This window comes from Gouania willdenowi, chromosome 1 (genome assembly GCF_900634775.1).
Source record: "Gouania willdenowi chromosome 1, fGouWil2.1, whole genome shotgun sequence".
NCBI lineage: Eukaryota > Metazoa > Chordata > Actinopteri > Blenniiformes > Gobiesocidae > Gouania > Gouania willdenowi.
The window spans coordinates 44328758-44400846 of NC_041044.1; the positions used below are offsets into that span (position 1 = coordinate 44328758).

The window sequence follows — 72089 nt, forward strand, 5'->3', positions numbered from 1 at the left end:
ACCAGTTGGAGAGGAGGAGGAGTCTTTAGGAATGAGAGATGAATGGAAGGAGAGAAGAGAGAGAGAAAACAGATCATATTTCACTCTAATATATTAATTCTCAGATGAAAATTTCACTTTTTCTGAATAACTTCAAACTGCAAACACAAGTTAATGTGTTTCTTTACATCTGTGGGTTTGTTCAGGGCGAGTAAGTTCTTTAAAAAAGTACTAGATTAGTGAAAAGGATTGCCTTGTCTTCACACAGGTGTGCCCAACTTCCTGATTGTCTTCCCTCACTATTTAAAGCAGCATTTGCTGGTGTTTGTTTACTTTCTGCCTTTTACGTTGAGTTTTTGCTTTGTAATCCATGTCACCATTTACTTTTTGTTTGGTAAAATGTACAAAATGACAACGAACACACAAACCCTTTGTTTTTTCTATTATTAATGCTTAGATCAATAATCATAAATGTTGCTAAAAGTTGACCATCTCTGCACCTATTTGTAACTTTAAGTTGTGCCGTACCCACCTTCCTTTCACCACTGCTGTATATCTGCTGTTTCTTGCTTTTTCTTACTTTCAGTTCTGCTGTTTGAAACTCAGGCAGGTTTTTACATTTAAACTGAGTGTTTAGTTTAAAGGTGAAGTCCACTTCAAAATGAAAAGGCAGAGTATGTATGTAGAGCAAGTTTGCAGTGATTAATATGCAGCCATCATCCATTTAGGATGGAAATAGCACCAGGACGTGCAGTCAGTGCAGCAAAGTGCTGAATGTGAAACAGCAAAGTCTTTGTAAAAAATGATAAACTGTGAAACAAATGGAGTCCTATTTACGAGCCTGTGTCATGGAGGTGAAGAGGGAACAAATCCCAGGGGTACACGCGTTCATAAATCACACCCTAAAAGACATTATTTACCAGCCATTAACAAAGCACAAAGTCTTTCTGTTTCCGTCCCTGGAACACGGGCGAGAACGTGGAGGTGTTGGTTTGGTGCAGAAGTTACAGGAACGCTTTCTCTGGCTTTTGCTTAATTTGAGGCTGTAAAACGAGCTGAAGGTGGGCGGAAAGCAGAGTTCACCCTCAGGGCTGGCTATCTACAGCACTTCTTTCTGTGCTTCCTGGTCAGTTATGATAGAGGCCCCCCCAAAAAAATGTGCAGGAGGAGCATTACATACATGTCACAAAAAGCTAAAAGCCCTGTGACTGCAAACACTAATGAGACGTCAGCTGTCACTGCAGACGTCAGTGCTGGAATACGACTTATAATAATATCAGCAGTTATCTGCTGTGTGTGTGTGTGTGTAACACACTGTTTTACGTGAGCTTTTATTTCAAACAAGGACTTTATTTTCAATATCTGTCTACATTAGATACTCCTTATGTCAGTAAATTTCCCAACTGCGGAATGAATAAAGAATACTCTAATCTCTACTCCTGAAGTTCTTTAGATTAGATATAGACAAAAACATATCAAATATAGAAGAAAACTTGTCAAATATAGATGTACACAAAGATTAGTTGCCCAAAGACAAATATAGATGAAAACAAGTCGACTATAGACAAAGACGAGATGGCCATAGAGTTAAACGAGTCTGTAGTAGCTGAAGAAGAGTCGATTGTAGACAAAAACGAGTCAAGAGGAGACAAAGACTAGTCAACCATAGACCAAGACAAGTTGACGAGTCATCTGAAAGCAAAGATGAGTCAGCCGTAGACGGAGAATTGATGACCACAGACGAAGGGGCGTGGCATTCCTGGAGAGGTACTGGCCAGGAGAGGGAATTGTCATCACAGTGGAGGAAGCTGATACTGATGGTATCTGATCATCATACAGCTCCACAGAAGAATCCAAACAATGTTGGTGTGGCTTAGAGCTACGTGATATAAGTCTACAGAACAGCTGCAGATGTGTCCTCCTGAGGTCTGGCCTATAACTTCCAGAGATACGGCCACATTCCCACAGTCCCATCACAGTACCTGCTCAGTGCTTTGTTTGAAGTCTGTTCCAGGTTCAGACCTTGACAAATGGATGGAGATGCAGAACCTTCAGATGCAAAGAATATGATTTGAACACTTAAGAAGCCAGAGAAGAATAAGAAACTCAAGCTTTGTAATGGAGAAACCTTAAACCTAAAAACAAACATATTTTTGAATCATTTGGATACAATTTGTGGAAAAGAACAAAGCAGAGACAGTACGAGGTGGAGTGCTCCAATCCCAGTCAACCCAACGTTCCCATTATTCAGCAGCATCGGGGCTCGTCATTGGTGGAGCCGCTGAGAAGGATCTGTTGTGGTAATTCTCTTCATCTCCAGATTGGGAGCAGGCAGGCGGTGGAGTTTCCTCTGAAGAGGAAGAATGTCTCTTTGTAATGAGCTTTTCTCCTCCAAACGGGCGGTGGAGGAGCACCGTGCAGCTATAATGGGAATTAAAAGACTCTCCCTGTGAGGGGAACATCACACACACGATGATACCTCCTCACTTCAGTAACCGCCGCAGACTTTTCCTCCCTCGCTCATGGCAGTTAACGGCGCGGCAGTGACACCGCTTCCATAAATCCGTTTTACACTCTTTTACAAAATGCTTCCTCAGAACTCTGAAACTCCTCCGTGTGTGACATCTGTCGCCTGCGTGATATTGGCAGTGGGCTCGCCACGCACACACGCACGCGCATGCACGCACACACACACACGCACAGTTGACTTAGTTCAGCAGTAAACAACAAACAGGAGGAGGCCCTTTATCAGACACAAGGATTCCTGTGGGGACGTTTGACTATTCTTACACAAAGTGATTATTCACAAAAACACGAGGCCTCCAGAGAGTACTCACATACACTAATTAAATGTTTGGAGTCCTTGTGTGTGGCGTAGTAATTAGTTATCGTTTCGTCTGAATTCGTTTTTTGGGTTTGAATGCTGTAAATTCTTAATTTCTCAGTTTCATTTTCTAATTATTATTATTTCTCCAATTTCTGTATCCGTGCGTCATGTATTCATTCCCAATGTGTGAAGTGCTATTTTCTATTTTCTCTTCTTGCTACTGAAACAAACCACATTTCCTGACATGCTGAGAGAACAGGGAGTAAATACACAGACAGGAAACCATTACAACATGTGACCGACCAAATATTAAACAGCACAAACAGAATCAAAGTGAAAAAGAAACAACGACAGGATCTAAACTCAAAACCAAAACTCAGCTAAAAATACATGAGTCGCTTTCCAAAAAATATACACAAAAAAAATCCCCAGATATGAACTTTTATTACAAGATGCTTTATTTGTGTTTACTATAATTAGGCTACTGCTAGCCTGCTACGCTAAGTGTGATTCTGCAAATTTACGTGAAGAAACGTGGTGGTTTGGAAACTTCATGCTCGTTATGGTTCTATTTACAGAAATCTGATATTAATGACTTTTCATTTAATCCGTGTGCACTCTTTTAATTGTGCACACAAACCATCCATCTCATAAAAGAGCAATAAAAATGTATTCCATGAAAATTTTCTTTTTTACTTCCGTCGCTACTACTTCAGACCAATCAATAAATATAAGATTTATTAGATTATCAAACTAAAAATGAGGGCCAAAGTGAAATATTTTTGATGAAAATATTACAGCATTGATCGTGTCATTAATTAATAACAGAATTGATTTTAATGCATTATTATTTTTGGCACAAGAACAGAAAAAAATACATTTGTACATCTTGTATATTTTGCAAGATAAGAAATCCAGGCTTTCACTGAAATGCACCTACAGTATATGGTCTGTGGTTGGTAGGAGGTCATTACACATAGAAAACATATTTTCCCTTTATTTTTAAAGTAGAGGCTTTAATCTGTTTCATATTAATTGAAAAAGCATTATATGTCATGATTACAGTATATGAAAAACATGTGGTTACAATGGAAGTTAATGGAGCAAATTTGGTCACAAGGTTACTTAGTGTCAGTATGATGTATTATATATATATATATATATATATATCCTTTTCTATACACTTATAATACACAGGACTTTGGAATTAAGCAAATAAAAATGAAAACACAATAGTGGCAAAACTGTCGTACAAGTAGCCTTAAAAAATGACCCAAAATGACATTTTTGGTCTCAAAATGCTCCGAGGGTTAAAGGTTACTCACGATTCACATTTTTATGCACTCAGTGGTAAATAAAACATGAATCAGAACACAAACTAGACAGTGAAACTACACAGAAATAAATAAACAATGACTAAAAAAGGCAGTAAACAGACTAAAATATACACACACAGGTTGCTCATATAAGTTCCTCAATTGTAAAATCAAACGAAAAACTGTTCATTAAGAGAGAAAATGACAAAGTAAGTTTCCAAAGTTTTGAATGTAGTTGATTAAACACTGAACTGATAAAGTGGGTAAAATGACCAGTCACTGATAAAGCAGGGGACCATCAAACAAACACATAATGAATGTGTAACTTTGGTTTTCTACATTGTCATTAATTATGAATAATTAATATGTTTTTAGAGAGAAGAGGGCAAACACATGCAGAGGTTTGATGGAAAAGTGTGATAAGGACACGCACACACGCTGAGGAAACCTCTTCCCTCATCTACGGTCTGAAATCTGCAGGACTCGACTTTTAATGATGACAATCTCTTCTCTCTCATTACGTGGTGATTATTGTCATTATGTGCAGACGGAGAGGCTCAGAGTTCTTCTTCCACTTCCATCTGCTGTAAAAACCAACGGTGTGTGATGACGTCGTTCTGATTATCACAGTGAAATTAGAAACTACGTTAAATGGCTTTCCTTTCAGAGAAAGACCACAATGGGTCTTTAACCAGGACAGAGTTGTTCACAGAGGTGACGAGTGATGATTCAGAGCTGAGATAAGGACTGTTTGTCTCTCATCGTTCATCACAAATTAGTCTAAGTTTTATATGATGAAGAGAAGAACAAGGGTGGGGAAAAGTTTGATCAGTCATTAAAATACGCTTCTGAAAAAAATAGTGGAACGAGTTGAGAACAAAAGAACATAAAATGATCAGTGTCAAACTAAATTATTAGACTCACAATGAAGGCTGATCCAACTTTAGTGGTTGACCAGCACCTTGCATGGCAGCTCAGTCCCATTGGTGTGTGAATGAGCCGATATTTGAGACCATTTACCATTTATTTACCAGTAGTGTGTGTGGCCTCCTCGTGCCTGTTTGACCTCTCTACAACAGCTGGGCATGCTCGTGATGAGACAGCCAAGTGTCTCCTGAGGGAGCATCAGTCAGCTCCTGGATAGTGTGTGGTGCAACGTGACGTTGGTGTATGGAACGAGACATGATGTCCAAGATGTGCTCGTTTGGATTTGGGTCTGGGGAACGAGCAGGTCAGTCCATAGCATCAATGCCTTCATCATGCAGGAACTTCTCACACACTTCAGCCACACGGTCGTGCATCAGAAGGAACCCAGGGCCCACTGCACCAGCATATGGTCTCACAGTGGGTCTGAGGGTCTCATCCCAGTACCTAACGACAGTCACGGTACCTCTGGCTAGCACAACCATTACTGACCCACCACCAAACAGATTAGATAGATAGATACGTAGATAGATAGATAGATACGTAGATAGATAGATAAATAGATAGATCGATAGATAGAGAGATAGATACGTAGATAGATAGATAGATACGTAGATAGATACGTAGATAGATAGATAGATACGTAGATAAATAGATAGATATGTAGATAGATGATAGATACGTAGATAGATAGATACGTAGATAGATAGATAGATAGACAGATACGTAGATAGATAGATACGTAGATAGATAGATAGGTAGATAGATAGATAGGTAGATAGATAGATACGTAGATGATAGATAGATACGTAGATAGATAGATAGATAGATAGATACGTAGATAGATAGATACGTAGATAGATAGATAGGTAGATAGATAGATACGTAGATGATAGATAGATACGTAGATAGATAGATACGTAGATAGATAGATACGTAGATAGATAGATAGATACGTAGATAGACAGACAGACTGACAGACAGACAGATAGATACTATAGATAGATAGATAGATACAGATAGATAGATATAGATAGCTAGATATATATATATATATATATATATATATATAGATAGATATATAGAGATAGAGAGATAGAGATAGATACAGTAGATAGATACAGATAGAGATAGATATATAGATACAGACAGACAGACAGACAGACAGATACTGTAGATAGATAGATACTATAGATATAGATAGATAGATAAATAGATACTATAGATACAGATAGATAGATAGATACTATAGAAGATAGATACAGATAGATAGACCGATAGATAGATAGATAGATACTGTAGATAGATAGATATAGATAGATAGATAGATATATATATATATATATATATATATTGATATAGATATATAGAGAGATAGAGATAGATAGATACAGATAGAGATAGTTATATAGATACACAGACAGACAGACACTGTAGATAGATAGATAGATAGATACAGAGAGATAGATAGATAGATAGAATAGAGATAGTGATAGAGAGATAGATACAGATAGAGAGATAGACATAGATATATAGATAGAGACAAACAGACAGACAGATAGATAGAACCATAAGTTTTCTTATCTTGGCATCTTTTCTAAAGAACAGCCGCTAAATCACAACAAACCTCTGAGTTTTTCAGGCGAGACAAGCCGAGTAAATCAGATTATTCATACGACAATGACTTTCAGCTCCTTCTCTAGACCTCTTGACTTATTCTAAAATACAGTGTCTTATCACAAGCTATGACCAAAGTGAGGACAATGAGCAGCAGGTCTTCTTATAACGTCTGAACACCTTCAGTTTGTTTGGATGACTTTCAACTGCATATTATTTTTCAAACCATCCAGAAATTCACAATGTTGCAATGACAATTATCATCGCAAATTCAGCCAATTCACCGCAACATTTCCGCAATTTCGACCAATCTGACAATGTCCAGATTGAATCAGGTGTTACGACAAATTCCGTGACCCAACAAAAATGTGGTTACGGTTGATTCGGCGACACAATGTGGCTGAAGTCCATCTGCCTTGTGTCAGCCACCACGGCTACTTCTGTAGCCAGCAGATGTACTGAAATCCCCATTTAGTTTGGTTACAAACTGTGTCACAACAACCAAACTGATTCTTCTGAGCCAAGTGTATAAACTACTGTAATATCTGATCTTAGATAAAGCTTGTAACTACAATCTGAAATAGCAGCAGATGCCTGTCATTGGTGCTTGCGCCCCCTGGTGGTATCTCCACTCATAAATTTACAAATTACTGAACTCATGAGACTATTCTGTAGCAAAAGTGTTTGTAACAAAAATCATGAGCGATCTCTTCTTATAGGAAAAAAAATATTATTTATTTTGTTTAAAAAAAATCTTAAACAGACACTGATTTTCTCTGTAATATTATCTGTATTATTATGAAATAATTCTAATATAATCTTTTTTTTTTAAATTAACTTGTGTGTATATATATATAAATATATATAGGCTGTGAGATCTTGGAGGTAGATTTGATCTGGTCTCATGTCTTTACAAATTTTTATTCGTATTTATTGAATTAATGCGACTCTGGCTGTAAAATATTTGCTTTTAATGCTAAAAACCATTTTCCTCACTGAAGACACTGAACCTGATCCATGTTGAGAGTCTCGGAGAGCGAATATCTGGAGGAGAAAGTCATCATTTAAGAACATTCCCAGGAGAAATATAGAAATGATTATCTGGTAGATAACTGAAATGAGCCACCGAAGGACGAGCTGACGTCTAGACTTGTCCTACTGCTGGAGGAGGATCGTCCTTTGATCAGAGGGAACTTCTACAGAAAGACTGAAAGAACAGACTGATAGATGTTTGGACGTACTCCTGGGAGTTCTGCTTCTCTTTCTAGATCCTGTCAGGTCACTTTAACCAGCTCTTCTACAGGTTTGCACTCCTCTAGGAACACTGGGACAGATTCCTCCAGGATGTTTCCACCTAATAGCAGGAGAAATCAAGGACTCAGGCTTTGGATCCAGCACTAAAAACAGATTTGGGACCTCAAGTAGGTCGTGTTCAAGGTTCCACAAGCTTCAACTTGATTGTTTTGCTCAGACATGAGCTACTCTGGATGTCTGTGGGCTCTCCTTAAGCATCTATTTTAGCCGCACCTTCCACAGATTAGAAACCCTGTTCCTGGTCGTAGATCAAACATTCTTGTCTTTGTCTTTAACTCAACAAAAACAGTGAAAATATCTCAGTGTGAGGAACTCGTCTGAGAATAAATGTCCACTCAACGATCCTAGCTTTAATTCAACACAGCTACACATTAAACGTGTTCAAGCACTTTGGCTCTAAAAACGTCTCCAAACAGGCAAATGTCGACGTGGCTAATGACATTAGGCTAACAGTTAGCTCCCTGTGGTGTTAAATGAATGACAGTTCACGGACAGTTAATTAACTAATGTCTTTGATGATCAACCATGAGTTCTGTGGCTTTAGTCCAATCACAGTCCTGATGAAGGCCATGTTTAGCCTAGCTTTAGCTTTATCCACGATACAGGCTCCGTGTGGCACACGCTCAGATAATGAACAACTACATTTCAGCACGTCATCCAGTCACAGGCTGCAGCCGTGCTGTAACAGATTAGATGGTGTCAGTCTCCCTCTGCTAAGTCATTAGCACTAGCATTAGCGCTGTGTGATGACAGCCGCTAACACGAGCCTCTCATCCCCTGAGAGAACATTTGACATCCACCTGCTTGATGGAGCCACTCATAACGCTGACTAAGTCTGACAGGAGATGAAGCTGCTCTGAGCGCAGAGGTCACACAGAGGTCAAACATGAAGCGCTAGTTCTGTAATCAATCCATCGTGTTAGCAACCAACACGCTGTACAAATACTTGGTTACTATACTTTAGTATTCATTCATATTTTTACTTTTGGTCTCTTTTCCTTCTTCTTCTCCTTTTTCCTTTCTTCTCTTTCTTTCTTTATTCCTGCTCTTCTCCTTTTTTATCCCTCTCCTTCCTCTTCCTGTTCTTATTCTCCTTTCTTCTTCCTTTTCCCATTCTTTTTCTTCTCCTTTTTTGAGAAGGGTCTAGCTGCAGCCGTGGAACTGTACAAACCACGCCCAGTACAAAATACACCCCATCGATCCCCCTGAGCCAATGCCTGAACGTTTCACTAACCTCCATTTTTCTGGCAAATTTGGGGAACTTTGCAATACTTACCTTCCTTTTTTACTAATCCTAACCCTAATCCTAAACCCTAACCCAAACCCTTAACCCTAACCCTAAACCCTAACCCTAACCCTTAACCCAAACTCTAACCCTTAACCCAAACCCAAAGCCTTAACCCAAACTCTAACCCTTAACCCAAACCCAAACCCTTAACCCTAACTCTTAACCCAAACTCTAACCCTTAACCAAAACCCTTAACCCTAACCCTTAACCCTAACCCTTAACCCAAACCCTTAACCCAAACCTTAACCGCTTCAAGAAAATTGCTTGCATGGGTGCAGTTTGTAGGGGCATCGCTTGCACTGTACCCATGGCTACAGTTGGATACAGTATACTTGCGTTTTTCCTCTCCTCCTACTTCCTGTTCTTCTTCTCTTTCTTTTTCTTCTCAGTAGATTTTTACTTCACATTATTATTGTTACTCAGCATTTCCATATTATCATAACCAACCAATCAATCAAATTCATCCTCTTTCACGTTATAATAATACTTCTAAAACGACTGTTCTGATGAGTCAGCAGAAATATAGCTTTAATATAATGGGCGGAGCCTCATGAGGGATAAATTTGTGTTCACTTCACTTGTGTGTGTGTGCGTGTTTGTCGTCATCACAGCAGCAGATGATCAACATTTGCCGCAAAGCCCTGCCCCCTCCCCCCCCCCAGATAAACAGTGAGGCGTCCAGTAGAGATCATTATCAGAGCAGCTCAGCATCGATCTGTCCTAATTAATTGTCTGTTTGATAGATGAGAGAGGAAACGTCACACACACACACACACACACACACACAGTATCCATGTCTTCACACATTAGTCCATTGTCTTTCAACCTTGGGGTCGTGACCCCATTTGGGGTCGCCTGTAGTTTAAATGGGGTCACCAGAAATGCCAAGTAATCAACTAAAAGAAATACTGAATTAATATTCTTATTATATTATGTTCATAATTAACACACAACACACATTCTTAAACACTGTATTCTTTACTTTCACTGTATAAAGACAAAAACCACAGAACGCATGTGTCTAAATTATTCAATCAAAAACAACAAAGTTTTAAAACACAATTTTCTTTTTAATTGAAAATATAATTTTTTTGATTGAAATGTTTTATTCTTTTTTTTTATTGAATAATGAAGATACAAATCTACTACCAGTGTTGTGCTAGTTACTGAAAAAAAGTAACTAGTTACCATTACGAGTTACGTCATTCACAAAGTAACTCAGTTACTATTTTGATTACTTAACCAAAAAGTAATGCGTTACTGGAAAACGTAACTTTTGAGTTACTTAGAATTAAAGAATGTATTATTTATTTTGGGTCATTTGCGTCCGTACAGCTTCATATCAGTGCTGTAATAATATAATAATCCACTGTTGATCAACTTCTATAAAAAAAACCATAAATGATGTGCATATAAAGCACAAAACACAGCTGCTCCAATATTAAAACAGTAATTTTTCAGCCTTAGCACACTAATGTAAAGTAAGCTGTGCATATTCCAGGTGCACATTCTGCTGTTGAAAATGCTTATAAAAATAAATGTGTAAAAACTAATTCACAGCATTTTTCTCAGCTACACAATGCTAAACATATCAGGCTAATGAGCTGCTGTTAGCAGTGACTCAGCAGCAGCGACAGGCTTCTTATTTACAACAACATACCTGCAATAGTTTGGCTGATCTGTCCCTGGATAACAGTCACAGTCCGTTAAGATCCAGTCGCAGCGTTAGCTTAGCTTCACTGATGCATTTTTTGGAGACAAAAATAATGCGTATATTTCCACTCTGAGAAGCTCGTCCTGCTCTCGCATTGACTCGCCATGATTGGCGCACGTGATGTAAACAGAAACACGCTGACAATGCTTCTTCTTCTACTGTTTTACCATGTTTGGCACGGCATCCCGCAAATATATGTAGCACCACTGTAAACAGGAAGTACACTGCAGCTAGCAAAGTAACGGACAAACGCACCATATTGTACGGTAACGGCGTTATTGCTTTAGAAATATATTGCGTTACAGTACTAGTTACTGTCAAAAATTATTTTGGGGCTACTACCCATAATATGGCCCAAAAACAAAAAAATATCAAAAACAACCTGCTGAAAAAGTCTTTAATATTTTTTGCATTTGAACAATTTGTTTCTTTGTTTGAAAATATGTAATTTTGATTAAAGTGATTTTTTTTTATTGAAAATATTTTTTGTATTATTGAAAACATTTTTTTTTATTGAAAATATTTGATTGAAGTTGCTTTTTGATTGAAAATATATTTTTTTATAAGTGAAAACATTTTTTTGGTTAAAGTGATTTTTTTATTAAGGTAATTTTTTTTTTATTGAAACAATTTTTTGATTGAATAATAAAGACAAATCTACCTCCATACAAATACAAATATACATCTATTTCAAATAAAATGCATTATAAAAATATCTGAATTTATCACTAATTCTGTTTTCTATTAACACTGTAACAAACAGCATCAAAAACTATTTCTTGAAAAAATAAAATATTTTTGGGGTCGTCAGAAAATTAAATGGTGATAAACTGGGGTCACGACCCAAAAAAACTGCATTTCTTTTAACATTTAGGTTCCCGTGCAGTCCTAGAAACCCCACAGCTGTCCACATGTCTGATATCGTCCTATTATTTATCAGTGCGTTCCACCTCAGCGTGCAGATAGAGACACTTCAGCTGTAGACACCAGGCCGAGCTCAGGCATTCAGAACGTCTGAAGTGTTGGAGGAAGAGAACAAACGACTCGACCTCCCTCTGAGGAAACAAATCCTCCGCTCCACTTTCCTCTGCGCTGGAACGCTGCAGAGAATGTGATGACTTCTCATTCTCTGGTGTGTGTGTTGATCTCCTCTTTTCTCACCTCCGCACACGTTCTTATCGTGCAACACCTAAGGAGAGGATCAGCTGAGCTTTGCCAGCGACCAATGTCGAATTAAAGCTGCACTAAGCTCTAATTACACAGTGTTAGAAAGTAGCGGCCCAGCTGTAATCCAGCAGCCTGGGAGCCAATCAGAGCGAGGGGAGGCAGATGTAACGTCCTGGCAGTAAAGAGTAGAGTCAATATTGTTTGGAGAGGAAACTTCTTTTGTGCTTCTGATAGAGGTTTGTAAAAGTTGAGCAGATATTCTTCATTGGACGTGTAGAGGGTCAGATTTTTGGAGCCAAGGTCTGTCCTGGATCTTCTAATACAGGGGTCTCAACCTTGGCATCAGGACCCCAATTTGGTGTCACGGACACTGGGAGGGGGTCACCAGATGCCTTCAAGAATCTAAGAATATTTTTTTGAACAATCTGAGCCCATTTTTACTTATTTTTTTACCCTTTTTCTGCAACTACATAAAACTCACCATATTTTAACCTATTTTCATCACTTTTTCTTGCCATATTTTTGCTACTTTTAATGTATTTTTGCTACATTACTCCCATTTCTGACACTTCTACATCACATTTTAATGCCTTTTTGCTATTTTTTTCCACTTTCAAGACATTTTCAGCACTTGTTCCACCTAATGTCACATATATGTTGACTCATACACTATAATCCCAGCTCTCCTTCAGGACAAGCTTTCCCAGCTGAACGTGCCAGACTCCACCTGCAAGTGGATCACAGACTTCCTGTCTGACAGGAAGCAGCACGTGAAGCTGGGAAAAACCATCTCTGCTCCAGGACCATCAGCACTGGATCTCCTCAGGGCTGTGTTCTTTCTCCTCTGCTCTTCTCCCTGTACACCAACAGCTGCACCTCCTCTCACCAGTCGGTCAAACTCCTGAAGTTTGCAGATGACACGACCATCATCGGTCTCATCTCTGATGGAGACGAGTCTGACTACAGGTGGAGACAGACAGGCTGGTGTCCTGGTGCAGCCAGAACAACCTGGAGCTCAACGCTTTAAAGACAGTGGAGATGATAGCAGACTTCAGGAAGAACCCAGCCCCCCTCACCCCCCTCACCCTGGGAGACTCTACAGTGAGCTCTGTGGAGTACTTCTGCTTCCTGGGGACCATCATCACTCAGGACCTCAAGTGGGAGCTGAACATCAGCTCCCTTATCAAAAAAGCTCAGTAGAGGATGTACTTCCTGCGGCAGCTGAAGAAGTTCAGTCTGCCAGCAAAGATGGTGAACTTCTACAGCTCCATCATCCAGTCCATCCTCTGCTCCTCCATCACCATCTGGTACGCTGCAGCTACGGCCAAGGACAAGGCCAGACTGCAGCGTATCATCCACTCTGCAGAGAAGGTCATCGGCTGCAATCTGCCCTCCCTCCAGGACCTGTACGCCTCCAGGATTTTGAGGCGTGCAGGAAAGATTGTGGCCGACCCCTCCCACCCCGGTCATAAACTGTTTCAATCCCTCCCTTCTGGAAGGAGGTTTAGGTCCATCAGGACCAGAACCTCCAGACACAGAAACAGCTTCTTTCCCTCTGCCACCATCCACATGAACACACCCAAAGTCACCCACTGAACCCCACCCCACCCGATCACCACCTCCATGATGACATTATCTGCTGCACTGTGTATATATATATATATATATATATATATATATATATATATTTATCCTTTATTCTCTATCTATCCTTTATTTATCCCTCATCCTTTATATTTATCATTATTATTATTATTATTGCTGGGTTGTTCTTTGTTTTTTTATTTTATTTTATATTTTTTTGTTGTTTGTTTTGTGCACCAACTACCAAGACAAATTCCTTGTACTGTCCTTAAAACTGTACATGGCCATTAAAAACATTTCTGATTCTGATTAGTGTCACTTTTAACATCTTTTCACCACATTTCATGATTATTTTTTCATTTACCCACATTCACCATTTTTCATGCCCATTATTGGCCAGTTTAAACTAATTGTTCCTACTTTTTATTTGTGTGTTTTTATTGAACTATTTATATTTTACGCATTTCCAAGAGTAATGGAAACACAGCTAGAATAATCTCCACAAAAGCAGAAGATCTACAGGACAGGACTGAGTCCATTTCTTTCTGCTCCTCTCGATGGACCAATCAACTGTTAGTATGACATCTGAGGACCGTGCAGAGACCTCCAAAGGCGCAGGTGCTCAAATAAAAAAAGGCCACATATTACCACTACATATCATGGCCAGTATCAGACAGTTTCATATATAGAAGCATGGAAATTGAAAGAGATTTCATTTTAAAACAAACAACTTGTAGGACATATTCTAAGCAAAATGTTTTTATACAAAATGAACTGAGAACTCCTTTAATTCTAAGATTATCTACGACTTATGATCTTACTGGCACTGCTGGTCTGAGGAGGAGATGAGGGAAAGATTGGGGACTGGGGAGGGTCATGACAAGGAAATAAAAAACTAAAGTACATGAGCACACTGTTGGTATTTTAATATACGGTAATAAACCATCCAGCAAACTGGAACATGGAACTGCAGACATAAAATAAGAACAGAGGAGATTAACTAAATGTTTTGTGCTAATAGAGATATATTAACTCATTCAGTGCCAGCCGTTTTTGAGCTGATTTTAAAGACCCACAGAAGATTTTCTAAAAAAAAACCCCGTCAGTGACTTTAAAGCTATTTTTTTTTTTTGCTTTAGTGACAACTAACATCAGAACATTGTTTCCTTATATAAAACAAAAAAAAAAAACAGACAGGGCTTTTGATGGCAAAATTATTATTATTTATCTATCTGGGTCAGAGTTTAATGTATTTCTTACTGTATTTTGGCGTTCCTCCAACTTTCTCTCCCGTCACTCTGCACACACGCAACTTCCTCTTCCTCCCGGACATACAATGTCACTGCGTTCCCTGTTTTTTTATGGTTTTATCTCATCATCACACTATCCATGAGTTCCACACATGCTCTGGTTCAGTGTGCGCTGCTGGGAACGTTAACTCTCGGACGTAGCGCCATTTTCTGTCTCGTAAACTCCTTTCCTCCTCTCCCTCTGAGCTCTGCTGAGCATGGATGATCTCTCATCCAAAGGTGCGCTGCTACCTCCTACGTGTCACCTATAAGTTTTGCTATCTGGCTCAAAGGCTGGGGGTATTTTGTTGCATGGTTTGGCATGTACGTAATCATTTTACAAAGCCATCTGCTAGTAGGGCTGCACCTAACAATATTTTTTTAAACAATTATTTTTTGATTATTCAAACAATATTTTTTAATCACTTCATTAAAATATTTTTTTTACCTCAAAGTAAAAACCAAAAACTTGTTTGAGATGAAAATCCAAAATCATTTTATTCAGCTTTTCCCTTCAAACAAACATTAACAACATCAATTGTTCTGCAGGGCATTACTTTGGAATTATTGCTTTTTCAAAACATCTCTTCTGAAACATTTCATAAGAAATTACAATACACGTTTTTACTAAACACCAACAGTTTTTAACTAAACATGAACTATGTATTTCCGTGTTGGGACAAGTTATAAAAAGGTAAAGATTAATGAAATTAAATCTTATTACATTTGTAACAGTGGTTCGACCTGAACTCATTAGTGAGTCTCATTATAATTATACATTTCCCATAAATAGAGACAGAAGTAGTCACGTCATGTTTTCTAGTTGGTTTTTAAATGTGGTTTCCAGTCCAGAAGTTCAAACTTCCAGTTCCAGTTTGAACCTGTGTCAGGTGAGCAGCAGTGCAGACAGAAGCACTTTTCTCTGATAGATGATAACTGATCCCGGAGCGCGGGAGTCCCTATCTTTAACGTATTAACGTCATTGATTAGGTCAATAAATGGTCCCAGCCTGACTATCTAATAAGTAAAATAACTTACTTACCGGCTCTTTAACTCCCCTCAACGGCATTGCAGTAGTTAATTAGGGCCAAAGAAGCTGAAATGTAACCTGGGCTCTCCACTGAGTCCTCAGCAGGTTGTGGTGGTGGTACTGGGCAGCCAGATTAGCGAGGGGCGAAGGAGGGGCGCTGGTCTACTGGTCATCCAGGATACAGCTCAAGTCATGTGACGCAACAGTAGAAAATATGTTACACTATTTATTTCTAAATATTATTTTTTGAGATATTCAGTCCTCACGTATGCCGCTGTCAGGCAGAGCTGCAACAGTTACGCATTAGCCGGTAGGGATTATCGGACAGCGCAGCACGGAGATGTAACAGAACCGTTGAACCAAGAGCGGCAGCGTGAGAAGAGCTTTAATCAGCCCTAAAAAAAGAATACTATAAAATCCGAGAAGAGGGAGGAGTTTTAATGCAGAAGTCTAATGCTAATCAGAGGGTTCATCAAGCTATATGGGTACAGTACGTACAGACACGTCATATGTGTATTCCCGTTTTGTTTTTCTCTCTAAAATACAATCTCTATGTATTCCAATTGAAAGGTGTTCCGTGCATCATTAAATCCCAGTCTTTGATTCTGGGTTTCTGGGAAATCTGGGTTTGAATGGAATCGTTGGGTGCATGTGAGCAAGATCTCACACACTCACACCTGGCCTGGTTTGCACGCCTGTGATTGGTCAGCTCTGCTCCTGCCACCTTTGCCTTTATGCTAGCATTAGCACCAAGCTGCGATCACTCGTCACACATCATCATCAAACTCACAGGAAGCCACAAAAACAACACACTACACTCACAAAGCCACACACTGATGATGGCAAACAGAAATGATGCACTTTTGTTTCCCACGTCTCACTGGAAACCACACACATGTCCCTCTGAGATGAAGATACAACCCTGAGCTCTCATTTTCACACCTGATTAAGTGTGAAATGTTCACTTTCACACCTGATCAGGACCAACACAGAGAGCGTGTGGTGTTTAATTTCATGCTTTTATCAACACTTTATCTGAGCTCTGTTTGACTTCCCACCGTTCATTACATAAATACTCCCGTTTCCTAATAGAACGTTTGTGTGGTGGAGTGTGCGTTCATCTGTGTGTACTTTCTCTCAAGGATCGACTTGTTTGCACGCTCTGGATTTTTCTAAAACATCTTTTGTTGTTCATCGACTCTTAGACTAAAAATACAGCCCAGGTTGAAGATTGTGAACAAATCCAAACCAAAGGAAAGCAGGAATAAATGGGATGGTATAAAATGAACAAAAACAGTTCAGAAACTCAAACTTAGAAAACAGATACAGATAGATGTGAGGAAAGAGAAAATAAACCTTTTGTTTGGATTTAAAGTAGCACAAAAATACCTGAGCTAGCTGTATCAGATTATTTTGAAAAAAGAAAGTAAACATGGAAATTGCCGCTGACTGCTTATTCCTAAAAGTATCTCCCACGCTAAAACATGTCAGGAAGTTGTTCCTTCATCTGAAGTCATTAGAGTTCTTTAACCATTGTCGCGCTCTACAGCTGCAGTAGCTGCTGTCACCTGTTGGTGTCACTGTTTCACACGCTGCAAACTTCCTGTTCATCTGCTGACGTTGTCTTTACAGAGACACGTAAACATCACAGAAAACTCTCATATCTCATTGGTTGATCAGACTGACAGTTGATCATGTTATTGATTAGTTATCCATTTGGTTTCTTTGGTTGACGGTTAATTTGATCGTGTAGATGGTTGGTTAGTTGGTTAACTGGTTGGTCGATTGTTGAGTCAGTTTGTTGTTGGTTGGTTGGTGTGTTGGTCGATTAGTGAGTAAATTTGCTAATTGGTTTGTTCGTTGGTTGGTCCATGGATCGATTGTTGAGTCAGTGTGTTACTTGGTTGGTTGGACGCTGTCAGTCATATAGTTGGTTGGTTAACTGGGTGGAGCAGTGATTAGATGGTTGATTCAATTTAAAATGTGGGTAGTTAGTTGGTTTGTTGTTTGGTAGAATTGTTGGCTGACTGTCTTACTTGACAGGTGTGTGTGCGTGTGCGTGTGTGTGTGTGTATTTCCTATGTCTTTGGGGATATTCTAACTAATGTAATCTTTGTTGTTGACTCTTTGAGATGATAAATGTTGATCTCTTCATTGTTCCCATGGATCAGATGATGTTTGGTGTGAGGAAACACATCAGTCTTCCTGTGATTCTCGGGCCAATGCTGTCATGTGAGCGGCTGTTCCTGTGTATGTAGGACAGGTGAGGAAAAGGGAAAAAAAAAAAAAGAGACATGGAAGAAGTGACTCATCCAATGTTTTTCTCCCGTAGATTTTCCTGCAGTTCAAATCTAATCATCTCGAGCAAATGAAGATGTCTGCAGTCGGATTGGGTTCTTGTTTATTTCACGTGCTGGAGCAAAGCCACTGTTTACATGGATTTATTACTGAGTCACTGAGCCAGAATCATGGAGGTCAGCTCGGGTGAACAATGGTCCATCAGCACTTCTATTTACCTTAGGTCTCTCTACTACATGAATATTTATTATTCCAAAAGGTTATTTCATGTAATTTCAACAAATGGCCCATGCACTTCAGTCTCAAACAATCCCACCAATTATTCCATGATTAATTCAATTCAACTTTGTTTATATAGCGCAAAATACAACAAAATCATCTCAAAGCGCTGATTATCCAATATTCACAATGTACATGTTTAGTATGATCTGATGAATAATTTTTTGAGGTTTTTTGAGGTAAAAAATGAATAATTTTTATAATTTAGTGAGGGGGGTGTGTCCTTATTTTTGTTTCATGTTCATCTTCCAATATATCGGGAACTCCATCACATAGAAAGGTAAATATGGTATATTAATAAGCTCCACCTACTCTCTCAGAATATAGAAATAGATCTGCTATACATCCTATCTGGTGGACATGTCAGCTCCTCTAAATAGTCACAAAGTCAGTGTGTGTTTGGGTCTGGAACATGTTTGGGTCTTCAGTAAACTACTTAGCATATGTCTCAGCTCCCTGTAATGTGATCAGCTTGCATGCATTGAGTCGTGGGTGACACCCTCTAAAAATATGAAAATATACTTTATTTACTATTTTCATTGGCCAATAACTACATGTGAGAATGTAAGAAAAAAATCTGATCTCTGTTTTAATTTGTAGTATAAAGGTTACGTTTTCTTGAGATATAAAACAATTTTGGGTTATTTCATCACTCGTAAATAGAGATGTAACTATTCACTCAACTCCCGATACGATTACATTCACAATACTGGGTTCACGATACGATTCTCTCAAGATTTATTTTACAAAATGGGACTGTAGACAAATGCCATCCATCCATCCATCTTTTCCCGCTTAGCCGTTTCCGGGTCGCGGGGGCAGCATCCTCAACAGAGGCACGGAACATGGCCCACTGGGACTCAATGTCCCCCGCCTCCTCCGAGACATGGTTGAAGTTTTCCCGGAGGTGGGAGTTGAAGCTTCTTCTGACGGGAGACTCTGCCAGGCGTTCCCAGCAGACCCTCACTATACGTTTGGGTCTGCCAGGTCTAACCGGCATCCTCCCCCGCCATCGGAGCCAACTCACCACCAGGTGGTGATCAGTTGACAGCTTCGCCCCTCTCTTTACCCAAGTGTCCAAGACATGCGGCCGCAAGTCCGATGACACGACTACGAAGTCGATCATCGAACTGCGGCCTAGGGTGTCCTGGTGCCAAGTGCACATATGGACACCCTTATGCTTGAACATGGTGTTTGTTATGGACAATCTGTGACGAGCACAGAAGTCCAACAACAAAACACCACTCGGGTTCCGATCAGGGGAGCCGTTCCTCCCAATCACGCCCCTCCAGGTCTCACTGTCGCTGCCAACGTGAGCGTTGAAGTCCCCCAGCAGAACGAGGGAATCCCCAGAAGGAGCACTCTCCAGTACTCCCTCTAAGGAATCCAAGAAGGGTGGATACTCCGAGCTGCTGTTTGGCCCATAGGCACAAACAACAGTCATGATCCGTCCCCCCACCCGAAGGCGGAGGGAGGCTACCCTCTCGTCTACCGGGGTAAACTCCAACGTACAGCCACTAAGTCGGGGGGCAAGAAGTATAGCCACCCCGGCCCGGCGCCTCTCACCATTGGCGACTCCAGAGTAGAAGAGAGTCCAACCCCTGTCGAGAAGGCTGGTTCCAGAACCCTTGTTATGTGTCGAGGTGAGACCGACTATATCTAGTCCGAACTTCTCCACCTCGCACACAAGCTCAGACTCCTTTCCCGCCAGAGAGGTGACATTCCACGTCCCTAACGCTAGCTTCTGTAGCCGGGGATCAGATCGCCAAGGCCCCCGCCCTGGACGACTGCCCAATCCACATTGTACCGGCCTCATATGATCCCTCCTGCAGGTGGTGGGCCTACGGGAGGGCGGGCCCACGTCGTCCTTTCGGGCTCTGCCCGGCCGGGGCCCGTGGGCAAAGCTTCGGCCACCAGGCGCTCGCAATGGAGCCCCAACCCCGGGCCTGGCTCCAAAGTGGGGCCCCGGTAGCGCCAATCCGGGCGACGTGAACTGCTTTTGTTGTTTCATGTACATATATGGCTATTGAACCGCTTTTAGTCGGACCCGTCACCTGGGACCTGTTTGCCTTGGGAGACCCTACCAGGGACAATAAGCCCCCGACAACATAGCTCCCAGGATCATTCGGGTACTCAAACCCCTCCACCACGTTAAGGTGGCGGTTCATGGAGGAACAAATGATGACTGAAAAATATTCCTTTATTTCCTTTTATTTTTTATTGTCAAAAGAATCCCTTGATAAACTATTCAGAACAATGCAATTTAACTAAAAAAAAAATCTTGAATGAAATAAATAAAGGAATAATACAAATGAAAAAGAAGCCTATTAATTTAAATTCCGGTTCTATAGTAAACAATGCAAAACTGCATAATAGTTCTTTTTCTTTTTAAAAGTGCAACAAAATATATTTTATGCTTTAACAATTGGAAAAAACAGTCATTTCACTGTATTTAGGTCAGATTTTTGTTTGGACCAGCAGAGGGCGCTGGTAACCCAGTGGTCGGTTGGCATGCAGCTAATCTAGCAGTGAAGAGGAGATGCTATGCGAGCAGACAGAACTAATAGAAAAACATGACTTTTACAGATATTCATGTAATATTACAGATATTCTTGGCGGCCAGAAAGAAAGTAGTAGCAGATTCTGCCCGCTGCCAACACTTTTGGACAAGAGAAAGATAAGTATATAGCGCCCTCTGCTGTTTAAAAAAAAGTACTGCGATTCAATTTCCACAGTATTGATGTGAACCGTGATAGCTATTAATCGATTTTTAACTGCCTTACAATTAATCGTTACATCCCTACTCGTCAATATTGAAAATCCTTACATGAGGACATTGCAGCTTGGCTCATTTATTGTTAATTTGTTTTTTACATTTAAAACAAAGTTTTTGTTCCTCTCCTTAAATCTACAGCGGAAATAAAACTTGATTGTATACGAGAGACAACACAGAGAGACTGTGAGGAAGAATTGACTCATCCTGTGACTTATTAAGCAGTTAATTCATCTCTGTCAGTCAGTTTAAACTAAGCATTAGCTCTAAGTGAGCACATTCTTTACCCTTTAATCGTGAGACAAAGTCAGTGGCCTCTACTTAAACTATTATTTATTTATTGGAAGTGAACCATGAATGTAGAAGCAACTTTTTAGGATTAAAATAAACATCAAACTTGGTTAAATAAGTAGATTTTGTATCAGAAAAGTTATAATTTGATAGTGTAGCGGAGTTGTGTGAAACAAACTCAGTTTTTAAAAGTTTGGGACGTGGCATTTTGCTCAGTTTGTGAGACAGGAGAGGGTGATTCAGGGAATGGTGAGGTGGCTGATGGCCCTCCTTCCATATTATTGCAACGGAACAACGCTGTCTTTTACATCAGGACTTTTGGTTTCTTGAAATCATTTTAGTTAATAAAAGATAGGTTTTTTGTTTTGCTGAGCTTTTGACATCATTGAGTTATTAAATTTTAAAAACAGAATTTTAAATTGTACAAACACTAATGACACTACGATAAGTTCAAAGATGTCGGGTTAATTAAATCGATGGATGTAAAAAACAAAACAAATTGATTACCTTTGTATTTGTTGTTATTATTATTGTTAAATTACCATATTTTCCAGGCTATTGAACACACCTCTGTCTGTGTTAGTTAATTTTGCAATTTTCAAGAAATAATATCACGTAAACCCGCAACGTCACACAGGCTGCACCCTATTGGCTGATGAGGGTGCCCGTCAAACAACTCGGCCAATCAGAACGGGCTGTTATACTCCTTTCTACTTTTTATTTTAACAGAGGTTTCCGTGTATTTTCGTGTATTCTGATGAGTTTCAACTGATGAGTTTCCATCTCTACATGAAGTCTCCTCCTCACTGCTCCACGTCTGCATATCAGTCCATTTACAGCTTTTTATGGTCTGTTTTTACTGATACACACCGCCCTCCCTCACTCTGTTCTTCTTACCGTGAACCATCACCTCAGGAGCACCTTATTTGACAACTTTATGACATTTATTATTTACTACTATTATAAACTGGCTGAGATATCTTACATTTGAAATCTTATTATACTTTTTATTCTCTCTTTTCCACCATAAATGCACACGAGCGCACCGCTCCCTAGTCCAGAAACTTCAATTTATTATTGGTATTTAATTTTTATTTAAACAGCAAACTTATTTTTTATATAAATATATAAATAAAAACAACAGATGTGTGACTTGTGCTGTAACTCTCTCCCTCCACTCACACACCGTCCTGCACACGGTGCACGTCTCATCCGTAATGTTATCAAAGCTTTTCCTCCATGATGTGAATATTGATGTTCAGTGTCTGTTACAGTTCATTCATTCTGTTGTAGGGGGGACTGTCTGTAATATCCTGCCTCCTACAAACACACACACTGGACACATGTTGGCCACACTCTCAACATAGAAATGAATAAATAGCGTCCTATATGCTGAAAAATACAGTAATAAATAACATTGTATGAACTCTGTATGAGCTAAAAACTATCCAGGTCCAGCATCAACATCCTGCTAAGTTTCATTTTCTTTGGACCTGTTCACTATCGAAGCAGTGCTCATACTGCCCTGGTTTCCCATGAACAGCTGAACGTTTTCACCCTTTCTATGACGTAAACGCTCTAAGTGTCTGATGTCACTCATGGCTTTCATCGCCCGGTGCGCTGCATAAGAGAGGTCAACCTCCCTCTCCGTGTTCCTTGTTAATAAAACACGGCGTGCGTCTCCTCTTCCATACATTTGGTTAAACAGCAGCTGGCACTCTGCGGTAATTACGCGCCAATGGCCGTGCGTTATTTATGCCACTTTTTAAAATCCATTAGAAGTCATTTGGTTCCCTTTAAACCTGTCATTATCGATCGACTCCACTGTAATTGCTGCTTTAAGCTCTCAAAAATGTTCCGCCGGGTGATTGAGGAGGCGCTAATCAAAGCGTTGTAAAAGCGCGGAGCCCAGGTTGTATTTCACCCGCTGATCGGAGGCTGATTGGAGCGGCTGGAGCAGTTTTTACAGCTCACACACACTCTTGCTCGGCCCGTGATTTGTACACTAATAAGACAGTGGTTACTTCCACAGCAGCGAGCTAGTAAATTTAACCCTGGGCCCAGCTTCACACTGCTGAGGAGAAACTAAATCACACCTTTGACTTTCACTGCTCTGCTGAGTCTCACCTGGGCTGACCCCACAGCACGCCTCTCCTCTTTTCATACGTCCCACAACTCCGTTTGAAGCCTGACCTGTCGGCCCAGGCTCTCCATTCAAACCCTGCGCAGGTGCCCGGGTGTCAGAGAGAGTTGAACGGCCACATCATTAGCATCATTAGCATGGCCTTAGCGCTGAGGGCTCCCAGGTGTGTGTGTGAGCTGCATAATGTCAGCAGGAACTGGGACTGGTTCTGATTCTTTTAAAAGTAAGTTCAGCCCGATGTGAGGCCGGTCGTGAACTCAGAGTCGTAACGTGGGAGGGCGGACGCTCTAAAAGCACGTTGGGGGCTAATAATCCAGGAACGTAAAACTAACCCTGAAACAGAAAGCTTTAAAAGCTTCCTTCTTTTTTTAAGGGATCAAATAAAACTAAATAAACTGAACTTGTTTCATCCGTTGTGAAAAATAAGCTGCACTAGTGCAGTTGATGAATCCATGTGACTGATAATCTCACTGATTATTCTGATTAGAGCTGCCGAAAGCGAACCATTAATCCTTAAAGTTTCTTCACCACTTTCAAGCATATTTAAAAACCTGAATAATCAAGATCTATGAATGAAAGGCGCTCCAGCAGGCAGCACACACACAAACATCAGGACGGACTACTAGGGTTACACAGTGGGATGTAAATGTGTTCTCTCATTGCGTGTGTGCGGCTGTTGTTGCTGCTGCTGGCGCTGATGTCACAGCGGGTGTTTCCTCCTTGTCCCGTCGACTCGCTGCCGTCCGGTCACACCCGGGATAAAGGACGAGAGTCAAGGGAAACAGATACCTTTGACAAACGAGTGCGTCTTCAATGCCTTGCACTTTTGAAACTCGGAGGAGCCACTCACGTTAGTTATTCTCCGGCACCGCCATCTTTGTTTTGGTCGGACGACACATTGGTGCGCACATTATGTAGACGCGTTGCCCCGGCCCTAGTTCACATGGTCAGCGGTGGTTGCGCACCTCTATGTTTCACCTGCTCATACATTCACATCTTCACACATTATATATCCTCACCGGTGAGTTACCGGTGACTTGACGCCTCTGAGCGCTGACAGGTGGGAGTGGCATCAGCTGTGTTTATGTGGTGCATTAACATTAGTGCAGGTCGTGGGATCGTGGGGTCATGGGCTATTTTGAATGACGTTTCTGGGGGGTTTGTTTTAGGATTTACTTTGGAAAACATAGGAAGAGGAACCAAACATAGGTGCAACTGTCAGGGACAGGGCAGCAGCACACAGCAGTCACACAAAGTGTTGAGGATTTCCTTTGGAAAATGCCTTTTTCTGACAGAAGTCAGAAGTTTGGTGTGCTTGGCAAATAGAATGTGTGAAAGCAGACTGAATAAAATTAAAATACAACAATGTTGCAGATTCACCGCCTGAACCACACCGAGTCCACCAGACTATATGTGTGAAATGCATTTACACCGATAGATCCTAGAGCGTTTTAAAGGCTCTAGGGTTTGTTTGCTCTGATAATCCTCCTCCTTTGGTCGATGTGAACACACAACCAAGTCTAGAGCGGATCAAACAGGAGAATTCTAAAGCCATTGTTTCTGTGGGTCTCAGAGCGTTTCCAATCAAAGTTTAGAGCGATTAGTAGCACCGTGAACACAACTGCTCTCAGAGCGGATCAAACACAGGAAGGATCAGAGATGACGTAAAGCGCACGGCATTGTGGGTAATCAGGAAGAACCGACAACAGCCCAAACCAGGGCTTTAAAATCAGGAAAAGCACGACAGCTTTGACCCATAAATGAGAACCTCTACTTTAGGTTTATGTGAAGTCTCTACTCCAGTAACTGGTTACAGTAACTGGTAACTCATGGAACTGCACCAGAGGCTGTTTGGAGCGGATCAGAAGTAGTTCTCTGAACACAAACCCAGACAAACAAAGGAGATCATATTATCAGCTGTTCTCCACCCATTCCACCACTAACCTCATGTGAAAACAGTCTAAAGCTGTTCTGAGAACAGGAAGATCCAGGACCCACCTGGGGATATATATATATATATATATATATATACAGTGGTATGCAAAAGTTTGGGCACCCTTGTAAATGTTCATGATTTTCCTTAATAAATAATTGGTTGTTTGGATAACAAATTCCAGTTAAATTTATCATATAGGAGACAAACACAGTGATATTTGAGAAGTGAAATAAAGTTTATTCGATTTACAGAAAGTGTGCTAGAATTATTTAAACAGAATTAGGCATGTGCATAAGTTTAGGCACCCTTGCATCTTATTGATTTTAATACTCTTAGCACTAATTATTGGAACTCAAAATTGTTTTGGTAACCTCAGTGATCCTTGATCTTAGGGTCTGGATTCTGGTGGGAGGTATTTTGGACCATTCTTCTCTGCAGATCATCTCTAGTTCAGTCAGGTTTGATGGTTTCCGAGCATGGACCGCCCGTTTTAAAGCACACCATACATTTTCAATAATATTCAGGTCTGGGGACTGAGACGGCCATTCCAGGATGTTGTACTTGTTCCTCTGCATGAATGCCTTAGTAGATTTTGAGCAGTGTTTAGGATCATTGTCTTGTTGAAAGATCCAGCCCCGGCGCAACTTCAACTTTGTCACTGATTCCTGGACATTGTTCTCCAGAATCTGCTGATATTGAGAGGAATCCATGCGCCCCTCAACTTTAACAAGATTCCCAGTGCCTGCACTGGACACACAGCCCCACAGCATGATGGAACCACCACCAAACTTTACTGTAGGTAGCAAGTGCTTTTCTTGGAATGCTGTGTTCTTTTTCTGCCATGCATAACGCCCCTGGTTATGCCCAAATAACTCTATTTTAGTTTCATCAGTCCACAGCACCTTGTTCCAAAATGAAGCTGGCTTGTCCAAATGTGCTTTAGCATACCTCAAGCGACCCCGTTTGTGGCGTGTGCAGAGAAAAGGCTTTTTCCTCATTACTCTTCCATACAGCATCTCCTTGTGTAAAGTGCGCTGAATAGTGGAACGAAGCACAGTGACACCATCTGCAGCAAGCTGATGTTGTAGGTCTTTGGAGCTGGTCTGCGGGTTGACTGTGACTGTTCTCACCATCCTGCGCCGCTGCCTTTCGGAGATCTTTCTTGGTCTTCCACTTCGGGCCTTAACTAGAACTGTGCCTGTGGTCTTCCAATTCCTCACAATGTTCCTCACAGTTGAAACTGAAAGCTTAAATCGCTGGGATAGCTTTTTGTATCCCTCCCCTAAACCATGATGTTGAATAATCTTTGTTTTCAGGTCATTTGAGAGGTGTTTTGAGGCTCCCATGTTGCCACTAATCAGAGAAGATGCAAAGAGGAAACACCTAGAATTTTCCTACTTAAATACCCTGACTCATGATTGGATTCACCTGTGTATGGAGATCAAGGATCACTGAGGTTACCAAAACAATTTTGAGTTCCAATAATTAGTGCTAAGAGTATTAAAATCAATAAGATGCAAGGGTGCCTAAACTTATGCACATGCCTAATTCTGTTTAAATAATTCTAGCACACTTTCTGTAAATCGAATAAACTTTATTTCACTTCTCAAATATCACTGTGTTTGTCTCCTATATGATAAATTTAACTGGAATTTGTTATCCAAACAACCAATGATTTATTAAGGAAAATCATGAACATTTACAAGGGTGCCAAAACTTTTGCATACCACTGTATATATATATATATACATATATATATATATATATATGTAAAAAGGCTGATTTGTCAAAGCTCCACAGAACTCTGGTGTGAATGTTTGAAAATCTAACTGATCTACATCACCCGTGTGTACCACCGGGGGCCGGGTCGTTAGGAAGCCCCTCCCTTTTCAAACTGCCAAAGGTCCAGCAGATGCTCTGAGGCCGACCCAGTGTGGAGATTCAATCTGCTGCCGTTGGCCGAGCTGAGCCAACTTCCTGCTGCCAGCAGCTCTGCTCCACCGTAGAGAACCTTGTGTTTGTGTCGTCAGTGACACATGGAGAACACTCAATACATTCATACATTCAACTAAACCAGTCTAGAGCTGCAACTAACCCTTATTTTTGTAGTCCACTAATCTATCCATTATTTTTTCTGATTAGTGAACTAGTCACACTTATTTTCTGTTTCATATTTTAAAAGTGTCCCTGTTGTACTGTGACAACATGTTTTACACAGGAATTAAAACAGTGACATAAAACATGTATTTGTAGTGTAGTTGTTATATTTAACACAAAATGTAATTTAAATCATAATAAAATTAGTGTAAGTTGTCCTAAACAAAGTAGTAATAATAAACAAAAAGTAAATAAGTAACTTTAAAAAGCTGGAGCTAACCTGCCTACAGGTTGTGGAGGTAATGAGGTTTAAACCAATCACAGAGCTCCTTTTATTTAAATCAAGTCCATAAAATAAAAGAATAAATAATAACATCTTGTTTGAAAGAATCCTTACAAGTATAGAAATGTCTAATTAATAGTTGATAATAAATTCAGTGTTAAGATTAAACACTAGTGTCAGCAGAAATGTCACTAACTCACTGATTAGTGCAGATAAACATGATTAAATAATAGCTGTTAATTAATTAATTCATATTATTAATTAACTATTAGCATCACAGATGCCCCACTAACACTAGCCCCGCTAACGCTAGCCCCGCTAACAGTAGCCCCGCTAACAGTAGCACCACTAACGCTAGCCCCATTAACGCTAGCCCCATTAACGCTAGCCCCATTAACACTAGCCCCATTAACACTAGCCCCATTAACAGTAGCACCACTAACGCTAGCCCCAATAACGCTAGAACCACTAACACTAGCGGTCAATGTAAGGCACTGCAGCAGAAAGAAAGCAGGAAGCGGCCAGGGGGCTGGATTTGATCATTTATTTACTAGATTAAACAATGCGTCGATGACGTAAAATCTGAGTCTACAAATTTTTGTAGTTGATATTATTATGTTGACTAATCATTACACACACACACAGACACAGCGTCTGTGTGTGTGTGACACATGCGGTGGTCACTGAATGCTGAAGAGTCTTTATGTGAAATGTTAGATCGTCCCCATGACGAGCATTAGTACGTTTTAGTGCATAGATCAGTGTGGGAAAAGCCCTGAGAAGCTCATGGAGAGAGAAGAACCCACCTGATTGTTCCTGATTGTTCCGGATTGTTCCTGATTGGTCCAACGTGAGGCTCTGGCTGTGCAGCAGCAGCTCAGGGATGGACGTGCACTTGATGGTCGTTGGCACGCTGCGACTCCGCCAGGATCCAAACTAAAGTGAGAGCTTGCTGTGGAGCGGTGATGGGCAGCGGGAGCATCACTGCTGACTCTTGGCTCCATCGGTTCAGCTGCAGCAGCTGCTGCTTTTCATTTTCTGCCAATTTATCCTGTAAAAAAAGAGAGAAAAAACAAGGAAAAAAGAGCTGAAAGAGAGGGGCCGCGTTTCCATGGAGCGCCTGCGACCAAATCATGTTCACAGCAGAGTCGGACGTTCAAACATGGAGCTCATCAACAGCAGCTGATTGAACACTTTCACTTTAACACTCACGGGATCAAAAGATCAGGATATGACTCAGAAAATACCTCAACAACAACGACTGATAATGTTAGAATCTATAACACAGCAGAGACACGCACACACACACACACACACACACACAAAATGAGTTTTGACCCATTGTGTGAACAAAGCTTCTTAAGCAAAGCTGTGCAGAGCTGCTTTCTATCCTGATCACAGTGAGGGCCACAAAAATATGATGGTTTGATCTGAGGGCCACAGTAGGAGTGTGCACGTCCATCAGCGTTCAGAACAACATTATTATTGTCATTTTAGGCGTGATTTTGTGTTTTCATCTCTTACCACCTATGGCCCAGTTGCCAATGACAAAAAAGAGGAAAATCAACGAAGGGACTCCAAAAACCAACACAACAACAGAAAACATTCACAATTACACAAACACACATAAAAAGATGAAAAAAATTACAAACAAAATAAATCCAAAACACACACAAGACGACAACAAAAATACAGGAAATTACAGAAAGACATGTAAAAGTACAAAAAAGTAAATAAAAATACAGACAAAATACAAAATAAATACTTAAAGTTGCTCAAAAAAAATAAAAAGGGGATAACTTTTTTACAAAACATCAAATGATATATAAATTGACATTAAAAATACATAAGGAGACAACAAAATACAGAAAATTACAGAAAGATGCACAAAAAATACACAAAACAGCAAAAATAAAAGTTACGCCAAAAGACAAAAGAAGGAAAGAATATACAAGTGTCAAAGGATACATAGAATCAGTTCAAAAACACAAAATGACTGAAAAATTTGCAAAACAACAGCAAAAAACCAAGATAAAATACAGAAAAATAAAATAAAAATACAGACAAGAAATAAATAACTAAAGGAGCAAAAACAAAAAAGAAAAGTACTGAAAAAGACAATGCACAAAATTAATCAAATACAAACACAACAACAACAAAATACACAAAACTACAGCACAAATAGGAGAGCAAAAGATATACAAAATGATATTAAAAAAAAGACACAAACTGACTCCAGAAACTCATAAAACAACAACAAAAACACAAAAAATAACAGAAAAATGCACAAAAAGACAAAACACAAACTCTTTGTTATTTCATGTATTAATGCTCTGATTGATCACTATTATAATGCTGACATTAATGTTGATGTGCTGCTAAAAGCTACGCATGTTCTTTTCTAAAATGTACATCAGATAATAAAAGTGTGTGTGAGGATGAAACTACGTAGACGTGGACGTTCAGACTTTGATGAAAACACAAACGTGCACGGCTTCATTAAAAGTGCACGAGTTTGGACACAGACAATTGCTTTCCTTCCACTTTCTGTTTGTTGTGCAATTATTGTGCAAATTAGGGTCTGATGCCGCCGCCACACACACACACACACACACACACACACACACACACACACACACACACACACACACACACACACACACACACACACACACACACACACACACACACACACACACACACACACACACACACACACACACACACACACACACACACACACAGCTTTAATCAAAGTGGCGTTTGGTCCATGACAGCCGTTAATTTACTGTGAAACATCCAATCAATGCCTTGTTTTCCTCGTCTGAAGCTCAAACGTTAAACGTCACTCATTTGTTTCCAGTCAGAAACTAAACTAAACGTGTTTACTGTTTGTGACACAGAGGACGAGACATTCATTAGAGCTGTGTGATGAACACCGCTCCACGCTGGGCTCACTGCAGGCCTAAACACTCATTACTGCTCATTAGCCATGCAGGCGCCTTCTTTAGCTATAGCGCTAAATGCTAACAGAGCCGGAGGGGCTGGTTTCATTAAGATCAGCGTTTAATTATCACACCGTGAGTTCTCCACCTCAAGCTGGGAGCAGGTTTTATACCTCCATGAAATGTAGAGCTTACATGATTCACCTTTGGAAATTAACTTTGATTTACCTTAAATCCTCCTGATGTTTAGATTAAAAGATCAACACGATAGAAACCAGTGAACAGCTCAACAATTTGACTTTATCCAGAGTTTGGGGAAGATCCAACACTTCCCAGATTATGACCAGCACTTATTTAATTGGACCTTGATTATTATTATTTTTTTTTTATTTTGGAGTATTATATTTGGACAGCTGTCTTTTTATGAGTTGAAATCATTAGAAATTTTATTGCAAATACAAAATTGAATGTAAAAACTGAGTGTGAGTGAGCAAAAATAGTTTCTGTCAGCTTAAAAGACTGTAAAAAATGTACAAAAAAAGGCAGGATTTGTCAGAAAAAAAGGGGTTAAATGGGTTCAAAGTGTCAATATTGGAACAAATAATTTAAACTGGCAAATAATGGACATGACAAATGGTGAATGCAGTTAAAATGGCAAAAATAAGCATGAAATAAGGTGAAAAGGTTAAAAGTGACAATAATGGGTCAATATATGTGACACTAAATGAAAAAGTGGTGGAAACGGTTTATAAGTGCTGAACATGTTTGGAAAGTAGAAAAAATGTGTAGAAAAGGCATTCATTTGATGGAGAAGTGTCATAAAGGGGAGTAATGTCGGGAAATGCATTAAAAGGAGCAAAAATATGGCAAGAATAAGTGATGAGAATAGGTTAAAATATGACAAGTTTGGTTTTGCAGAAAAATGGTACAAATGATCAAAAATGGGCTCAAATTATTAGTTTCTTGAACGCATCTGGTGAACCCCTCCCAGTGTCTCGCGACCGCAAATATGGTCCTGACCCCAAAGTTGAGAACCCTTGCCGTAGACATCCAATTTAATTGTTTAGCTGCGGCTTTTATTGAGTTAAAATCACTGGAAATGTCAATGTAAACACAAAACTAAATGTAAAAACTCAGCGTGAGTGAGGAAGAGAGGGGAAAGTCAGGCCACGCCCCCACGCTACGTCTAAAGTGTGATTTTAAAGGGATGAGGAGGAGACTGCTGCGCTGCTGATTCATTAGAGGAGTTACGGTGTAAAAGTTTATAAATCTTTAGTATTTCTAGGTTTTTGTGTTCTTGTGACCTTTGTGGCTACATTAGCAGTGATTTAGCGTTGTCCTTGTGCTGAAACATGGCAGATTTTGATTCATCATTCTTTTATTAAACATTTAGGTTAATTGGTTGTGTTCACGTGATATTATTGACCCAAAAAACATTATTCTGTGACATTTTTGTCTCTCTCATACACCCTGTGTTTCTGATGATTTACTAAGTAAACACTGACTTTACCTCAGTGAAGTGTTACATGTGTTTAATCCCTTATTTTAACCTGTCTGTGTACAGTAGACATGGACAACTGGCGGTAGGGGGCCCACATGCGGCCCTTGGTCTAATTATGTGTGCCTCCTTAAAAGCAAATGCACAGAATTACAGAAAACTGAAAAATACACAAAATTTCTGAAATAAAAAAATCACAAAAATATACAAACACACAAGACGAATACAATAACGCACAATAATATACGAAATAAACAACAATACACAAAACATGTGCTACAAACTTACAAAATGATGTATTTAAACAATATATTAACATTATAAATATTATTAGTATAAATAACATATTAAGTGTCACATTAGCTGAAATCTCCAAAATGGCCACGCCCACATATAAAACATCCTCACTGAGAATTCAAGCTAGTGAAACGTGTTTTACACAGAATTTAAGAAACCTTTTTTTTTTCTGTTCCAGCGCTCAGTCAGACGTTTAAATGAAGAGAAATCAGAGCGACAGAGAGAGGGAGGTTAGGATGGAAAAGAAGAAAACAGGTCCAGACAACAGCAGAGATGAAGGTAAACGTGATGAGTGTCGTAGAAAGTGGAAAACTTTACAAGTGTTTTTCTGACACTTTGAGGGAAACAGAGACAGTGTTTAAGGAGGAGAGAAAGAGATGAAACAACAAGAGGTGAACAAAGTATATACTCACCTTTATTACCTCAGAAAAAGTACACATACTACAGGTCAGACTTTACTACAATACAAGTGAAACTAGCTCAGTCAACATATGACCAGATATGTTTCCATTCTAGTCTCTAGCTGTGTTTCCATTACTCTTGGAAATGCGCAAAATCCAAATAGTTCAACAAGTTCTGATGAACTACGGACGGGCCCGCGGAACGTTTACGCTCCAAATAGCACGTACCACGTTCCCAAGAATTCAGTGAAATGACTAAAGAAATTAAATTGTGTGACGTAAAATAGTAATCTATGTTGAATTGCCTTTGAAACAATATATCACACAACTATGTTCCAATAAACGTAGAAATTACAGGAACATATGTAGTAAGGGGCCCCATTCATATATTGGTGTGTGTCAATGATTCGGTACCACCAACTGTAGCATTATTTGACTCGCAAATAAATGATAAAACAACTTTAATGGCCTAATAACTAACTAATAACTAAAAAACACTTGAATATCACTAAAGAGTTTCCATATTGAAACGTATCACTAACGAACAGTGGAAACACTTTAGGTAATTTCACGGGAGTTACCATGCTCTAAAACAACCGTCAATGGAAACACCTTCAAAGAGACATTAGACTTTGTGGAATTTTAGAAATATTGCTTTTATCTCGCAAAAAACTATCATGGAGACAGAGCTTGTGTTGAAACAAATACGCAGAGCTTCTATTTTTGGCCGGACGCCGAAGCACAGCTGATCATTTCAGCAAAGATCAGCACGTGGTTACAAAAATAAAACAAAATGACAGAAAAATACACAAGAATTCTCACGGGAAGAGATTTCTCAGAAGTTACGAGGCTTCAAAACAAGCTAAAATCTGAAATAAAACATCCTCTTTTCAAAATAAAAGCATCTCTTCTTGTCTTCCATTAGTTTTTTTTAAACTTTTGTAAATAGGGCTCTTAATTTGAAGTTTACAGGAAGTTTAGTCAGTAGCACAATGGAGGGTCTCTGAAAATGTGTGAGTGAAATGTGTCTTAGCATTAACTTAACATTAGAATTACCTTTATCTTAGCATTAACCCAACATTAAAATTAGCATTAGCATAGCATTAGCTTAATCTATCATTAACTTAACCCTAGCTTAGCATTAGCCGAGGATTAACTTAACACTAGCCTTGTATTAACCTTACATTAACTTAGCATTATCATTAGAATTAGCATTTGAATTCGAATTAGCTCAACCTAGCATTTACCTAGCATTAGCTTTTCCTACATGTTACAACTTTTATTATGTTTTTCAACCCATTTCAACATTTTTCATCATATCTTCTGCATCATTTCACAGACGATTTATTGGCTAGGCTAGGTTAATGCTAATGCTAAGCTAATGCTGACATTCTACATGGTCACTTTCTTGCTTAAAATGCATTTACATTACAACACAACCACTGACTTCAGGCCACCTGAACCACCATTTTATCAGGTCACAGATTTTGTCACAACACCATGTTTACAACTTTAGCGTGAACGGCGACTCAGCGTTACCAGATACAGCTGACGATTCCACGCAAAAACACACCCATTTAGGCAACATTAACCCAACCTGGCAACGCAGCATGTTTTATGTTTTACATGAAAGTTAACTTAAAATAAAAGTAAAGATGTTTGTGTAGGAATGTAAGATGTAAAGAATTAAAACACCTTAAAAATCTACTTAAGTATTTGAACTCCTTTCCGTCCCGTGGGTCGTTACGACCGATCGATTGAACAAACTCATTATAAGGAGCCTCTGAGGGAAGGATTTATTATTCCACACCGTGTCAGACGCTGAGCTCTGATTGGTTGTTCATTGTGTGGGGAGTTGGGAGCACATGCAATCATCACACGTCACCTGCAGCTCTCTGTGTTCCAGCCTCTCCACATTCTACTCTATTAAAAGTGTAATCAGGCGGAGCGTGGAGGGAGTCTAGCCTCACTTTGACCCGACCGCGCCTTAATGAGGTCCGCTGAGTCATTAACCTCCATTTAAATAACACGCATCAATATTAAAAGGTTATTAATGACTCAGCACAATTATATGTTCACTGGACTGGGCTGAGAGTAAAAGAGAGAAACTTACACTTTAGGAGCCGTCTGGTAATTAACATGTGCAACTGGTGGCTCGGGGGCCACATGAGGCCCTCGGTCTTAATTAGTGAGGCCTCTGACAGTAAACACAAAATAATTCCTCCAAAAATTCTCAAAATGACAGAAAAATACACAAAATGACAACAATACCATATAAAATGATGGTAAAAACACTTAAAATGACCATAAAAACAATCAAAAATGACAAAAAGTGAAGTGAATTATCAAAATGACTAAAGTTCTCAAGTTTCTGTTGGTTTGATGTTAACGTTGAAACAACACTAAAGTATCCTGTCCTGTACGTATCAGACGTTTCCCTGAATCTAAAGATGGCGTCATCGTGCAGAACTGAGGCTCTCCAGGACCAAAACAAACCAAATTCAAATCTTTTGAAGTGATTTTGTGTATTTTTATGTTATGTTTTGAAGGTTTATGGAGTAAATTGTGTGTATTTCTAGTTTTTTGTGTACATGTTCATCTTGAATGTCGTCTAAATTAGTGCGGCCCCCAACAGTAAACACAAAACAATTACTCGAAAAAAACACAAAATGACAGAAAAATAAACTCACTGATGCCTAGGACACACAAACAACAACAAAAATAAACAAAATGACACCAAAAACATGCAAATAAGAAAAAAAACACCCAAAACAATGGTAAAACACAAAACAACAACAAAAACAATCAAAAATGAAATAAAAGTGAAATGAATTCCCAAATGTCCATCTCTGTTCTATAGTTAAGGCTGGTCCTGGAGAGCAGGACAGAGGCTCTCCAGGACCGAAACAAACTACATTTAAATCTTTGTGATTTTGTATTTTTATGGAGTAAATTTAGTGTATTTCTGTTTTTGTTCTGTGTGTTCTTCTGTTATTTTTGTTGCTTGGATGTTGGTGTTTGATTTGTATGAGTGTTAGTGTTTTAATAAATGCTATAAAACCTCAGAAAACATCCTGAGTGCGTCTGTTTGCTGAGGTCTGTCCCGTAACGCTCCGTCTATCCTCCTGCAGAGAGCTTTGTCACGTCTTATGTGCTCAGATCCTGATGTTCCAGCTGTGACTGTGTTTGAGGTGAGGCCCTGTGTTCCCCTCATTGTCAGGATGGACGGTAGCGGCAGGTTGACTGATTTCCACCTACTTTAATCTCATATAGTCGTGACTTCGGGGCAGAGACAGCAGCGGGCCATTCATAAGCCTCACACAAACTCAAAGTTGTGCACAAGTTTATTGTTTTCCCGCCGCAGAGCTGAGCGATGGAGTCTAGTCGACAGATTCATGTCAGAAATCTTTATTTTACGTGTCGATAAGTTGGAACAAAGCCTGAGGATGTAAAGGAGGAGAGTTTTATTTCTTCTGCAGAGAATCTTCAAGCTGCTGCGCTTACAAAGAGCTTCAAGAAGCTAGCGCTGTATTATCAGGCAAACACACACACACACACACACAGGATATGCAAAAAATGACTAAAAACATAAAAAAACAACAGCACAAAACTTACAAAATGACTCCAAAACACACACAATAACAACAGAAAACACAAATTAGTGAAAACTATACTAAATGTCTCTAAAAAATCTAACAAAAATACACAAAATGACTCATGAATAAGAGGACAACAAATACACACTAAAACGACTCCAAAAACACATACAATACACAAAAACCTAAGTTGATGCTCTGATTTTTCATTATTCTAATGCTGACATGAATGCTGATCATGTGACCTTCAGATCAATGTCAGAAATCATTATTTTACGTGTTGATAAGTTGGGACAAAGTCTGGGGATGTGAAGGAGGAGAGTTTTATTTCTTCGAGCTGCTGCGTTTACAAAGAGCTTCATAAATATCACACCATGAAATCCAACATGTGCATAAAAAGTAATAAAGCATCAGGCAGTAAACAGCAGATCTGCTGCTGCTGCAAAGCATCAAAGAAGTGAACACAACCAGAAAAGCTCCACAGAGAGTAAAACATCAACTTTACTCTGCTGCAGCTAGCGTCGTAGCTCGTTTAGCATAATCTTAGTTTGATTAGAGCACCATACAGTCTGTGATTATAGTTAATATATTTATTAATTAAGTGGACTGTGTGCAGGTGTTTGATGAGGAGCTCGTACTTTTTATTTCATTTCAAAGGAAAGAAAAGAAATAGGAATTAGAGGTTGAATTAGCATTAGCTGAGCATTAATCTAGCATTAGCCTAACATTAGGCTAGCCTAGCCTGTCATATGAACCCTTTGTGGAATAATAAGACAATATGATGAAAAACATTGAAATATGCTGAAAAACACAGATATAGGCTATGACATGTTGGAAAAGTTAATGCTGAGCTAATGCTAGGCTAATGCTAAGCTACTGCCAGACTAAGTTAATGCTAATTTTAGTGCCAAGTTAATGCCAAGCTAAGGCTAGGTTAATGCTAAGATAATGCTAGGTTAAGCTAAGGCTCTGCTAATGCCAGGCTAGTGCGAAGCTAGGGCTCAGTTAATGATAGATTAATGCTAGGCTAAGCTGACGCTAATTTAAATCTGAATGCTAATGCTAAGTTAATGTCAGGCTACTGCTAGGCTAAGTTAACGTAAGCCAATGTAAGGCTACGGCTAAGTTAATGTTAGGCTAACGCTTGGTTAAGCTAATGCTAATTTTAATGCTAATGCTAAATTCATGCAAAGCTAATATCAGGCTACAGCTAGGCTAAGCTATTTAGAGTTTTAATGCTAAGTTAATAGAAGGATAATGCAAGGCTAGTGCTAAGTTATTGTTAGGCTAATGCTAAGCTAAGACTTAGTTAATGCTAGGTTAATGCTAGGCTAAGCTAATGCTGATTCAAATTTGAATGCTAAAGCTAAGTTAATGCAAAGCTAATGCCAGGCTAAGTTAATGGAAGGCTAATGCAAGGCTAGTGCTAGGTTAATGTTAGGCTAATGCTAGGTTCAGCGAATGCTAATTCTAATGCTAAGTTCATGCAAGGCTACTGCTTGGTTAAGTTAATGTTAATTCTAATGATAATGCAAATTTAATGCCAGATTAATGTAAGGCTAGTGCTAAGCTAATGCTAAGTTATTGCTAGGTTAATTTTAGGCTAATGCTAAGCTAAGACTAATCTAAGCTAAGACTAATCTAAGCTAATACTAATTCTAATGTTAGGCTAATGCTAAGATCATTTTAAGCTTCATGCTAGGCTTATGCTAATGCAAATGCTAAGTTAATGCTAATTCTAATGTCTAATGTGGTCTTGAGTACAACACTAACTGTCATGCAGATCCTTGAACAATATCTAGTCCCTGGGATCTAGAACTGAACAATGTAGTATTCTAACAAGGTCTACAATTTCCTGGCTTGTTTATTCAGGTTTGAAACAAATGCCTGATAAATGTTATTTTGATAAATATTTTTTCCAAAAACAGCACACTTTGACAAACTAATCTGCTCATCATTTGTTTGTAAACTTATCTGAGCAGGAGATGAAAAGCCTGGGAAACATTTTCTCCTTAAATAATAAACAATAACTCGTTGTGTCTCTTTTTTTAAAGCTGAGCCTGTAATTATGTGTCACCAGATTTCTAGAGGATTATTTGTGCTCTGATGGTTTGAAATGAACTTTGTGAGTCTGCAGCAGTGTGGGCGTCGTCATTGTGAAATGCTACGCTAGCAGCGCTCTGTGGCGTATCTAAGAGTCTGTCTGCGGTCCAGAAGGAGGAAACGTGGTCCTAACCTGTGAGACGAGGCCGACGCCCACAGAATCCCCTGCTAACGTCTTTCTCTGCCAAAACGCTGAGGTTTTTTCTGCTTTATTTCATCTTTGGAGTGGAATCTATTTTGGTGCTTCACTCCAACTTTTCCCTGCTAATGATTTCATCTGCAGTCAGTGTTGATTCGTACTGAGCATGCTCACATCTCATTGTTTGGCTCCCGTGGGTGTTCCCCTGACTTCAACACACCTGAATCCAAATAATTGTCATTGTGCAGCCTCATAATGAAGCTACTCGCTAAAACAGAGGAGATGATTCATCAGCACATAAAACCATAGACATTATAGCTCCTGCACAGCAATGGTCGGGGCCAGGCAACTTTAGGTATAAACCTAATCAAGCCATTCTGAGCAACAAGAAGAGTTTAGGAAGATGAAAATGGTGTCATTCTTGAACTCAATTTCTGGCACAAACTGTAGCTTCACTAACTGATCTAGTCACATGTGTGCAAGACAGCAGCTGTTAGCGTTTAAAAGTGGATTTTAAACAGCTGGAAAAAAATTCAGTTATCAACACAAAAATACACAAATTGCATCTAGACACATGGAGATTTTGTTACTTTGTTTTAACAATGATTTATTAGCTCCATAAGTGAAAAACCGATGTTTACAAATGTCATTTTAGCATTAACTCTAATTTGTTAGCATGGGAGAAAACATTTAATGTTGTAAATGTATTTTCCAAACATAATCAACAATGTAATATATATATATATGTGAATTGTTTATCTTTTTTGTTTGTTTGTAAACTTCTGTTCTTTCCTTGTTTTGCACCTTTACTTAAACTGTCTGATTTGTTGTTGTTTGTCATTGTTTTCCAATCTGACTCTGGGACATGCACAACAATTCCACTGTACCCGTTTTTTTAACGTCACAGTCAGTGACATAAATCCCACGACGCGATGCAACAAATCAATAATGAAATTAGTTGCCAACACTTTTAATAGTAAATTTTTATTGATTTTATTGATTTGTTGTTGCAGCCTTAATGTCAGCTCCTCAAAATAGTCAAAAAAAAAGTGTGTGTGTGTTTGGGTCTGAAACATGTTTGGGCCTTTAGTAAACAACTCCCTGTAATGTGATCAGCTTAGAGCTATGAACATAGACTGTTCACATCACTAATGATTAGTCATAGATATGCATTGGTTCTAGGCTCACACGCTCTAGAAATATGAACAATATACTTTATTTATTATTTTCATTGACCCATAACTGCACGTGGGAACGTAAGGAAAAAAATCAGATCTCAGTTTTAGTTTATAGCATAAATATAGAACTATTTTTTAGGATATAAAACAAATTTTCTTTTTTTAGGACCCCAACTTTGCATTATTTCACCAGTCGTGAACATTGAAAATCCTGTGTAGTTTGGCTCTGTGTCTTAAAATCATTTATTGTTGATTAGTTTTTTCACGTTTAAACATACAAAAGTTTATTCAGTGTTGGGGCTACGTTTTGGTGAAAGTTGTAAATTCCAAACGGTGAACTTTCGTTTTTTACCTCCACCCTTAAATTATCCCAAGATGCGTTGGGAGTCACGGCTGTGGAAATCACACGCTTTGTTCTATCAGATGCAGAGATGAGACGGTGTGTGTGTGTGTGTGTGTGTGTGTGTGTGTGTGTGTGTGTGTGTGTGTGTGTGTGTGTCAGCAGCAGCTCAGGGTTTGACATCACAAACTTGAGGCGCTCTTTTGAAAACACCATGAAGGTGGCATCGCTTGTGTCCAGATGTTGTTACGCGTTGGACAATCAAAGCGCGGTGGTTGTTGTTGTGTGTGTGTGTGTGTGTGTGTGTGTGTGTGTGTGTGTTTTCCAGCTTCAGCGCGACGGCGTGTTTTCAAAGTGGCGTGTGAGGCGTTTAAAAAAGAAAAAGAAAAAAAGAAAAGCTGTGGAAATGTTCCTCATTTCGAAGGAGATTCACAGTCAAAAATAAAAGAACGACTCACACAAAGAGGAAACAGTGGGCACGTCTTCCCACAATGCACTGCTTCACATCCTGGGCACAAGATGAAACACTTTTTTTTTTTTTTAACCCTATGGGTCCAGGGTATAACTGGCTGTTTTTAACTACAGTACTTTTGATTTTACTGTTCTATCTCATCATAACAACCGATGTTTGTTTTCAGCACAACCTCAGCTGTGAATCGATACATAAATGATCATTTTGACATCCTGTATGAACATAATGGAGTTAAAATCAAACAAAAAAACAAATCCCAGTAGAAAAATTCTTGGTTTTTTTTACTGTGAAAACCACAAATATGTTTAACAAACTGATTTGATGAAGTACAATGCAAATATGGAGTGTAATTCATAAACATATGCACAAGTTTACCAAAAAACGAAGTTATATGCAACACTTTACATAAAAAAAGGAGTTTTTTTTAACAAATCATATAAACCAACTATTTACCAAATATTAGATTCACATGCCACTAATTATTTAGTTCATTGTGATTAATGAACTGCTTTGATGAACTACAATGCAAATATAAAGTGTAATTTTCAAAAAACATGTGTCCAAGTTCACCAAAAATATGCAACAATTTACATGAAGATGCAGGAAATGCCTGAAACATTTTATTTATTTATTTAACAAATCATCTAAAGCAGTGGTTTTTCCTCTCGTCCCCCTTTCTCTTACTTTTGAATCCAAGTCCCCCCTTATGTCCAACTACAACATTAAATAAAACATATTTTATTGCATAATTGTGAAAAAAACAAAACCAAACTGTGTTTCCTGTGGACAGGAAGCCCCGCCATGTGAGGGATGCGCCCTAACGCGGCGCGGAGCCAATTGCTAAGATAAGTGACAGTGATCAATATGCGCACTATCAGGAAGAGACGCAGCTGTATGAATGGCGTTGTTATCGCCCCGAGAAACAAAAAAAACAACAATATTCTCCCTCCAGTTATTCCAGGAACAATGGCTTCTTATTGGAGGCTGGTGGAAGCTGTCAAAGTGTCAGGGGAACGCCGCGTTTCACTGATGGATTTCAAAAGTGACAAACTGCAAGACGGCGACGAGAGAGAGAGAGAGAGAGAGAGAGAGAGAGAGAGAAAATTAATCCTCCACCAAGATATTGACTGCCACTTACCAGAAGAAGAAAGGCAGTGAAAGAAATCAGATTTATCACTACGTTGTAAATTAGAAGGACAAACAAATGGGTTTTCAATACGAGGAGAGGTAAATACGAGGCGTGGAGGCCCCCGCAGGAGCCCCGGGGCCAGCTGGAGAAATACCAGCTGTGGAGCTTTACAATCAGCCTAATGCACACACACGGCAGGGGGCGGAGCTACAGTCTCAGGTTAGAGCTGTTGTAAATGGACTGGCTGTAACCATGCACTGTTTCCCACACATTCACATATTTGTGGCGGCATGTCCTCGTTCTGTATGTGTAGAATGTCATAACTCCTGTACATTTAAAGCTGCAGTATGTAAGTTTTTTTTTTGGCATCATTTGGTCAAAAATCCATAATCGGTTGTAAAACAGGGTTCCTACAGCTTCAGTCAAATTAAATTAAACACTTTTTAAGAATTTTTTATTGCCATTTGAAATTAAATTTAGGACCAACTTCACAGTAAACAAAATCAAGGGGATAAAAATGCAATCAATTAAATACGGTTAAGCTTTTATTAGGCGGGGCTACCAGACTCAATACGCCCTCACTTTGTCCTTCTTGTTGTTGTTGTTGTTGTTTACACTAGTTAAAATCACTACTCTGTTATTCGTGAATGGATCGAGTTGAAATTTGGTAGCTATGATTACGACAGTTGGTGGTACCCAATCATTGGCACATGCCAATATATAAATGGGGCCCTTTACGTCGTAAGTGTCACAGGGGCCATTTTCAAATGACTACTCCTCCATTTGTTCTTGTTAGATAAGAATTCAGTTTGGTATGAATACTCTACGAATGATTATGATGAGACGCTCAGAGCCCTTTTTTGAAATAGGGTAGGGGGTCCAGGAGCCCACCCCCCATTTCCGGTAATTTCCAAACTTATGGGAACATAGACGTGTGATATATCGTTTCAAAGATAATTCAACGTAGATTTCAATTATGTCATCAACAATTTTTTAGGCAATGTCCATTAAAGTCGTTTTCTCATTTATTTGAGTAAAATATTGCGACAGTTGGTGGTACCGAATCATTGACACAAACCAATATATGAATGTAGCCCATTACTCCGTATGTGCCACATGGGCACCAGGGGTTCCCCAGGGGCCCCATTCTTCAAATGACTACTCATCTGTTAAGGCTCGTTGAATCGGGCTGTAATTTGACATGGATACTCAATGAGCGGATGTCAAGAGCCTCTCAGAGACCTTTTTCCGGTATTTTCTACATTTATCGGAACATAGTCGTGTGACATATCGTTTCAAAGATAATTCAACGTAGATTACCATTGTACGTCGCACAATTTTATTTGTTTTACTCGGTGGAACGGAGTTCATGGGATGGTGGTGCGTGCTATTTGGCACGGAGACGTTCTATGGGCCAGGCCGTAGTTCATCAGAACTTGTTTTTCCAGTGTCCAGTGCAGACTGGTGGTCCCACAAAGTAAACACACACAAATACACAAAATGACAACAAAATACACACAAAAAACTGACAAATAATCAAAATCACTTAAAACACACTGACAACAAAAATAGCCAGAAATCAATGAAACAACAACAAAAAGATCAGTAATTTTGGTTAAATTAACATTTCTCCATGTTGTTAAAAGTTGCTACAAGCATGACGTGCATCTGCATAGAGTTCCTCTGTAAACATGTCACTGTTTGTAGTTGGTCCCACTGTCGTAATTACACGATGTTACAGTAAAGTATTTTTTTTAAAACGAATGTTACCATTTATTTTGAAATGTGAGACTAATTGCAAACATAAATCATACTTATGTGTTAAAATTTAAGACATTTTAATGACAAATAAGACCTTAGTTAATATGACCTTAGTTTTAGATTAATGAATTTAATGATTTAAGACTTTTTAGGGAACCGTGGTAACCCTGTGATAGTGTAATGACGGACGTTCCAGCAGAAGTCTACATCGCATCGTTAGACAACAGTTACACGGCAAATCAAGCGTAAAAAGGCAGACGGAGGTAGAGAAACAATTAAATAGTAGTCAAAGTAAAAGTTTGACAAAATGTACATTTATTTTTAAAATAAAATAACACCAATGAATTCAATTTAAATGAAAAAAGAAAACAATTCTAAAACAGAGCCATGTACCTGAGGTCAGCAGCTCGTGAAACAGAAATAAAACATAATCAAATAATAATAATTTACTTAGTAACGGTTGGGTGTAGAAATGTAACAAATGACTTTACCTATTTTAAAACCTACTTAAGTACAAGTAAAACATTTTTTTAAATGCAGTGCACTTTTGATGACAAACTGTCTGTGAAAATGACACTTTGTTTGTTCATTAATGCAAAAAGTATTAAAATAAGTACAAGTAAATCTACTGATTTAAAAAAGTACCCACAAAAGCAACATAAATACAGTAATGTGAGTAAATGTAATTCATTACTTTTACTTCTGTCTGTGACCTTTACATGTGACAAAGCTTTGGTAGTAAAGTGATGAGACGACAATTAAAAAATTGGTAGAATATGTGTTTTCAATAATGATTTAAACATGATATTAGAATATAGATATAGATGATATAGATCTGGGGTGCCCAAAGTCTTTTCATTGAAGGGCCAAAAATGAATTGCAGTGGAGGGCCACGGGCCAAAATAAAACATTCATATTAGAGAGAGAAGAGGAATATAATTTAAGAGGAAAACTACATTTAAAGATCAAAATGTTAGAACAACATTGAAATAGATGCGTATCACAATATCAGGGGTTAAATTACGGAAGTGAAATAAAACCAACATAAACCAGTTTAAAAAGCTTTTTAAATCATATTGTTAATAAGTATAAGAAAGAAGAACAACAATTTTACCCAGGACAGCAATAATATATAATATGTATATAATGGTAATAAATATATTAATATTTACTACTAAACATAATAAAAATGTTTTTGTTCATTTAAATATGGCCACTCTAAATTTATTTGATGAAATTTGTGTCGTAAATATGAAGTACTATAATGTTAATGTTATGTACATGTCATATACATTCATGTGTATGTATGTATATATGTTTGATGTGAATGTATAAACTGTATATAGAATATGTATTGAATGTTTATAACGTATAAGGTCAATACAAGGACTAGAATCTGATGGTAGGTGGACATGTGGATGTTATGTAAGTCTAGGTAGGCCTATGAATGCTTGTTTTTGTTTACATTTGTGTGTATTTATATGTATATATTTTGTTATTTGTGAAATAGCTTGAATAGATAAACGTTAAGTTTCCTTCTCAAACACTGCTGGAACTCTTAAGTGAACAATGATTGCTTTACATTGTTTTATGTTTGAGATAAATAAATAAATCAAATGTTCCAGTGCATGAAATTAAATATGCCAATAACATAACTGTGCAAAATAAACAAAGTAGTTTTGAAAAACACTTTTCTTTATTGTGTTTCATGGCATTAAATTAAAAAACATCTATTCTACATGTCTTTAAAGACATTTAGTGCTATATATAAATTCAAACACTATATGTTTCCTGCCTTGAAAAGTCCTGAAAAAAAAAACTATTTTAAATATGGACGTCGAGCTAAAAGTAATCGCCCGCGGGCCCCAAATATAGATAGATATTATTCCCTCACACGTTATGTGAACATCTGTGGTCATTGGATCAGATTAAATAGACACAATGGAAGCAGACGGAGGTTAAATAGATCGGTTGTTGACTTTAAAGCGTGTGTGACTTTGAGTTAAAGGTGGTTTTCTCTGAGCTAATGTGAGATGTACAACACGACAGATGTTACGTGGAGAACAGGGAATGTGTCCTAGGAGAACATCATCAGCGCCGCACAATCACAAACAAATGGGAACCATTGAGGCTTTAATTTTGAAAGGTTGATTAACACACAGTTTCATTTTCTCACTCTTTAACGCAGCTTCCTGTTTCACCAGCAAACTATTGCTTTTTGCTGAGTCAGTCTCTGAAAGAGGAAAAAAAAAGTTTAAGATTCTATCCCAGGATGAAAGAAGTCTAGATCTATTATTATAGATGTGAGTAGAGACGTTTCTTTATTTTCACAGCCAAGTTTCTGCTATGAAACTTAATTACACACAAATATTTGTATTTCAGAATAGTTTTCCAGTGTGTCCCACAGGAGAAAACACAAATCATTGTGTTAATCAAGGGTTCTCAACCTTGGGGTCAGGACCCCATTTGAGGCTGCAAGACACTGGGAGGAGGTCATCAGATGTCTTATTTTTACCTTTTTTCTTCAACTACACCAAACTCTCCATATTTTAACCTATTTTCATCACTTTTATTGCTATATTTTGCTCCTTTTAATATATTTTTGCTACATCACTGCTATTTCTGACACTTCTACATCACATTTCAATATTTTTTCCGCAAATTTTTCCACTTTCCAGACATGTTCAGCACTTTCTACCACTTTTACACCTAATGTCACATACGTTGACCCATTATAGTCACTTTTAAACTCTTTTCACTATATTTCATGATTATTTTTGGCAATTTAACCACATCCACCATTTATCACACCCATTATTCACCAGTTTAAACTAATTGTTCCAATATTGACACTTTGAACCCTTTTTACCACTTTTTCTGTCTATTTTTGGCCCCTGCTGCTGTTTGGGGGTTGCTTTGGGGCTTATAGTTTATGGGGGTTGCTTCCTCCAGGTTTTATTGGGGGCTTGTGTGTTTGATTTATATCTACCTAGCTGAGCTGTTCCTTTTCTTCAGTGATGCAGGCTCTCAGTGTCCAAGGTCGTGACTTCTGATGAATTATGAACCAAACCAAAGTATCAGCTCTGATCAATGTGAAACCAATTGTGTTCAATCATTCCCGTTCAAAACAGGTCGATCAGAATTCTCATTAAAATGACACACAGCTAGCTTAGTTAGCTATGTTACTCAACATCGGCGGGAAAACATGCGGTTTATGAAACACATGGGCACTCGTTTTATCTTTGTTCAGCACCCAAAACAAATTCTACAACAATTTTAATGCAAGAAGTCCAACACAACACACAAAATAACTCCAAAACACACAGAATGACATCAAATTGACAACAAAATAACAGAAAAGACAAAAGAACAAAAAAAAAAAAATAGAGAAAATTACGGTAAAATCGCACAAATTGACAACAAAAATTAAAAATATGACAAAAAACACAATCAGGCATCAATCAAACACACAAACGTTTTGCTGTTTTAATGCTCACATTGGTCATTAATCTAATGACATGAATGTTGATCATGTGACCATTAAATCATATACAATCACGTTTGTGGCCCCGCCCCTGTGATAAAACCTGCTTGTCTCACACACTCACACACAGAGAGAGAGAGAGAGAGACACACACACACACACACACACACACGCTATTCAAACTAACATTATCAGCAGTCCTAAATTCTCAATTCTCCGCTGCCATCCACACGTCCCATTTCCTGCAGCAGTGCAGGAGTTTAGTTAGCGTGGGAAAAAAAGCTGAGGCCGGTTGAATGTAATGGGATTTAGTGTCGCAACTGTGTGTGTGTGTCTGTGTGTGTTTATGTGTGTCTCTGTGTCTGTGCTGTCATCAACCTGCACCAGAATGAAAACCAGCTCTGCAGCAAACCACTGTGCACGTGCGTGTGTTTATTCCTTGTGTTGTGCTCTGTTCCTCCTTCAGTTGATTTTTAACTTGTGTTGTTACATCTCTATGATTTTTAACTTGTGTTGTTACGTCTCTATGATTTTTAACTTGCGTTGTTACGTCTATGATTTTTAACTTGCGTTGTTACGTCTCTATGATTTTAAACCTCGTGTTGTTACGTCTCTATGATTTTAAACCTTGTGTTGTTACGTCTCTATGATTTTTAACTTGTGTTGTTACGTCTCTATGATTTTTAACTTGCGTTGTTACGTCTATGATTTTTAACTTGCGTTGTTACGTCTATGATTTTTAACCTCCGGTTGTTACGTCTCTATGATTTTTAACTTGCGTTGTTACGTCTCTATGATTTTAAACCTCGTGTTGTTACGTCTCTATGATTTTTAACTTGTGTTGTTACGTCTCTATGATTTTTAACTTGCGTTGTTACGTCTCTATGATTTTAAACCTCGTGTTGTTACGTCTCTATGATTTTTAACTTGCGTTGTTACGTCTCTATGATTTTTAACCTCCGGTTGTTACGTCTCTATGATTTTTAACTTGCGTTGTTACGTCTCTATGATTTTTAACTTGTGTTGTTACGTCTCTATGATTTTAAACCTCGTGTTGTTGCGTCTCTATGATTTTTAACTTGCGTTGTTACGTCTCTATGATTTTTAACTTGTGTTGTTACGTCTCTATGATTTTAAACCTCGTGTTGTTGCGTCTCTATGATTTTTATCCTCGTGTTGTTACGTCTCTATGATTTTTAACTTGTGTTGTTACGTCTCTATGATTTTAAACCTCGTGTTGTTACGTCTCTATGATTTTTAACTTGCGTTGTTACGTCTCTATGATTTTTAACTTGCGTTGTTACGTCTCTATGACTCTTTAACTACGCGCTGCATCCGCTCTGCGATTCCCTTGACACACACACCAGCCTGGTGTCGACACGTCTCCAGGCCCAGCGTTACCTGACGCTTTATTTCATTCTTTACACGAACACTCGAAGGATTAAATCACAGACACAAATCAGAGAGTGAGATGGCGAGGGAGGCGAGGGCGGGACGACAGCGAGCTGCACATACGGTGTTTCAGTTTCAGTGGTGATCTGAAGGTAAAGTCAATGAGGCTCACAGGAAGTCTATCCAGGCTCTAAATCAAGTGCTCAGAAACGTTAACCAGGCCTACTTCTTAAATGACTCATGAGTTTATGGTGAATGAAAACTGCTGAGGCTCAACATTAACATCAACATGATGGAGACGTGAGACTTACAGTCTTAGAGCAGCAAAGAAAGATTCTCCAAAAGCGAGTTTTTTTTTTTCTTTCTCCTTGCTGAGTCATGGTTTGAACAACAGCACAGCCTACCTTAGTATTGTTACTACTTAAGTTTTAGTTATGTTGCTGAGTCATGGTTAGAGTATTGTTGACTAGTTATGGTTTGTACATTGTTGCAAAGTCAGAATGTGTGTATTGTTGCTGAGTCATGGTTTTTGTACTGTTGCAGAGTCAGTTTGTTAGTTGTTGCTGAGTTGTAGTTTGTTGCTGAATCACACAGTTTATGTATTGTTCCTGAGTCATGGTTTGTGTATTGTTGAGTCACAGTTAGTTGCCGAGTCACTTTTTATTGTTGCAATCTGTTTGTGTGTTGTTGCCAAGTCAGTTTGTTGCTGAGTCATGTTTTGTGTATTACAACTGAGTCACAGTTTGTTGCTGAGTCATAGTTTTTGTATTGTTACTGAGTCAAAAGTTGTGTATTGTTGTCAAGTCGCAGTCTGTGTATTGTTGGCGAGTCATGTTGTGCATCGTTGTCTACGTCACAGTTTGTGTATTGTTACCGAGTCATAATGAGCAGTGTTGCTGAGTTACTGTTTGTGTATTGTTGCCGAGTCACAGTTTGTTGTGGAGTCAGTTTTTGTATTGTTACTGAGTCATAGTTTGTCGATTATTGCCAAGTCATGTTTTGTATTGTGTTCTGCGTCAGTTTGATTATTTTTGCTGAGTCATTTTTTAGGGTTGCTGAGTCAATTTTTGTGTGTTGTCGAGTCAGTTTGTGAAATGTTGCTGTGTCGTCGTTTGGGTATTGTTGTGGAGTCATTCTGTGTATTGTTTTTGAGTCCATTTGTGAAGTGTTTCTTGTTTAGTTTCAGTTTATGTATTGCTGCTGAGTCATAGTTTTTGTATTGCTGCTGAGTCATAGTGTGTGCATTGTGGCCAAGTCAAGTTTGGTATTGTCTACGTCACACTTTGTGTATTGTTGCTGATTCAATTTGTGTAGTGTTTCTGAGTTAGTCTGTGTATTGCTGTCAAGTCACTTTGAAAAGTTGCTGAGTCACAGTTTGAGTAAATGTTTCTTTTTTCCCCACTCTAAATGAAGGATCTCAGTAAATGAGTCCCTGATTGTTTTTCTTCCTAAATAGATGCTCCACAGTGACGTTATGAAGCTAATTAATGTTTTAATTTAAACTAACTGTTCCTGTGTATTTCCTGTTTCCTGCTGCCAAAATAAAAGTTCTCTGCTCTGACACATTGGGGACAGTCGTTGGTTTTGAGCTTCCCTCTATGATCGTATCTGCTTTTATTTGGTGATACAGACAACGTCAAAACAAATGGTTGCAGGCCTTCTGTGTGTGTGTGTGTGTGTGTGTGTGTGTGTGTGTGTGTGTGTGTGTGTGTGTGTGTGTGTGTGTGTGTGTGTGTGTGTGTGCGTGCGTTTGTGTGGGTGTGTGTGTCTGTGCGTGTGTGTGTGTGTCTGTGCGCGTGTGTGTGTGCATGTGTAGCCCACAGCTATGCAGAGGCGGAGCCAAACAAGTGAAGTTGCTGCTGTTTTCATCTCAGTTCAGTGATAAACAGTTAAAAAGTCTGGAGTCCAAAGAACAAAAACATCCACATCAGAAGCAAAACATTGATTTATTGCAAACTATTTCTGTTGTTCATTACAAAATGAAGATACGGATAATGGAGTTTTAAAAATTTAAATTTTCCTAATTTACGCTGAGATGACGTGACGTTTGACATCTAGCCATTAGCTACACATGCTAAAGCTAACGTTAGCCCACATGTTTTACAGTGAAAAATATGGAGGAATTGTGTGATGTCATCCTTAAAGATGTGAGTTAGGTTTACTACTCCATGTCATAGAGATTTACAAACCTCATATTACGCCAGATTTCTTAGCAAGAATTGACATTTCCATCTCCCTGATCACCTGTTTACTAAGATAAATTACGTGTAAATGTAAATATTACCTCACATAAGAAAAATCATTTTAAAAAATCTGAAATTAATAACAATATTGCCATTTCCATTTCAGGAAGTTAAATTCTGTATTTTCCGCCATACGAGCAGGTAAAGCAAGCTTTCGCCACAGCGTGACCAGGTGGCTCCGCCCCCCAAGCTGCTCCTCCAGCTGAGGCGACTCATCTGCTGTAGATGCAGAAGTTAAACAACATCATTTTTATCGTGTTTTATTGATTTCTTTTCTTTGTTGGTTTGTTTGCTTTGACTGAGGCTGTAGCATAAATCGGGGGCTTGACCATCTTTGACTTATTCTATAAAATATTTGGCTGTTTTGACATCAAGATATAGGTTCTCACTAATGTAGGACAGTTTATTTTAATTTCTAAAAACAAATAATAATTGCGATGTTATGACTGTTTGTGTTGTAACTAGTTTTAACACTTGTTTGTTTTAAACAGTTTAATGTGCACATTAAATATCCCCCACACGTGAGCATTAAATGATTAAACATGTCCGACAAAATCAGAAAAACACCAAAACAAACCAATCTTAATTGAAACCCTCGAGTCGGATTTAAGCTGGAGGGCGAGGATCGCTGGAGAAAAAAAATCAGGAGACGTGATATATTTTGTACATTAATGCTGGTTGTGTGGAAGTTTGTGTATTCTGAACAAGAAAGTGTTTACCAGCAGAAACTTTCATGGCAGTCCACGAGGACCCAAAGTGCTGCTTATTATCAACTTAAATATTTATTTTTATTGTGCGACGCATAAAGAAGTAGCAGCCAAGTGATGAGAAAACTCCTTAAAGCTCCGTGCAGGTCGGCTGCTGTGAGAAAAAGAAGAATTAAAGGTAACTTCTTTAAATAATGAAATAAAACAAACTGTGAAGCCTTTTTTTATTAGTGCATAATTCAGCCTCATTGATTATTTAGCGAAGCTGCCGTGATGAGCCACAGACTGAGGTTACGCAGCAAAGCCTCGCGTTTCACTACAGTCACATCAGTCGGACTGAAGGTTGGAGCTGCTCTGGTCTCACCTCTGAAATGAAGATAATCCCCTTGGAATGTTTAAAAAGTCTTTTTTTTATTAGCACTACACAACAATCCGCCATCATTAATGGTAAGATGACACATCGTGTGACGCTACATCGCATTACGAGAGGTCAACGTCCAAAAGTCTCAATTGATGACAGAAACTGTAGCAATTAGTTCTGTCAAAATTAACACGTCAAACAAATTTAACGTGATAAAATTAACGCTTTAATTGCAATTAACGCAAGGTGGATTCGTTTTATTTAAAGAGCCTGTTTAATTAGCGCTACAGAACAATTAGCTCTCATCAGAGGTGGGACTATATATCATGCAACGATACATCGCAATATTTAAACGTTATAAGATGCATCGTCGATGGTATGAGAGGACAATGTCCAAAGGTCTCACCTGATGCCAAAAAAATTTGCAATTAGTGCCGCCAAAATTAACGCTTTCATTTTGTCAGCAACAAAATTAACGCTTTAATTGCAATTAACGCAAGGTGAATTCCTTTTGTTTAAAGAGCCAGTTTTATTAGCGCTACGGAACAATCCGCTCTCATTAGAGGCGTTGTGCAACAATATGTCAAAATATTAAAACGTTACAAGACAAACCGTCAACGGTACGAGGCGTCAACGTCCAAGGGATGGGACGATACATCGTACAACGATATATCGCAATATTAAAACATCACAAGATGCATTGAAGATGCTACGAGAGGTCAACGTCCAAAGTCTCACTTGATGCCAGAAACTGTAGCAATTAGTGGCGTCAAAATGAAAGTGTTAACAAAATTAACGCGAATAGTGTCTGGTTGAAACGGGCTCAAGTTTAAAGAGACATCGGGTTTGACGGGTTCAGAACGTGTTCTGTCGGCTCGTGTTTTCTTGTTTTGGTCTGATTAAAGCTCTTCTTTCTCACTGCTCTTGGTTCAGCCCCGAGTGTGCGGCTGAACGTCTAAACAAGCGTTACTAAAACAGTTCCAGCACCCCCTAATGTTTAAGCAGGGTATTGAAGCACATACTGTTTGACATCCATTTTTAGCTGATTTAGCATATATCCTTACTTCACTAGTTACTAAAGGCTGATATCGATGGTTGTTGTGTTTATTTCCACTTTTTCCTGTCCTTTTTTATCAGTAGAGTCTTGATTCAGAAGGTTCGTGGCCTGGATATCAGAAACTTTACCGGTACGACTCCACCACTAATGTATGTGTTCGTTAACTTTCAGTAAATCTAAATATGGGAGACGACAGGATGAGAGGACTTCATGTAGAGGTGTTGTTATTCACAGTCTGACTTCAACTAGAAGACGTTGTTTATCTGCAGTCGACAGAAATAACTGAGGAGGTGGTTAAAGAAAGTTTACTGGAAGACGTACGCAGATGTATATGTTCAAATACTTTCCTCTAGGACTGGTTTTAGAAGTAAAACATCAAGTTTTAACCTGAACACACACACACTTGTGTCAGACACTGATAATCACGCCTGATTGGCAGATACAAGCTAACACGTGCACTGCTCACCTCGCAAGTTAGCATCAATGCTAAAGTGCTATCACATTGTATTTCTGAGCTTATTAAACTCCCACGTGGCGCTGATCTCAGTGAATCATCTTCACACTCAATCACTCACTGAATGTGTGTGTCAGTGTGTGTGTGTGTCAGTGTGTGTGTGCTAACACAAAAACAACACAAGAAAGAACTAATACTATGTGGCCCCTAAAGTAAATACACAATATAGCTCCAAAGCTGACAAAATAACAGGAAAATACACAAAAAAAACTGAACTCAACTCAATCAATAAAGCACTTATAAAACAGCCTCAGCTGAAACAAAGTGCTGTAAATAAAAAGGCAAAACAACAGGAAAACAGTCAAATAAACTCAGTAAAACAAGAATAAACACTAATGTAATTATTTAGCAAAACAGTAAATAACAAAAACCATAGCGCAGAATCACCAACACAAACCAAGGAATAAAAATTAGTTTTAAGACGACGTCACAAGACACTAGGGGTGGGAGAAATAATCGATGCATCGTCATTCAGACATAGTAATCGATCATCGGTTCATAGATTTCCAATAAGCAGTTTAAACGCTCTAGAGTTCGTTTACTCTGACCCTAACCCTAACCCTCCTCCAGTGCCCGTGTGAACATGCAAACCAGGTCTAGAGTGTTTTGGTTAGTCTGAGTGTTCAGCTGCACTGTGGACACAAACAGACTAAAAACAGGAAGAATATGAGATGACGGAGAACGCATGGCATTGAGAGAAGGAGAACTGACCGCAGTGTGAAACAAAACATTAAAACCAGGAAAAGACAGACAACTTGTTGCTGCTCCGTTGTTGAATGTTGATGTCTCTACTCCAGTAACCACCCCTCAACTGGTTAGCTCATGGAACTGGTTACAGTAACTAGTAACAGTAAAGCTGTTTCTAGTTAGTTTGGCTGTTTACCATGCAGTTCTAACTGAACAGTTTACAGATGTCCTCTAAAGGTACATTTATCTCCTGTCTGAATGTGATTGCTATGTTGATAAAAAAAAAAAAAAACAGCAATTAATTAGTGGTTACGGTAAGAAACTAAGAAATGCTGAAGAAAAAGTGCATCGAGATGCATCGATTTATAATCGAATGGTAATCAAATCGCAGTCCCTATAATCATAATCTAATCAAATGGTGCCTAAATATCCCCACCCCTACAAGACACAGACATAATAAACTCATTGGTCGTCATTCATCAACCGTTGGTACGTTCAGATCTGAGCGTACGACGTGCGTTCTACTAAATTCACACTTTTTTGGTTTTCCTTTGAAGGAATATCGTATAACTAATACAAATAAACTCTGTCCTATAAATTATACAAAATACACCAAATTCTAACACTTTGAAATGTGAAAAGTTGGACTAGAATCAATCAATAACACGACTTCATACCAAATACATTCGATTTCAGCAGAAAAAAACGGTTTTGAGATTGTGTAGTATGACCACCACTTTTCTGTGAGACTTCATGCTACAGTAATGAATCTAATGAACGATTGGTTGAATTATCCGCTCCACTAACACTGTATTAATACACCATAAAGGAGCAAAAATAACAACAAAGCTGCACAAAGTGACTCCCGGCATTGAGTATTGACTAGTTTGAACATTCAACGAGTATCTGTGTGTTCACTGAAGTAGAGGATGTTTGTACTTTCTGCTGTTATTAATAATATTCTTACCTGATATGAAGCAGTTCATATTGATTCCTTCTGTCCAACGCTGTGACTGATGAGTCGTCCAATTACGAGCATCGACCCCGACCTGGAGTCAAAGAGAGGACGGATATCAGAACCCAGGAACGGTTTGATGTGTGAACGCTGTGGGAAAAAAGAGCTGATCACTTATTGAATCAATCAGCTTGAAAGGTTCACACACACACACAGCAGATCAGCGTCTATGGGGGAACAAAAGGTTGCAGAAGTCCTCATCCTTTCAAACACTGTTTAAGGGCCATAGTATGTAGTCATCTTAAAGATGTAAGTAATTGTTTTAAACATAAATAAAATTGGTTAAAAGTGACCAAAAATGGTAGAAAATGTGGAGAAATGGGATTTTAAAAACCACAGAAATTGGTTAAAAGTTGCTAATTGTTAATAAAAATTACCAAAACATGGGGAAAAATGGCATAAAAGGGTTGGGGTGATCAAAAACAGTGAGGAAAAGTGATAAAAAGGGTTCAAACTTTCAAAGTGTCAATATTGGCTTAAAAGTGACAGAAACGGGGGAGCGGGGTGCTGGGGTAATGTAATCTAAAAAGTAGAAAAAAAATAGTTTAAACTGGAAAATAATGGGCGTGACAAATCGTGAATGTGGTTAAATTGATAAAAAATAATCATGAAATATGGTGAGCCTATTTTTGATTATTTTTACCTTTTTTCTGCAACTTCACCAAACTCACCATATTTTAACCTAATTTCATCACTTTTTCTTACCATATTTTTGCTCCTTTTAATGTATTTTTGCTACATTATTCCCATTTCTGACACTTCTAAATCACATTTTTATGACTTTTCAGCACATTTTTCCACTTTCCAGACATGTTCAGCACTTATAAACCTTTTCTACCACTTTTACACCTAATGTCACATATGTTGACCCATTATTGTCACTTTTAACCTCTTTTCACCATATTTAATGCTTCTTTTTGCCAATTTAACCACATTCACCATTTATCATGCCCATTATTTGCCAGTTTTTACCAGTTTGAGCTTTTTTTCCAAACGAGAATTGAATCATTAAGCAGAATCAAAACGGAATTGTTAAATCCTTATCAATTCCATCCCTATTTAAAACTCAGACTTTCATAAATTGCCAAAAAACTGAAAAACAATCTTTTTATTTAAAGAAAACAACTGTGAAGATAGGAAAGCAAACTTGCAGGACTGTTTACCAGCTTTAGTCACACACGTGACGTGAAACTTCCTGTAGTTATTTTTATTAACACGCTAAGATTTTTGCTGGTATAACCTGAATAAACTAAGATTATTGCTGGTATAACCTGATTAAACTAAGATTATTGCTGGTATAACCTGATTAAACTAAGATTATTGCTGGTATAACCTGATTAAACTAAGATTATTGCTGGTATAACCTGATTAAACTAAGATTATTGCTGGTATAACCTGATTAAACAAGGATTATTGCTGGTATAACCTGATTAAACAAAGATTATTGCTGGTATAACCTGATTAAACAAGGATTATTGCTGGTATAACCTGATTAAACTAAGATTATTGCTGGTATAACCTGATTAAACTAAGATTACTGCTGGTATAACCTGATTAAACAAGGATTATTGCTGGTATAACCTGATTAAACAAGGATTATTGCTGGTATAACCTGATTAAACAAAGATTATTGCTGGTATAACCTGATTAAACTAAGATTATTGCTGGTATAACCTGATTAAACAAGGATTATTGCTGGTATAACCTGATTAAACAAGGATTATTGCTGGTATAACCTGATTAAACAAAGATTATTGCTGGTATAACCTGATTAAACAAGGATTATTGCTGGTATAACCTGATTAAACTAAGATTATTGCTGGTATAACCTGATTAAACAAAGATTATTGCTGGTATAACCTGATTAAACTAAGATTATTGCTGGTATAACCTGATTAAACTAAGATTATTGCTGGTATAACCTGATTAAACTAAGATTATTGCTGGTATAACCTGATTAAACTAAGATTATTGCTGGTATAACCTGATTAAACTAAGATTATTGCTGGTATAACCTGATTAAACCTCTCAGGTTTATTTTAAAGTTCTTTTAAAGCAGCCAGGAGGAGAAAAAAACGTGGTCTACAGTGAGAAGCGATGGCCGCCATTACACCTCCATCAGAGGCTCATAGTTACTGTATGTCATGGTGTTATATATGACCGCTGTCAGCACCCACGCAGCACACATTTCAAGTGGATTTTCATCCTTTAAATGTCTAAAAGTGTCTTTGTCAGAGCTGTAAGTGGAACATAATAAGTGGTTGTACTCCCTTAATGACCTGCTGTCAGTCTGTCATACAAATATGGAACTAAAACATTATATATAGATCTATCAATCAATCTATATATCCGCTGACAATAACACGTTGTGTTTGAGCCAAAATGGCGGCCGCGCGACGAACTTTTCCCCTCCTGTGTCATAAAACTACAAATAACTTAGTTTAAAGTTTAAACTGTATATAACAATCACAACGACATTAAATGTTACTCACATGTAACATTGTGTGATGTTTGGACCGTTTACTGACCTGTTTAATGCAGGTGAAACTGAGGAGTGATAACACGGGGGGTAGCGCCGCGCTTTTACCTGTCCCTAGAGAAATTCATTCCCACACAAAGGTTCCACCCCTCGGAACTTTGAACACGAATGTAGTAAAAGCACCTAAATTGTTCAAATAAGGCCATAAATAAATACATATTTAATATATCTAAAATAACTGTGATTATTTGCAGCTCTTATATCTTAATTAATTTGTTGCGTTTTGTTCTTATTGAACATCAGGTAATGTTGTGGCACTTCCTGTCGGTGATGAAGTGGAAAAAGGCGAAAACATTTCCGATACTGTGTATACTGGCCCACTTAAAACACTGCTTTTGTGTGTTTTTATGTCATTTCAAGTATTTTTATATATTTTTGATGCATTTTTGTGTGCTTTTGGTATTTTGTTGTTTTGTGTATTATTACATTAGATTGTTTAATGTATTTTTTGAGTAATTGTATGTAATTGAGTTGTTTTTTTTATTTGCTCTGTTTTAGTTCCTTTTTTGTGTGTTTTCGCTCATTTTCTGTCATGAAGTGTATTTTTGGAGTAATAGTATGTCGTTGAGTTAGTGTTTTGTGCATTTTTATACTTTTGTACTGTGTTTTTTTGTTAATTTTTGCGTGTTTTTATTAATATTTTGCATAACTTTGATCATTTTCTGTCATTTTGTGGGTTTTTGGACTTGTGTTGGGTTTCATATTCCTTACAATTTTTGGGAGGTTTGTTTTATGGAGCTATACACAAAAATACACCATTGGCCACATGTGGCCCATCATTTCTGTAGATAATATCGTCTGAATATTGCCTGAATCCAAACATTTACCATGAGCTCTTTACAGTGCCTCAGTGAACAGCGTGAACTTTAAAATAAAGAGTGTAAAGATGGATACGTGTGCAGTGCAATGACTCAACACTTTCCTCTTAAAGCTTCCTGATGCTGCAACGAAGAAGAAACCTGCAGGTGTGTTCCTGTGCTTCCAGAGAGGTGGATAAATAATTGTGTTTCTGCGCTCACACACATAAAAAAGTTTCCTTTGAATGAGAAACAGAAGCTAAACCAATGAGCATCTGTATATACGTCATGTGTCACCCGCGGGGGATGCCACACCCACACTTTCATATAAACAAAAACACAGGGATTCATTGTTGATAACGTATTGATCCAGTTTGATTGATTGAATGCTAATCACAACCAGCCATTTGATGAATGTAAACAAAGAATTAACAGCGATGAGTAAAGTGTAAATAAAATGAGTAGCAGTGGAAAAAAAATGGTACAAAAGTGGCAAGAAAAGAGTGAAAAGTGACTAAAATAAGACAAAAGCAGCAAAGAGTGGCAAAAAAAAGGTCAAAAAGAGGAACCAGGTGGTATGTATGGCAAAATGTAGCTTCAATGAGCAAAACAGTGATAGTGAAAAATGGCAAAAATGTGGGAAAAAAGAAACAAGTGTTATTTATTGGGTAAAAGGAGCTTATTTGGATGAAAAGTGGCAAAAAAATGGTGAAAGACGACAAAAATGGGCTAAAAGTGTAAAAAAAAGGACATAAATGAGGGAAAAGGGATATTTATTGGCAAAATGAAGTTAAAATCTGGAGAGAAAAAAATGGCCAAAGAAAAGAGTAGAAAGGGGTTAAACATTTCCCTCTTTTTAAGGTTTTTGGGGGAATAATAATTAAAATTCTGACATGAAGAGCCACATGTTGAGAATCACTGACTTAATAATAGCTTTATCATGGTTTTGGTAAATTAATTTAATTCACTACATTGGGAGTCGACCCTTAGAACACCCTCACTTTAGAACCACTGCTCTACCCGTGGCCGAGTGTGTGTGAGGGGGCAGGGCCCACTGTGGGGGGGGCAGGGCCCACTGTGTGGGGGCCAGGGCCCACTGTGGGGGGCTAAACACTGAATGAAAAGTCAGATATGAGGGGATGACTGCCACCGCTGACTAATTGTTGGCGAGGATTGAAGAGGACAGAAAGAATCTTTATTATTATTTAATGCAGAATCTCCTCTGAGGAAGTCGGAGGTTAAAAATAGATCTCATTCTACAAGCACACACAGTAGATAGATAGATAGATAGATAGATACTTTATTCATCTCCAAGAGAAATTCACAGTTCCAGCAGCTTACAGGTATGGGAACACAGGGGCATGCAGGGAAAGTACAATGTAGAAATTTAAAAATTTAAAAATTAAGAAAAAAAGTGTGTGTGTGTGTGTGTGTGTGTGTGTGTGTGTGTGTGTGTGTGTGTGTGTGTGTGTGTGTGTGTGTGAATCTGTGTGAAATTGTGTGAAACGTGTGTGAAACGTGTCACTTCAGAAGCCGCCGTGTAACAAAGTGAGAGGAGTGAGAGGAGTGAAGACGAGTGACGGGAAAATTGTGAGTTGGTCATAATAACAGAGAGAGAGAGAGAGTTTTCTGCTCACACTTCACCAGCTGAAATGAAAAATACTCTACAGAAATCCAAATGTTCAGAAAAGTCTCAACCCTTAAAGAGGACGACTGCTTTCTTAGAAACACATCGTTTTGGTAAAAATGTGTTCATATTTACTGAATCTAAAACAACATGCAACGTGCAAAACAAATGTGTCCAATAAATAAACACAAAACATAAGATATGGTAAATACGTTAGAAATGAAGTTTTTTTATTAACCATCAGGTGTTTCCACTCATGAATTAATGTGAACAATAGCAGAATGTATTCTGACAAACCAAATTAGTGCATTGAACTCTAAGGGTGTTAAGTTACTGATGTTAGCTTGTTTGTTGTTAAAGCTGCAGTATGTAGAACGGGTGAGTTTTTCCTCCATAGAAACTAGTGATAAATGTAGAGACTTTATCTTGTTATTGTGTTATTTATCTGATGCTTTAGGTGTCAAACTTATTTTAGTTCATGAGCCAAATATCAACCAGTTTAATCATAAGTGGCTCACAGATATAAAGTGGGAAAAAGAACAATTTTAACAACAATTGTGTCGTAGTTTTTAATATCAGTCCCTGCCAGAACTTCACTTCAAAAATTCTTGATTTTGTAACATATTTTTGTATAACTTAGAAGAATTTTGTGCAATTGTTTGTAAGAAATTGCAAGATTTGTGGAAAAATGTAGAGTTCTTTCCACCATTTGTAATTAAAAATGACTGCATGCATGTGTTATAAACAAAGGAAAACTTCAAGCCCTGAAAATTATTGCAGCGTTTCATTAAAGTGGTGAATTTGACATATGTACAACTGGATTAAAAAACAACTTACATACTGCAGCTTTAAGTGTTGTGTGATTTATGTAACCTCCAAACTTGCAAAAACAATGAAGCCTCGCGCTAACTTCAGCCACCAGAGCGTGTCAGCACACGGTTTAAGGGAGAGTAAAGGCCCCTAAGGAGAGCTCTTCTTCTGTGCTCCATTGTCAACTACCAAACCTCAGAGTTGGAAATGTCGCCTCCTGCAGTCACTGATTTTCTTTTAGGTCACAACTGTTATAATCGATTTATATCGACATCTTTTTTAGAGCAACAAAAAGCAGCACAAGTTGTCATTTTGATCTAAAAATCTACTAAATCAGGGGTGCCCAATCCTGGTCCTCGAGGGCCACTATCCAGCATGTTTTAGATGTTTCCCTCTTCCAACACACCTGATTCAAATGATCAACTCCTCATCCAGCTCTGCAGAATCCTGATAACAATCCTAATCATTTGAATCGTGTGTTGGAAGAGGGAAACATCTAAAACATGCTGGATAGTGGCCCTCGAGGACCGGAATTGGACACCCCTGTACTAAATGATGTAAAAATCAGGCTGTTTCACTCTAATAGAAAACAATGGGGTGTTTACAGGCAGTGGGGCCGTGTGACATCATCAATCACATGATTTCAAGATGGAGGAACACAGGCTCTAAAACTGTAGTTCTGTTTTCAAAATGCAATAAAATAAATATGGTGCATAATAATGTGTTTTGTTAGACATAGATCTACTAATAAGGACATTTAGATGATTTTTTTCACCGGTCCTCGTCTCGCTCATCGTCATTGTCTCCCTGTGATCAGAATAAAAGATCAACCAGCTCTCGCTCATTAATTCACATGGCCTGTTCCCAGCGCCGCTGTGGGAGGAGTCTGGAGGCTGAGTGAAGGGCCTGAGGTCGTCTTCATGTCAGCTGGTAGGAGGACAGCACGCGGAGCACATGCTAATCACAGCTGCTAGCTTCACATCTTTTATCGTTGTTGGTGAGAAGCAGCCCTGGGGCGTCATGTCTAACCCGACGCCTCAGGAACTTCACCCTCTGAGCTCCTCGGGAACGTTTCAGGACTCTTTGGATTTCATCCAAAAGTCAGCTTTACTTTGTCTGATTCGGAACTTCCTGTTTGTGAAAACTATTGTTAGTTTGTTCAAACTTTAGAGTTTTTCTTTCCTGGCAGCGTTGCTTTCTGCATGGTTGTACTTTCTCTCACCAAATGTACTCATTCTAAAGCACGTGTCTCAAACTGAAGGCTTGGGGGCCAAATTTGGCCATTTGGATCAGCCATTCTCAACCTGTTCAGGCCGTGACCCCCAAAATAAAGGTCCCATAGAGCAGGGACCCCCACTGTAGCGGAAGGTGGTTGAACACAGACATGAACATTGAAGAACAGTCATGTGGAGACAGGACCATCTATAAGGGGGAATAAAGGGGAGATTTTTGGGGTCCATCCATAAAGTCAGTAAAATGATGGTCCATTGTTCTATGAATCTGTGATAACCACATTTATTTATTCATCTGAATAATATCCACTGTTATCCAGGAACGTTTATTATTATTATTATAGTCATCTTAAAGATGGAAATCCTGGTTTTAATTAGAGTGGATACAAACAGACAGAAAAATGGTAAAAAGGGTTCAAAGTGTTAATATTGGAAAAATTAGTTTAAACTGGCAAAAATTGGACATGACAAATTGTGAATGTGGTTAAATTGGCAAAAATAATCATGAAATATGGTGAAAAGAGGTTAAAAGTGACAATAATGGTCAACACATTAGGTGTAAAAGTGGTGGAAAGTGTTTATTAGTGCTGAACATGTCTGGAAATGTGATGTAGAAGTGTCAGAAATGTGAGAAATGTGGCAAAAATATATTAAAAGGAGGAAAAATATGGCAAGAAAAAGTGATGAAAAAGGTTAAAATATGGTGAGTTTGGTGAAGTTACAGAAAATGTGTAAAAATAAGAAAAAATGGGCTAAAATTGTTCAGAAAATATTCTTGGTTTCTGCATGTGAGTGAGGGGAACACCTGAGGCTGCATCACACACAGAGGGAGGGGGAAATCGGAAACTAAAATAGTAAAATTATCCCAAAAAAAAAAAACCTATAATATTTAACGGACGAGCAGCTCTGCTATAAACTCTTCTCTATTCAAGCTCTTCAGTTTGTTGCTGTTTTCACACCATCAGGGAGAACATGCAAACCCTAATAATCCTGCTAAATGTTCTCTGTCTTTGTTTCTGCTGATGAAACCACTTCCTGTCTTAAATCACACATCGTTGCCTGCTGCAGCGATAAAAGCAGGTGTTTTAATTTGATTTGAATCATCTTTAGAGCAGCAGCATCTGCAGCTTCCACAGCACATGTCACTGTTTCTGTTTACGCCCTGATTTACTGCTGCACATGTCAAACACACACTTTTATGTAACGACCCCAGGATGAAACACATCTCCTGTTCTCACGATAACAAAGTGTGCTTCTAGCTAATGCTGAGCAGTCTGCGCTGGGTTACCATATTGAGATGATGATTCCACTCATTAACACTCAAAAATGTGTTAAATTCAATTTAAATTAATATATATCAGAACGATGCACAATATAAATTATTTATTTATTTATGTTTTTTTTTTTTTTTTTGCGGCCCAATCCACAAACCAGTGGTTGGGGACCACTGCTGTAAACAAATAACGAGGCAGCTTTCAGCTTTTAACACGGGGGCGGGGCCATAAACATGTGACTGTATCTGATCTGAGGGTCACATGATCAACATTCATTGTCAGCATTAGAATAACGACCAATCAGAGCATTTACAGGAAACTACAAAGAGGCTTTTGTGGTTGTTTTTCTGTCATTGTCGTCTAATTTTGTTGCCATTTTGTGATTTTTTATTAATTGTAATACTTGTTGTGTGTTTTCTCGTCATTTTTGCTCATTTAGGAGTAATTTTTGCTGTTGTTTATTGTGCATCTTTGCTGTATGGGGGGGGTTGTATATTTTTGATGTTTTTTGGGGGGGTTTTGTATTTCTGCTGTTTTAGGTGTATTTTAGCATGTTTTTTTGTATTGCTGCTGTTGTTTGAGGATGTTGTTGTTTTTTTTATATATACTGTATTTCGCAGTTGTTTTTTGTGTATTTTTTTGTGTATGTTGATGCTTGTTTTGAGTGTTTTTTTGTATTTCTGCTGTTTTTGGTGTATTTTAGCATGTTTTTGAGTATTTTTACTAGGTTTCTTTTTTTGTGTGTATTGCTGCTGTTATTTGAGTATGTTGTTGCTTTTTGTGTATTTTGTCAATTTTTATGGTGTATTTTTATGATTATTTTGTGTGTTTTTGGTGGGGTTTTTTTAGTATTTGCTTTGTCATGTGAGTTTTTGGAGTCATTTTGTACGTTTACTTTGGAGACAACACAAAGTCAGACCAGGTGCTGAATGAGGCCCCCGTGCTATAAAATCCACTGATATGTCACTGCCCTCATTTTATTTGGAAAAAGAACATTTAAGCTATTTGGGTTAAAACATTTCATTTTAAAAAGAACAAATGTGTGTATTTTAGTGTAAGAACTCTTCTGATGGTTGCCCTGACGGACTGCAGGTAGGTGTTATTCTGACCAGCTCGTATGAGATCGATGGAGGTCTGAGGTTCAGTGTCAAACATGTTTTTGTACAACATGATGTTTCCATTCCTTCAAATCACATCAAACGTCAGGGTTTGGTTCTGATTCTACTGCTGTGCACGACTCTGTTAATTCAATCAGTGCCAGTGAGACGGAACGTGCACAGATCAGGTGATTTTAAACAGGAGGGAAAGCGCAGCACAGCCCTGTTGTTAAAAAAAAATCCATTTTTAATTATTTCTAGATTTCAGCTGCAAACACAACGAGGTTAGCGGCGCATATTCCTCTTTTCATTTCTCAGAGATTGATGGTGTTTATGAAATCATTGTTATGGTGGAGCTCAGGAGGAAGGAAGGAGGTCATTGGTCGAGAGAGGAAGAGGAATTGATGATTGATTAAAGGAGAAACCTGCATCAGATCGATAGCGCTCCAACACTTTTTTACTGTTTTGACGACGTCGACCACCAAAGCCGAGGCTCACCATTGATTTATGAAACCTGCGTTTGTGTTTCTCTGGAAGCAGTGCACGGGAAAAAAGGAAACGTTCAGGAACGTGTGAGTGTGAGGCGCTGAGGTGAAGTCAACAACAACATTCATCTTAAAGCTGAGGCTGGAGTCCCTTTAACGGCCTCAGGGCAAAAAAACAGGGACAGGTTGAAGAGTTCACCAGTGTTTTCACACAGAACGCAAAGGACAACATCTGGGCAGTGGTTCTCAAACCTTTTTAGCTCAAGAACCCCTATTAATCCATATACAGTACCCCCTTTAGTTTGACTACAACATTTTGCTTAGAAAACTATTGAAAAACATCAATAGATCATAATGATGTGATGAATGAGTGACAACACATTAGGTGAATAAACAGTAAATAAACAGTATCTAATGCAGTGGTTCACAACCTTTTGGATCGTGACCCCATTTTGAAGAATTTCTGGCGATAACAGACATTAATTTTTTCATCATGTTGGAGCTCAGATTTTTTTTTTACTACATTTTAGTTGAACAATATTTATATTTCGCATAAGGAAAGTATAGAAATACAGTTTTTTTTTAAGATCGTGTTGTTTTAATTTAAAAAATTAAAAATTCTATTTTTCATTTTTCTGAAACATCAGGCGACGTCATTTAAACCCCAAAGTTGAAAAGCACTGATTATTGACTCCTGAATAGATTTATTTTTATAGTTTTTATCATTTCTGGTCATCTCACACCAGGGGTGGGAACAACACTGACTCTCTCTAACAAGTACCCCCTGTAGTGCCATCCCGTACCCCCAGGGGTACACGTACCCCCATTTGAGAAATGTAGATAATGATAAGATGACACACGGGCTGTGATTGATTAAAGGTACCTGTCGTGGTCAATACATTACATCAGAAGCTCAAACACTGCCCTCTATGGGTAGGAACCAATCTGTGACGTTCTTCTTACATCACTCTTAGCTCCTCCCCCTTCTATAAACACTATAATCTGTGTGAGTAAGTTGGATTTTATAGTTTAGACTAAGCGTGTCTCAATCAAGCACACAGGATTAGTTTAACTAAATCCTGAGTTTTCATTGGTTGTCATGTTTCATAATGGACTGAGCAGCCAATAGGAAGCCTCGGTCAGTCACACTTTTACCAACTTATCATGATTTTTTGCTTCTGTAACTTTATTTTACCTACACTAGTAAGTTAGTACATACTTTTACTAGTTCACTCACTAAACATACAACTTCATCACTACAGACATTTTATTATGTCGTAAACAGGTGTTGTCGTGGTTGTTTTTCTGTCATTGTCTTATTTTGTTGCTTTTTTCCTTATTTGTAATATTTGTTGTGTGTTTTTTCAGATAATTTTTGCAGTTTTTCTGTAAATGTTTTCTGTTTTCTGTGTAAATTTGTAGTTTTTGGAGTATTTTTGCTGTTTTCAGATTTTTTTGCTGCATTTTAAAAAATAAATTTGCTGTTTTTGCTGTAGTTTCAGTGTTTTCTGCTGTTTTTTTTTGTGTATATTTGCTGTTTTTGTTAAATTTTTTTTGCTGTTTTCAGAGTATTTTTTTGTCTTATTGAGAATTTTTGGGGGGCAACATAAAATTAGACCAAGGGTCCATGAGTAGTAAAATCCACTGATATGTCACTAAATTCATTTTAGATGAAAAAAGAACAGATTTGGATTCAGAACAACTTCTATTCTAAGAAATACAGAAAGAAAATAACCCGACTATATGTACCATTGGTTTTGATTGACTGCAGTTAAAATGATGACTTTGTATTGATTATTGTGACTAAACGTCTAAAGGAGTTTGTCCGTGTCCTTCACTCTGAAGAACACTTTCTAGTTTTTTCTAATGAGTCGTCGACTGTTTGAAACATTTCCGTGTCCGTTTCTTTTTCTTTGACTCTCAGAAACACTTTGCAGAGTTTCTGCCAACACGCTGTAACACGCTGTAACACGCTGTAACACGCTGAAACACGCTGTAACACGCTGAAACACGCTGAAACACGCTGTAACACGCTGTAACACGCTGAAACACGCTGTAACACGCTGTAACATGCTGAAACACGCTGTAACACGCTGAAACACGCTGTAACACGCTATAACACACTGTAACACACTGAAACACGCTGTAACACGCTGTAACACGCTGAAACACGCTGTAACACGCTGAAACACGCTGAAACACGCTGTAACACGCTGAAACACGCTGAAACACGCTGTAACACGCTGTAACATGCTGAAACACGCTGTAACACGCTGTAACATGCTGAAACACGCTGTAACACGCTGAAACACGCTGTAACACGCTATAACACGCTGTAACACGCTGTAACACGCTGAAACACACTGAAACACGCTGTAACACGCTGTAACACGCTGTAACACGCTGAAACACGCTGTAACACGCTGTAACACGCTGAAACACCGTGAAACACGCTGTAACACGTTGAAACACGCTGTAACACACTGTAACACGCTGTAACACGCTGATACACGCTGAAACACGCTGAAACACACTGAAACACACTGTAACACGCTGAAACACGCTGTAACACGCTGTAACACGCTGAAACACGCTGTAACACGCTATAACACGCTGTAACACGCTGAAACACACTGAAACACACTGTAACACGCTGTAACACGCTGTAACACGCTGAAACACGCTGTAACACGCTGAAACACGCTGTAACACGCTATAACACGCTGTAACACGCTGTAACACACTGAAACACGCTGTAACACGCTGTAACACGCTGCAACATGCTGAAACATGCTGAAACACGCTGAAACACGCTGTAACACACTGTAACACGCTGAAACACGCTGTAACATGCTGAAACACACTGAAACACACTGTAACACGCTGAAACACGCTGTAACATGCTGAAACACGCTGAAACACACTGAAACACACTGTAACACGCTGAAACACGCTGTAACACGCTGAAACACGCTGTAACACGCTGTAACACGCTGTAACACGCTGTAACACGCTGAAACACACTGAAACACGCTGAAACACGCTGAAACACACTGTAACACGCTGAAACACGCTGAAACACGCTGAAACAGACTGTAACACGCTGAAACACACTATAACACGCTGTAACACGCTGAAACACACTGAAACACGCGGAAACACGCTGAAACACGCTGTAACACGCTGAAACACGCTGAAACACGCTGAAACACACTGTAACACGCTGAAACACGCTGAAACACGCTGAAACACACTGAAACACGCTGTAACACGCTGAAACACACTGAAACACGCTGAAACACGCTGAAACACACTGTAACACGCTGAAACACGCTGAAACACGCTGTAACACGCTATAACACGCTGTAACACGCTGTAACACACTGAAACACGCTGTAACATGCTGAAACACACTGAAACACACTGTAACACGCTGAAACACGCTGTAACATGCTGAAACACGCTGTAACACGCTGAAACATGCTGAAACACGCTGTAACACGCTGAAACACGCTGTAACACGCTATAACACGCTGTAACACGCTGAAACACACTGAAACACGCTGTAACACGCTGTAACACGCTGAAACACGCTGTAACACGCTGTAACACGCTGAAACACGCTGTAACACGCTGTAACACGCTGTAACACGCTGTAACACGCTGAAACACGCTGAAACACACTGAAACACACTGTAACACGCTGAAACACGCTGTAACACACTGTAACACGCTGTAACACGCTGAAACACGCTGTAACACGCTGAAACACGCTGAAACACACTGAAACACACTGTAACACGCTGAAACACGCTGTAACACGCTGTAACACGCTGAAACACGCTGTAACACGCTGTAACACGCTGAAACACGCTGAAACACGCTGAAACACACTGAAACACACTGTAACACGCTGAAACACGCTGTAACACGCTGTAACACGCTGAAACACGCTGTAACACGCTATAACACGCTGTAACACGCTGTAACACGCTGAAACACACTGAAACACGCTGTAACACGCTGAAACACGCTGAAACACGCTGAAACACACTGAAACACACTGTAACACGCTGAAACACGCTGTAACACGCTGAAACACGCTGTAACACGCTGTAACACGCTGAAACACGCTGTAACACACTGAAACATACTGTAACACGCTGAAACACGCTGAAACATACTGTAACACGCTGAAACACGCTGAAACACGCTGAAACAGACTGTAACACGCTGAAACACACTATAACACGCTGTAACACGCTGAAACACACTGAAACACGCGGAAACACGCTGAAACACGCTGAAACACGCTGAAACACGCTGAAACACGCTGAAACACACTGTAACACGCTGAAACACGCTGTAACACGCTGAAACACGCTGAAACACACTGTAACACGCTGAAACACGCTGAAACCCGGTGAAACACGCTGTAACACGCTGAAACACGCTGAAACACGCTGAAACCCGGTGAAACACGCTGAAACACGCTGAAACACGCTGAAACACACTGTAACACGCTGAAACACGCTGAAACACGCTGAAACCCGGTGAAACACGCTGTAACACGCTGAAACACACTGTAACACGCTGAAACACGCTGAAACACGCTGAAACACGGTGAAACACGGTGAAACACGCTGTAACACGCTGAAACACGCTGTAACACGCTGTAACACGCTGAAACACGCTGAAACACGCTGTAACACGCTGAAACACACTGAAACACGCTGAAACACGCTGAAACATACTGTAACACGCTGAAACACGCTGAAACACGCTGAAACAGACTGTAACACGCTGAAACACACTATAACACGCTGTAACACGCTGAAACACACTGAAACACGCGGAAACACGCTGAAACACGCTGTAACACGCTGAAACACGCTGAAACACGCTGAAACACACTGTAACACGCTGAAACACGCTGAAACACGCTGTAACACGCTGAAACACGCTGAAACACACTGTAACACGCTGAAACACGCTGAAACCCGGTGAAACACGCTGTAACACGCTGAAACACGCTGAAACACGCTGAAACCCGGTGAAACACGCTGAAACACGCTGAAACACGCTGAAACACACTGTAACACGCTGAAACACGCTGAAACCCGGTGAAACACGCTGTAACACGCTGTAACACGCTGTAACACGCTGAAACACGGTGAAACACGCTGTAACACGCTGAAACACGCTGTAACACGCTGTAACACGCTGTAACACGCTGAAACACGCTGTAACACGCTGAAACACGGTGAAACACGCTGTAACACGCTGAAACACGCTGAAACACACTGTAACACGCTGAAACACGCTGTAACACTCTGTAACAAGCTGAAACACGCTGTAACACGCTGAAAGTGTTCTGCAGCACAATAACACAAAGTCAGCTTTGAAACGCTGACGCTGAGCAAAAACACAAAAAACAAAAACAAAAGCAGAAGTTTTGTTGCAAAGTGACAGAAAAATAAGTTAGAATCAGAAAATCTTCCCAGAGACGACGTGGATGAAACAGTGTCAGATGTGATGAGATAAAAATAGAAGGAGATGCTGCTTTGTCTGATACATGGAGGAAAAACACAATAAACACTACAAATAGTAACACAATAAATACTACACATAGTAACACAATAAATACTACACATAGTAACACAATGAATACTACACACAGCAACACAATAAACAATACACATAGTAACACAATCAACACTACACACAGCAACACAATAAACACTACACATTTTAACACAATCAACACGACACATAGTAACACAATCAACACTACACACAGTAACACAATAAATACTACACATAGTAACACAATACACACTACACATAGTAACACAATAAATACTACACATAGTAACACAATAAAACCTACACATAATAACACAATCATTACTACACATAGTTACACAATAAACACTACACACAGTAACACAATAAATACTACACACAGTAACACAATCAACACTACACATATTAACACAATCAACACTACACACAGTAACACAATAAATACTACACATAGTAACACAATAAACACTGGGTGGGGCAGCCCTGAAATGTGGGCGTTCCCATTCAAATCTGGCTTTGCGCACATTCTCCGGTGTGCGTAAGTCCTTTTCCTCTTACACACTTCTAACCCTGGAATAAGTGCAGCGCCCCCATAAGGTGAAACATTATATTGCACTAGAAATATGGACTGTGTTACATTTTAAGCCACACAGACTCGTGCGTCACACAGCAGCAGCTGTGATCACTCAGCTGCTGCTGTGTGATTAATTAAAACTGTGACAGACACAGACTTCTGTCCACGTTGGTCACAGTGATTCAACTATTTTCATACTATGTCCAACGTAAAGTCACAGTTTGATCCACTAAATGCGCATGAGAGGATGGACCAGGAACTGTTCCCACACATATTTAAATGAGGCTCATCTTTAGTTCAGACTTGTTCACATCATCTCCATAAGACATTAAACTATTTATAATTAAAACTGTGTATTATGTAGGAAGCACTGGTTCTGTTTCACTGCAAACATCTCTGTCTCCTCTGGATTAAAGCAGGACGCTCTGCGGGATTATTTCCTCCAGCAGCGCATCACACTCTGTCACGCTTTAGAGCAGGTACCGTATTGATGATGATGATGATGCTGATGCACTGATCATTTATGAATGCACACACACATAGGAGAGGGAGATATGGGGAAAAAAAATCACATCACGATTTATTCTTTGTAAAATCACG

At 38.8% G+C, this 72089-nt stretch overlaps 1 long non-coding RNA gene across 1 annotated transcript; it reads right to left on the reverse strand.

The window, feature by feature from the left end:
• Positions 1 to 15759: 15759 nt before the first annotated feature.
• LOC114468098 (uncharacterized) lies at positions 15760 to 58056 on the reverse strand. The gene is made up of 4 exons (XR_003674614.1): positions 57997 to 58056; positions 55421 to 55558; positions 28956 to 29200; positions 15760 to 18295 (listed from the first exon to the last, which is right to left on the reverse strand). It is a non-coding gene; the product is annotated as an uncharacterized LOC114468098 (long non-coding RNA).
• Positions 58057 to 72089: the final 14033 nt, after the last annotated feature.